Here is a 68,950-nt window from a genome sequence, read left to right on the forward strand (position 1 = left end):
GAGACATCTTTGCATTGAATCCATCTGATATGTTGGGGTGCCCATGGAGTTGATCGAGCACTCACTGAACGTGGATCCCAAAGCTATGCCCAAGCAACAACGACTACGTCGATTCGCCCAAGGTAGGAGAGAAGCCATAAAAAAAAGAGTTGGTCAAAATACTCGCGGTTGGCTTAATAAAAGAAATCTATCATCTTGAGTGGTTGGCCAACCCTGTCTTGGTGCGAAAGAAGAAGAAGAACGAGTGTAGGATGTGTGTCGACTACACGGACCTCAACAAGCACTGTCCAAAGGATTCCTTCGGGCTCCCTAGGATTGATCAAGTCATCAACTTGGCGGCCGGATGCGCTCTACTATGCTTTCATGACTGCTACTCGGGGTATCACCAGATAGAACTGAAGGAAGAAGATCAGATCAAGACCATGTTCAATCACCCCGTACAGAGCCTTCTGTTACACTACAATGTCCTTTGGGTTGAAGAACGCAGGCACCATGTAACAACGAGCCATCCAGGAGTGCTTCAAAAAGCAACTTCATGGCAACGTAGAGGCGTACATGGATGATGTGGTCTTAAAGATCAGAAATCCCAACGACTTGATTGTGGATCTGGAAGAAACCTTCACAAGCTTGCGAAGCTTCCGGTGGATATTGAACCCAACAAAATGCGTGTTCGGCGTACCTTCCGAAAAACTCTTCACACCCATGGTGGCAGTTGTTGAGGTCGGGACGGATGTCCCAGTGCTGATGAAGGTCACGCAACTCATCACGGAGATCACGTTGCCGTCTTGGTCGGCCACGGTCCTCGTCGTCGCCTCTCCCGCCACCGCGGTGGTTATCGTTCTCATCGTGCTGACGTCCGTTGTTGGTGTTGCCGTTGACAGGAGGGTTGGCGTTGTTGTTGGTGGGTGGGTTGGCGTTCTAATCCACCACTTCTTCACGGATTGGCTCCATCCAACCTGCCGCGTGGTCGCCTTGTTGGTGGTCGAATCTGGTATGCCTGGATCGGCTCCGAGAGTGTCGGGTTGTTGTGGATCGAGAGTGTGCGGGTCGGTTGTTTATTTGCTCCTCGATCTGGGCGTTGGCAACTTGGATTCGTGACTGGATCCGTCGGATTTGGTCCGAATCTGGAAGATTTTCCAGGTCGGCGAAGGCAGCCCCCAGGTTGGCCTAGGGTGTAGCAAAGACGTTGTGGCCGGCCTGCTCGAGGTAGGCTAGAAAATTGCGGGTGCGTACAGGGCGTCTGCGTCTATCCCGAGCACCATGTTGGTCGGTATGGTCGTGGTCATTGCGCGACTGTTGGCGCTGGTCGCCTGCTGCATCTGCGTTAGCACCAGATTGTAGCTGGACGTTGGCTTGCTCCTGTTGGTGGCATGCTGCGCAGTTCTGATTCCTGGTGTTACAACCTTCTTCTTGAGATTCTGTTTCACCATCACGGGGTGGCTCATCGGTGGAGACCACAAAAGCTTCGCGATCGGGTGTGAAGGAGTTGCTCTCATCGTCGCTTCGATAGGGATTTGGCATCAGGACGATAGAAGGCACCTGGAATTCGCCACAGTCCAAAAACTAGGCGTCTTCAGACGGGTCACTAGATTGGATCTGGATAGAGTACTCGGCGGCTGAGTACCGCAGACCAAAGGGGACGTGGGACGAACCCTGCACCGACCTTGTTGAACGTAGCGCCTCCTCAGACAGATCTATACACTCAGCAATGGTGCGGCTAATGCGATCTAGCCACGCGATCAGATCGGAGGGCATGGGTGAGCGGGCGATGCCAAGTAGATCTAGAACGTTCTCAGGGACAGAGAGTTCACTAACTTGCTGGGTAAGCGACGTGATGATCCTTCGATAGAGAACTTGTCTCGTCAGGGTAGATCCGACAGAAGCTGAGCTGGCGGCGGATGCCGAGTCGACGGAAGACGCCGAGTCGATGAGAGAAGCGGTCAAATTGGAATCCGCTGGCATGGTCCCGAAGTGAATCTGGGTCGGGTTGGTGAGGAGGTCCTTCATGCTCTCGGGAAAAACAACACTGGGACGGGATGCCATCGAGGTCTCTAAGTGGATCTCGCAACCACCCCTACCTGGCGCGCCAACTGTCGAATTTAATAGCCCGATAGTCCACTAGGGGGTTACCCAAGTGGTTGATTTGTAGGTGAGGGTGATTGCGAGACCAAGAACTCAAAGGTGATCACGAGAACACAAGGATCATGAGGGTTTTAGACAGGTTCGGACCTTCGGAGAGTAATACCCTACATCCTGGGTGCGTGAATTGTATTGCTTGGGGTTGATCTGATGTTCGAATACCCTCGGGTGCCTTTGGCCTCCTTATATAGGCTGATGACCAAGAGTTTCAAGTCGGTGTGATCTATTCTACTCAGTAGTTACATGGAAAGTAACCTGAGTCGGACTACAATACGCGTTATGCAATGTCCAAGCCGATCTGGTCCATCTTGTTGCCTTGACATCTACTTCAAGTAACTTCATGTTCTTGGCCCATACACCCTAGTCGGGCGAGCCTACTTGTCAGGTTCGGCCAGTATCCTGGTCGGTAGGGACCCATGGGGTACCCATATCCTTCAATCGAGAAATCGAGGCTAATCCCAAGGAGATTACTACCATCACCAACTTGCAGACTCCATCGTGCATCAAGGGCGTCCAGAAGCTGACTGGATGCATGGCGGCTCTCAATAGATTCATCTCAAGACTTAAAGAATGGGGACTAACTTTCTTCAAACTACTCAAGCGGTAAGAAAAATTCCAGTGGACTGAGGAGGCAGAACAAGCTCTTCAACAGTTGAAGGACTTTTTATCAAAGCCACCAGTGCTCACGGCGCCTACTCCCAGTGAAGACTTGTTGCTCTATATCGCCGCGACTACTAATGTCGTCAGCACGGTGATTGTAGTTGAAAGATTAGAACCAGGCCATATATACCAAGTACAGAGGCCCGTCTAGTTCGTCAGCGAGGTGTTGTTGGATTCAAAAATAAAGGTACCTGCCAGTCCAAAAGCTGCTATACACAATACTACTCACCTCGCGGAAGCTATGACATTATTTCCACGAACACAATATCTCCATCGTCCCAAACTTCCCCTTGGGAGAAATCCTCCACAATAGAGATACAATAGGAAGAATCGCTAAGTGGGTAGTAGAACTCGAAGCCTTGTCCCTGAAATTCAAGTCAAGGACTGCCATCAAGTCGCAAGCACTGGTCGATTTCATGGCAGAGTGGTGGGAAAATCAAGTGCCTACACTGGTAGAACGCCCAGAGCATTGGGTCATGTACTTTAACAGATCACCCAAGCTCGAGGGCGCCGGCGCAGGAGTACTCCTAATCTCTCCCAAAGGCGAACAACTCAAATATGTGTTGCAAATCTTCTAGGAGATATCCAACAATGAAGCGGAATACGAAGCGCTTCTGCACGGGTTCCGCGTGGCAGTTTTGTTAGGAATCAAGCGGGTGTTGGTCTACGATGACTCACTGGTAGTTATCAATCAAGTCCACGATGAGTGGGATCACCACAAGGACACCATGGATGCGTACTGCCTTAAAGTACGCAAGTTGGAAAACAAGTTCTCAGGTCTTAAATTCCATCATGTGGCTCGTGACAACAACGTAACTGCAGACATCTTATCCAAGCTCAGATCTACTCGTGCTCAAGTTCCATTTGGAGTCTTCATCCATGAGCTACACAAGCCATCCATAGCGGATCTGGCACCATCTAAAACCATCGATTGAGGCAACGATGCGCCAGATCGGAAGGTTATGATGATCGATGTAGACTGGAGAATCCCTTCATCGACTACATTAAGGAGCACCAGTTGCCTCCCGACAAGACAGAAGCAGAGCAAGTCTCATGGCGTGGCAAGAACTACTTTCTAGTCGGAGACAAGCTCTACAGACGAGGCGCATCATCTGGAGTACTCATGAAGTGCGTATCACAGCAAGATGGCAAAAGCATACTAGAGGAGATCCACAAAGGCATCTGCGGCAACCACGCATCATCAAGAACGATTGTGGGCAAATCATTTAGAGAAGGATTCTATTGGCCTATAGCTCTTGTTGACGCCGAAGAACTAGTCCGTCGTTGCCAAGGTTATTTATTCTTTGCCAAGCAGCAACATGTCCCTGCCTACAAGTTGATCACCATGCTGGGGTCTAGACATGATTGGCCTGCTGCCTATGGTGCCCAGGAGCTTCAACCGAATACTCATGATGATCGACAAGTTCATTAAGTGGATTGAGGTGAAGCCAGTAACCTATCCCAAGGCAGACAAAGTACTCGACTTCCTTGACGAAATCGTTCATCGCTACACCTTCCCCAATCGCATCATCACAGACCTGGGCTCGAACTTCAACAACCACGAGTTCTAGGAATACTACGAGAACAATAGGATCGACGTCCGGTACGTCTTTGTTGCTCATCCGCGGGCCAACGGCTAGGTTTAGCGCGCCAATGGGATGTTACTGGAAGCTCTCAAGAAGAGACTACATGACATTTTCAACACCAAAGGAGGCAAAGTGGCTCAAGGAGCTACCCAATATCCTCTGGGGGCTTCGCACACAACCGTGCAAGCCCACAACGTACTCACCCAAATTCCTGGTCTACGGATCAGAAGCCGTCCTCCCCGTCTATGTCATGTGGAAATCTCCAGTAGTCGAGCAGTATGAGGAATGTGCGATCGAAGAAACAAGGCGTCTAGACTTAGACAGCCTTGAAGAAGCTTGCTGTGCAGCACTCGTCCAGTCAGTAAGTTACCTTGAATGAATTCCCTGCTATCACGATCGCAACATCAAAGAGTGTTCGTTCAACACAGGCGGCATGGTCTTCAAGCGTATTCAAGACACCAAGGAGGAGCTACCCAAGCTAAACTCGCCTTGGGAGGGTCCTTTCATCATCTCCAAGGTCACTGGACTTGGGTCGTATAGGCTCCAAACTCTCACTGGCGAAGAAATCGACAACTCGTGGAACATCGAACACTTGTGTCAATTCTACCCATACTTTACATACTCATGTAAATTGGCCATCAGTCTCAGTTGTATAGTTACAATTCAATGAAGCAGAGTTATTTTTACCGCAAATGACTAATCTCTGCCTATTGGTGGCTTGCAAAAAGCAAAGTTTGCCGAGCTATTCAGCTCTCTGGGTACTATCACCCAACTCACGGCTTGTATTCAAAAGACTACACATATATTTCAGGTTATTCAACTTGTTGGGTAGCAATAACTTGCAAAAAGCAAGCCTGCACACAAAATCCCTGAGCTAATCAGCTCCTTGGACAAATATGTCCATCGACGGCCTTCGCAAAAAGAAGTCGTCAAGTAACTTGGAGGTTATCTATACTACCCGAGATATTATCTAGACAAGTTTGTCTAGTCGCGGCTTGTACTAAAAAGTTTGCAGTTCTAGGCTTTCGGAACACAACACCCGAACAACCTAGAGAGGTTGCAAAGGTAGGATCCAGTTCACGAACTCCCGAAGAGTCTACTCATCTGAAGAGCTTGACTACCTAGAAACCCGAGTACTGGCACTCCGCAAAAGGAGTTACATTCTAAAATGTACTTTACATAGCGTATCTGAAGAGGCTCACGGGAGTAGCCTTGTGCATCGACACTCATGACTACCACATGAGCAAACATCAGGGTAGCCCATGTGATGAACTAAACCGAAGATTTCAAAACAAGTCAACAAGCAAACAGAAATTGCAACAAGACCTCAAATAATTTACATTTCATATTCATGACTTGTTTATGTCACAATAATTGGTTTTTATAGTTTATGTCATAATAATTGTTTTTTACAGCTACTCAAGATCTATCTGACCGGCTACTTGCTTGGCGACAGGAGCCATCTCTTGCAGATACTATTGAAACTGCTCATCAGAGCAGTCTTCCATGATGCCTTCCGTTATAGGAGTCAATTCGGCTTGCGGGTAGAAAGACTTCACCATCACCAGCAACTGCTTGGAGATGGACTCCGCCGTCATCTGGATGTAGCCGATGATCTTCCTGGGTACTTCCTTGAGTATCTTCGACAAGGGGCGGGGCTCCACGCCTTCTTCTGGGGGCTCTACCATATCAGCAATAGGCTGAGTGGCTTCTATTAGCTCCTTGAGAGCAAGATTGGTTGCCGCCAACTCAGCCTCTTGCGCTCTGAGTTGCATCATCAGATCAACAAGTTGGACTTCTCCGTCAGCTTCTTCTCCTTCTCGAGCTTATGCTCCAGGATCTTGTACTGGGCGGATAACTTGTCATGTTGATCCGTGACTCGGCACTACGAGTTTTGCCAGTCCATGACATGACCCTGGAGATCTTTATTCTCATCGGTGAGTTCTGCACAAACAAAGGCAAGGGGCAAGTCAGAAACTTCAGGTGCAAATTGGTACTCGAGAACTAGCGGGATGTGACAACTTACCTTCACATTGATTCCTCGATCCTTTGTTGAGTTTCCAGAGACGGTCTTTTTCTTTATTGGCTTTATGCATGAGATTGTGGTACTCGGCAGCCTGGCCATCATACTTCATGAGTAGCTGGGAGGAGTACTGCCGCTCCTCGGCTAGCTTCCGTTCTAGCGCCTAAGCCCGCATGATGGTGTCCCCATATCCTTGGATCATCTTCGACTTCTCACGAGAGCATTGGATCAGTTTCTACAAAACAAAGCAAGTACTCATATGAGTAGTGAGTACCAATTTCAAGTCAAATCTAAGGCAAAAGTGACACTTACCTTCACGAATTTGCCCACACGGCGATGCATCTCCATGACCATGGCTTCCATCTCAATGGTAGCCAGAGGGTCAGCTATCAGCTGGATCTTCTCCAAGTCCACCCTGGGAGCAATCCAATCTACTTCATGCTCCTCGTGCTCCCCGACAGCCGGCACACATAGAGGGACCAGCGCTCTGCTTGGTGATGGATCAGCCTTCGAAAGTAAGAGGGAGGCCGCACTGCGACTAGTCGATGGCCGCGCCTCGGACAGTGAGAGAACAGCTAGCACTTGGAGCGCCCCAGCAGCCTCAACATCAGCTTTCGACTCAGAGACTACAAGTGCAGCCTCGACTTCATCTGTAGCTGCCACCTCCGCCTTGGCTTCTAGATCCAGCATGAGGGCCACCAACTCCTTCACCACCGCGAAAGTACTCTCCGCTATGGGCTCGGGTACCGGCAGCTTAGAGGCTAGCACTACAGCAACGTTAAGTGACGCCAAGACATCATGCATAAGGGCCGCGATAAGGGATACTGCACCTGGAGCGATTTCGAGCGTGGGCTACTCCTCTGGTGGTGGAACTGTGGGCTCGCGAGCTCTAGGGCTGAGCGGCAACTGGCATCAGCTCCAGACTTCGGGCTTGGGCCCCCAATGTCCATGCTAGTGGATTTCCTAAAACAAGACAAGTGTTAGAAACACACCACATGGCGACACCAAGTTACAATGAGTACTCGTTCCTTACTTGGTGGACCTCTTTATCTTGATGGAGGGTTCGACCCTAGATGCAGTGACTTAACGGTGGGTGACAATTTCTTTAGCGCGGCACGTCGGGTTGCACCTGGATCCTAGCTAGCCTTAATTGTCATCTCCACTCCTCGAGTAGTCTGTGCCAGGATGGGGTTGGCCCTGCTAGTAGGAGACTCCTTCTCATCCTCCAGCTCAATGACTTTTTTTATCGCCGGCAGCTTCTGCTGCACGACTTCAGTAGTCATTTTTGCTACCTCTGTCTTCGCCTCGACTACCTGCAACTCGCTAGTGTTAGAAATAAGTTAGGCATGGTAGAAAGGAAAACAACTTATAAGTACTCGATCTTCAGGAGCTTGACCTTCTTCAAAAATGATTATCGGAGGGAGGACTTCAACGGTGGACAACTTCGTCACCACCCACTTGACGGCAATAGTACACGCTTTCTTTGGGGGTGGTGCCAATCTAGCTTCCAGGTCATCCTTGGCTTCATGCTTGGACGTCTCGGAAGAAGACCCCACCTTGTTTGAAAGACGGGGCTTCATGACAAACTTGTTAGTATCTTCTAACTCAGAGTTGCTGAAGGAGGACCAATCCTTCGATTCCTCTTTCTCCTCCTCTTCCTCAATCGCCTTCTGTACAGCCACAAGGGATTGTACACGTGGAGTGACGTCAGCTCCAGGTGGAGGAGGGTTGGAGCAGTACAAGTGGAGTTCATCCTGCAAACAGAAGACTAGTCGGCAAATTGACAGATGCCAAAATTAGTACCGGGGGCTGCAGGCCACGGGTACTTACGGGATTTAGCGGATTGGTGGTGCGGTGTTCTCGCACGACCATCGGGATGCCCTGGACGTGCTTGAAGAAGTGCTTCAGTTGCGCCATCACTTCATTCGCGAACAAGTCTTCCATCGTCATCTGCGATGGGTCATTGGGACCCGAGTAGTCGTACCCCCATGTGCAGCACAGCTGCAGGGGTTGGACTCGCCTCCTCATGAAGCTGAAGGCCACACCAATGCCGGTCAGACCTTCCCTCTTGAGTGCAGCAATCTTCGCTATCAGCTCCGCCAACTGGAAGTTGTATGCAGTACTCGGCTCGTCCAGCCAATGGTTGTTCCATACTGGACGGTGCGCGGTCACCTTGGGAAGATGGGGCTCATGGTTTCCAATATAGAACCACCGTTGCTTCCAATCAGAGTAGGAGTCTATGAGTTCATAATCCAAATACTGACCCTTAATCTGCTCCCGCAGTTGGATCCCTACCCCCTCCCCCCGACTACTTCGGTATGATTCAATCTGGGTTGGTGCTTAAATCTAAAAAAATTCCCGCAGTTGGATCCCTGCACCTGGAGGACATTAACATCCACTAGTGTCTGGATATCTGCCTTCTTCATCACATATTTCTTCCAAGTGTAGGCCTGATTCGGCAGTGCCGTCTGATCGGTCTTGCCATACTTCGATGCCGGCAGCTGGACCTCCTTCTCCTTCTTGGTTGCCTTCCACCTTTTGCTCTACGTCACCTTGCTGGAGGATGCTTTCTTCGGTGCCATTGCCACTAAGGCCTTCTTGCGCATGAGCTGGAGGGCTAGGCAGTGAGGGATGGTGGCACTCGAGCTCAGGAATGGCAAGCGGCGGCACTAGGGCTATAGTGCGGAAGGTGAAAGGGCAGAATGGCTCGGGTGAAACAGAAGGGATGAGTTCCTTCGTTATTTATAACCGCGACACAGTTAACTGACGAGGCAAAATTAACGGGGAATATTCCATTTTTAAAAGCCCTCAATTATCGCTAGAACGGTTTCCAATTTTTTTGGAAGAGATAGGGTTACTGTTGGCGAACGGTCACGTTGACCAATGGTTGACCCTTATACCTAAACTAGTCGTGTAACGGTTCGGGGGCTGTGTGCCATGTGCCTGTTGGCTAAAAAGTTTTTTTCTTTGGGTTTAAAGGGGAAATGGATGTGAAATTACGAGATTGACCCTCAGCCTGATTCTTCGATTCAACCTAAGGCTTGGGGGCTACTCCATATGGAGTGCGATTTTCATCGTACTTCCATATAAAGATTCAAGACCAAATTAAATGAGGCTTGAGCACATTCTAGCCGCATGGCAGTATTCGAGTTTCCTTCAAAGACTCAATCTGATGGAGTACTCAAAAGAGCACCACAAACTAGTCGGAGGCGTCTACAGAAGTACTCGGGACTACTGCATTTGACTAAAAAGTACTCAGGGGCTTGTCGACCATACATCTATGAGCCTACCAGGAGGTTTGAACAGTCCTACATACGAGGCTATACACCGAGACGTATCAGACACGGAGACTACAATGCAGGACGGGCATGGTCTACGTGGAGGACAAAAACTAGTCAAGGATTAGGAAACTACTCGTAGCAATTAGAGTAGGATTCTCTAGTCGAATCCGACTAGTATTCTTGTAAACAATCGACTTGTAACCCTGCCCCCGGTAATATAAGGCGAGGTATGGATCCTCTCCAAACAAGTTCAATCAATACAATCCAACTAACACACAAGACATAGGGTATTACCCGACATAAGCGACCCGAACCTGTCTAAATCGTGTGTTCGAGTTCACCATCAAGTTCCTGATCTCGACGAGCCCTACGCATAAAATACTACCTTAGGTACCCCTCTGTAGTTTGCTAGGTATAAACACCGACAAATGGATGGTGAAGATTATCGCTTTGATCGACTATTTTATTATGTATACATACCGACATAGAGAGTCTAATTGGTTGGCTTTCAAAATTTGCCCAAGCAAAATTAGGGAAAACTTATAAATTTGGTACTTATTTGGTTGGCATCCAATCAAACGCTATTCTAAAAGTCTTACCCAATTTTTGGTAGAATTTTTTTTTAGCGTGTCCATGTTTTAGCCCGCTCTAATTTTAGTACCAATAAGGTTTAGGACAACCATGTTCACGGTGGCGAAGCGACTTAATTGTAAGTTTTTAGATAGTGTTTTATATAATGGTTCTTAATTTCAGGTATGAAATATCCTAAACATCTTTTGTAATTTTTTAAGAGATCGTGCATTGCACGTTTCATCGAATATGTTTTTTTAATTGAGAACCGTTTTATCGAATAGGTAGAGAATGTTGATGTAGCTAGGCTAGATCAAAGCAAATGAGGCCTGGTTCAGCCCGTGGCTTTAATAGGAGGGTCGTGGCCATGATTTTGCCGGCCCGAAAAGTTAGGCGGACTCGGCCTGGCTCGATTATGTATTTCAATTACTTAAAAATGGTAGCGGGTTGGTCCGTGTCCGACCCAATAACGGCTCAAAAATTCCTACCTGATGGGCGTAAAATATTTTGGGCTTTTCATCAGCTCGGTCCGACGCGCATGATTTACAGCTCTAGAACTTTTTTATTTTTATATATTTTTTTTCGATTTTGCAGAAATATATAATTGGATAAAAAAATTGTAAAACTAGGTTATTGTCGCTGACGTATTGATTTCGAACGCACCGTTCCGGGCCACACGACGATACCCGGCCCTATTCTCGGCCCACCAAGCCTAAGAGACACCCACGCAGCGGGGGGCCTGGATCCGTCGGAGCAGAGCAAATCTGAACCGTCCATCCGCCACCGACTCCTTCCCGTGCTCCCGAGTCCCCCGTCCCATCTCTCCCCGCGCGACGCAAGCTACGCGCTGTCGTCTCCTCGTCGTCCTCCCCCAACCAGAGCCGAGCCCCGCCCCGCCCGCTCCAAGCGCGTCTTCCCCACCTCGGCTTGTCCCCTCCCCTCCACCATCTCCATGGGCTCGTCGGAGGCCGACGAGGACCAGCTCCTTAAGAGCTTCCTGGCGGAGGTCAGCGAGGCCGAGCGCGACAACGAAGTGCTCAGGTCTTCTACCTCCCTCCCTCCCCCCCTTCCTCATCGCCCCATGGCGGTTTCATTTCGTTGCGAATCACCGTTGCGCGTTATATAGCATCAGATCCCACTCGTTTCCCACTATTGGTCTCTAGTGTGCGGCCCAGTACATGTAGCAATCGGTTGGGCACTAAGCATCGCTGAGATTTGGGGAATCCCTTTAGCCCGAGTGAACCCTAGGTTGCAGTTGTACGGTCGTTCACCTGCTGAGTTATCTACGTACTCTGAGAGGCCCGTGAGTTCTGTTGCTTTTCTTGTTAATTGCACCCGGAATTTTATGTTTCTTGTTGTGGAAATCGGTAGTCTCTGAAAAATTGCCCCCTTCCACTTCCTTATATGATAATTGCACCATGGTGAGTATAATTATTTCCTGCTGTAGGCTTAGCTTAGACAACATGTGCTGTGTTGGAGCGGTCCTTGGTATTTGTGGGCAGATTATTAGAGTTGTTCTAAGTTTAGTTGTAAGGAGCTAGACCTTGCACTTACATTTTTTTTGAGAGGGTACATACATAGGACGCACACAACCACGCACACACATGCGTGCGCTTCCATACACAGGGTAGAGAAGAGATTGGAGAGACTACTGCCCTCATTGCGCGGGAAACGTGTAGTACCACTGAACACTCACGCATGTGTGTACCCATAGCAACCCAGGAATAAATCCTGGAAAACCCACCAGAATTCGTCCCCACTGGGGACCGAACCTGCGACCTCTTTGGCCGGGTGCTACTGAGGTCCTGATGACCAATCGGTTACATGACTTAGCTAATTTTCCAATTTGAACTTGAACTTTACTAATTGTCCGATTTAATTGGGTTTCACGTCTTGAAGACCCCTATCTTTTGATAATTAACACTAACTATCGAAGGAACAATATGATCAGGGAAGTTAGATATAAACCTCGAACTTAGACAGTGATGTAAGGCGAAATTGTACAGTAGCACTTCTTTACAACAAAGGTACTAGAAGTTCAGAATAGCATGTATATGGAACATAAGCAATATTTCCAAGTGAAAGAAATGAATGAATTGAAATGTCACTCTATTTGATTGTTAGTGTTCGATTATATTGCCCTTTCTTGACACATCCTAAATTTAACAGGATACTTGGTTGCTTCAAGTTAAACCCCTTTGAGCATCTTAAGTTGTCTTTTGATTCATCCCCAGATGAGGTGAAGAAGCAATATAGGAAGGTATCAAGGCATGGGTTTGATATTTAGAAAGTCTTTCATTTGTTCTAATTTTTGTGTTCATCTAATGTTTTTTTTTGTTTCTTTTGCTGTCTGCAGTTGTCATTGTTGGTCCATCCTGATAAATGCAAGCATCCGCAGGCACAAGAAGCTTTTGCAGGTACTGAAATGAGTCAGTAGTGAACTTGTAGGTCACATAAGAAGTTCTACTGTAATTCCTTGTCTTATGAATTTGGGAAACGTGCATTGCATTGCTGTATGTCATATAACATGTTTCTGAAATGGGGACTTACAATTTATAAACCATCAAGAACATAGGAATAATTCTTTTCTTGCCATCACAAAATGTCTCCAATCCAAGGAATGCTTTCACAAAATTTCTAGCGTGAAATATGCCACCATATTGCAAATCTTACCCACATCTACCATTGTTGACAAGAGCTAGGCCTAATGGAGGCACGAAAAGACCTAACTACCCCTTGCCTTCTACCTCAGACTTTTGTCCAGATGACTGAACGAGAAATCGTTGGTGAGATGGGAGTTCCTGGAGCTTCTTCACGAGTTTGAGCCGAACCATACTCCACTCTTCTATGGTTCCTTGTCAAAGTTCTCCTCCATGAGTGCGTAGATCATACCAGAAGAGAATTGCAGATGAATTAAAATGGATCATTACCCAGTATCCGCTTATCCACAATAGGGTTCAGATAACAATTTGGAGAATTATACAATGAAGAAATCAGCTTAAATGGGATTTATACAGTTTTTAAGTTCGTCAAGATAATAGTGCTAACAAGGTGCTAATGTAGGGTTGATCATGTTGAGTTTTCCTGTAGGATGTATGGTTTCTAGATAATCCAGGAAATGTAACTGTCGCAGTATCTCTTCTTGGGAGATCTTGACTTCTGCCGTTAGCTCTGCCGTAATGCCACTAAAAATTAACACATTGTTGTGGTCAAACCAATCGTCATCTTCCTTCTCTTTTCCTTGCTTATTGATGTATTTACTTGATGGTACAGCTCTGGCAAAAGCACAGCAGCTCCTGCTTGATCCACAGGAAAGAGGATACATCCTTGACCAAGTTACTGCTGCAAAAGGTGTGATGTGATCTTTTTTATGCATCATATTTTCCCATTGGCAATAATGATTTAGCCAGCTGAAATAAGTAGAGAGCATACACGAACTGAACAAATTTTGTTATTCTTTTTTGTTGAAAAATACAGAAGAGTTGAGGGCGAAGAGGAAAAAGGAGCTGAAGAAAGACAGTGCATCCAAGATAAAATCCCTCGTAGATGAGGTAAGAGTGTAAGACAAACTTATGGAAGGTGATGTGAACTTCAAGCATCAAAATTTTTTATGGCATCTTGGTAGCATGTTTCGATGGAAGTACATTGTCAGAACTGCTCAGAATACACCTTAATTGGTCTAGTTAGGTTAATTCACTGGTTTCAACAATAGGAAAAACCATCCGTCATAATAGCATTCAGCAGGTGACTGGTCTGGTAATGCTACTGGTATTTCCATTTCCTGCTGAAGGCTGTGAACTTTAACTTGGTTATTCGTCTTATCCCACGAGTCAAAATAGCCTGAAGAAATACTTGCTGCTTTGTGCGGCATCCAAAGAGCCTGTTACTGTAATTTTTGGAACAACTGCATACATTTGTGATGTTTTTTGGTCACTGAGGGCAGATCCACAATTACGTGGACATGTTGTAGAGGTCATCACAAACTTTTGATTGTACCCTGCAAACTTCAGAATAAACTTCTTTCCATATAGGGAAACGTTTTATGTACCTGAAACGCTTCATTTGTTGAAATCTCTCAGCAATGCACAGTGCTGCAAATCAGATGTTTTCTTTTGCATACATCATCTACATGGTTCAGTGTTGACAGAATATTATTATAATTTTTGGCTTCTGCAAGAACCTTGGTCTTGTTGAATTTCATCCATCATGAACAATTCAAAACCCCCTAATGATTTGCTTGCATGCGTGCAGGGAAAATATGAAGAGCAGTTTGAACGATCAGATGAATTTCAGCAGCAACTAATAATTAAAGTACGTGAAATTTTGACGGAGAAAGAATGGCGTAGGAGAAAAATGCAAATGAGGGTAATTAGATTTTTTCTGTTTCTTTTTTCTAGTATTATCATTTGGAAAACTGAGTTCTCAGATGAGCTATATTCATGCGCGCTGCACAGATATCGGAGGAAGAAGGGAGACTTAAGAAGGATGAGGAGGAAACAAAAGAGATGTGGAAGAGGAAGAGAGAGCATGAAGAGAAGTGGGAGGAGACCAGAGATCAGCGGGTATGTTTGCAGTCTATTCTGTGTGGAAATTTCACTCTGTTAGCTACCATTCACATTTCTGTATGAAATTAGGTGGTGTACTGAAAAATGTATGAAAAAGCTGGAAATGGGGAGAATCACGGTACATAATTGTAGTGGTGCTGCAGATATTTTGCATAGTAGTTGGTACTACCTCAAACGCTGCTTTTAGTCCCTGGATTGTTCGAGCTCTACTTTTCCGGTGAAATACACCTGCCGTTCCAATTCTTCATAGCATGAGGTGTACCTTCTTGTCATTAGTACCACATTTGTGAAATCTTCATCAGTCCCCAAGGAATACTGAGTGCATAGTGGAAGGATTTGGGCACTTTTCAGTACTCATGGTCTAGCCTAAGTACATCATAGAGTGACCATAAATTCAGAGCTGCATTTGTGGCTTGAGTTAGTGATTTTTCCACATTGTTGCTAAAGTTTTTGCTCAAGCCATAACTAACATTCTCTGTCATCAGTATACAGTACAGCTACCTGTGCTCATATGTCCGAACTGCCTAATACCATGGTTTTTGGATTGTAGGTCTCTAGCTGGAGGGATTTCATGAAGACAGGAAAGAAGGTTAGAAAGTGTACATGGGAAGTAGTATCTTATCCATGAATCTGTAACTGACTGGCTCCTTTCTGCAGGGACGAAAAGGCGAAATCAAACCCCCAAAACTTAAGACAGAAGATCCAAACAAATCTTATGTGCAAAGGCCAGTGAAGCCCAAGTAAGAGGACTGCTATTGGTGTCTGCAATCAAAGAACATCTGCTAGTGATCCTTTGTGCCACCTGATTCGAGCTGCAGCCCTGTAATGTTGTTCTGCAGGCTGTAAGTTTGAAATATGCCTTTGGGACTCTAGTGTAGTCGGTGAAGAACAGATAATTACTAGTGAAATGGCTCATATTACTACCTAGAGTGATATTGGATTGATGTACCCATGAGGTTGAAAGTTTTATTGGAAAGAAGTAGAAAAATTTATGTTGGAAAAGAACCCTGCTGAAGTGAATGTCGAATGGCTCACCTAGTCATCTCACTGTTTCTTGTTTCACCTTTCAATGTAAGTAATGCTGATATATGTACATGGCTTGTCGTCATTTTCACTGGATGCTGACGGAGATCATAGGCTGCCATGACTTGTGAGTTGTAAATGTGGGTGCGAGTGCGATACTGGTATGTTCAAAAACGGACATGCATTAGACAGGAATCGAGATATCTGCGCGTTATTCAGCGGAGGAAATGTCCATGACTAGTAGTATTCAACCAAGTGCGATTCAAAGCTGTTCACTCTCCGCAGCGAAGTCAACTTGTCTTACCTTTTGGCGACTGACATGAAAACATCTGAAACAATTGGGCCCTTGTTTAAGTTCACCCCTAACTCCCAACTTTGGTACTATGCAAAAGAAGATTCTCCGCCACATCAAACTTGCGGTACATGCATGGAGTACTAAATGTAGACGAAATTAAAAACTAATTGCACAGTTTTGTTGTACTTTGCGAGACGAATCTTTTGAGCCTAATTAGTCAATGTTTGGACAATAATTCATAAATACAAACGAAACGCTACAGTATGCTACAGTGCTGTAACAGTAATTTGACACCTAGCTCTTTAGTCGCCAAAGCCGTGACACCTGGCCTGGAGATGCTATCGTAAAGACGCCATCGACGAGAGGATAGCAGCTGCCAGTCGCATGTCTGCATTGCAAATGTGAAAGCGTGATGCCTCGAAAGCCCACGGGTTCAGGGTAGTCAAAATCTACAAGAGCTCGTCACACGCAGAACGAACGCTCCGGCTGTTTTCCTCAATCATTGACATCCATTGTGTTATTGTGTAGTATTTGTTATTGTGGGCTTGTTCTCCTACCCATGCGCTACAGTTCAATTCCGAGTTCCTTTCCTCTACGAAAAAACGCTGCTGACACCACCTGAATCCGTGTTTGTGGAAATGTGCCACCCAATTTGAAACGCGGAGACCTGAGCGGCACTGCGGCCGTGCCATACTAGAATATGTGGCGTCCATGCGTAGATCAGGCACAAGTTGGCCAGCCAGCTATTTCCTCCAGGGCAGGAACGCTATCACCTGCCGCGTTGCTGCCCCCGCCGCCGGCGGCCGGCCGGCCGGCTTTTTATCTCCAGCACCGGGGCGCGAGCGGAGGCAGGCGACGCACCTGACCTTCCCACGCCACGCCCCTCCCATACGTCCAACCTGATGACAGTCTGGAATTATTAGCGGACCCGAGACCTTTCGACGCGAGCGAGACCGCGAGACGGAGACCGGCACAGCAGCACTCGTCGCCTTTTCCCGGTGTGCCCCGGCCGGGCCAGCAGCACCCGTCGCGCTGTGGGCCGCGCGCAGACGCAAAGCCTCGAAGGCCAAGGCCATCCATCATCATCACCCGATCCCTCGCTGCGCGCGCTCGTCACGCCGGGGCCCCTCGCGCGGACGTGCACCCTAACAACAGTTGACACCGACGTGCGCGCCCGGGGGCACGGCCGCGACCGATGGTTGGCTGGCTGGCCGCTGGCGTCGTCACCGGCCGCCTCGCCCATGGGACACAAGGGGGTCTCGCACGCCGGCCGGGTGCGCCCGCCCCGCCGCCCCAGTCTCCCGGGTGGTGATGGTGCTGTGTTGGTGTCACGCGGGAAAGGGCCCGTGGCCCAGCTCCACAACAAGTCCACGAACCAGCTTACCAGCCAGCCGCCGGCCGGCCGCACTCCACGAGGCTGATCAGCTGATGCGAGCGGCCGGACCGGGACGAGTCGGTTGGTCTGCTTGCTCTACGGGAGATTAGAAAAAAATTGCACATACAAAAAGGGGCCGAATTATTTGTGGCCTTTTCTTCTTTTACATAGTGTCGAATGATTTCCAGCTTTGCTCACACACATGTCAGGCGCGGGTAAGCCGCCGCCATGAGCAAGTGGGCGTTCGAGTTCGACCTTGTTGCGTTCCCGTTTTCAACATCTGCTTTGTAGCAAAGATGGCGGGCCCGGGGGGTACGTAGCCGGCACTAGGGGCGAGGTCATGGACTCACGGTACTGGTAAGCTCCAAAGCTTGAGTAGTTAATGGAAAATGATGTTTTCGTGCGCTTGTTTTGTTTATTATGCATCAGCTGCTGCTGGCCTACCTGTTTGCTTAGCTGAATGCTAAGGCCATTTTGGGAACAATATCATCCCTAACCTAGCTTTAAAGTACCATACTTTCACAATTAGAAAACGAATCGATGCTCCGTTAAAGCTTTGTTATCTGTTGTGTGTGTATAATTTGACTGTTGGCAAACTTTGTAGGTATAGCTCAAGCTGTGGTACATGATAAAGAAGGCATGTACTATGACCATGGATTTGACCCTCGCTTTTTCATTAGACAATGGGTTTGACATTTTATAATGAAATTTTCAAGCATTTGCTCATGTGTTGAAATTTCAGCACGAATCACACTACACTACTGCATGTCCACTTGAGAGGTAGGCACAGGCGGCCACATTTATAAAGCCACAAAAGGCTTTATCTTGCATACTAAGGCACCCAATAACTGATATTAAGAACACAGCATTTGGCCTCTCCCAATTCATCACAATAATCACACAACATAAATATTAACTTCCATCTTTCTTTTCTTTCAGAAAAGATATCCATTTTCCATGAGAGCTATTCCGGTCAGACGACCCGTCACTTTCCCTGCCTTTGCTTAACTAAAACAAAGAAGAAGAAGAAGAAGAAAAGATCATCATGCATGGACAACGCGGAGAAGAAGAGATTTATTTGCACCCTGCGAACATCCTTTTAGCACAGCGCAAAAGCAAACCGCCCAAAAGGCCGCCATTATTGTGAGACCCGACCCCTGCGAGATCAACGGGGGCCACGGGTGCATCACCCCAGCAGCAGCCAAGAGAAAGGCTTTTGATTATTCGCCGCCCGGCACGCAACTGGCAGCAGCCCCGGCACCCGGCGAACCACCGGAAAGATTGGTGGCCAGGCACGCACTGCACTGGCCTGCACATATCCACGATCCGTCCCTGGATCTTATTCCCCCAATGCCGGGGCGATCGCGGAAATAAAGCTCCGCCATTAGAGTTAGAGACGCCGCGTGAGCGAGGACGCACAGACAGAGATAAAGACGGCGTGATCAAAGGGGCTTTGCCTCGTCTGGTAGCCGGTGATATGATATTGATGCCCTCTACTTGCTCTCATGCGGTGTGGTTTCAGTGTCCGTCCCGGACAGATTGCATTTCCAGTTGGGATGTGTCCTTGTGCAGTGAGGCGAAAGTGACGCGCAGCCGCACAGGTGTTGGGCGACCGGAGCCTTGTTCCTCTTGGGTTCCATAAAACAGGATTCCAATTGGAGTCTGATCGGATCGGCCTGGGTTTAGTTTCCATACGGACGGACGTCCCAAAATTAGCAGTGCACGGGGAATGTCAAGCCTCCTCATGCAAGGTGGCTGTGCAAATATGCATCGCCAGTGAAGAGGTACAGGAGAGTACTGCCGAAACGGCTCTTTATCTTGAGTATGGGACAGTGTTTATTCGGCTAGAATTTGGCAAAAGCAGGTGGCCAGCATCCGGGGGCATAAGGTTCCTCCTTTACCCGTCATTACCAGGCATAAGCCTTTCCTCCTTTTTGTTCCGCTTTGCTTTACACGCTCCACACCTTCTTCTTTCGGATCGCCTTTTAGGCCCCGCGCCTTTCCATGGGCTAGTGTTAGTTTTGGCTCATATACATAACCAGGCACTGTTGTTATTGCAGGGTAATGGGGCTTGCACTACCGAATATTGCTCCTAGCCTGATTCCCACAAACCTGTCCTATAACCTTCTAGTGCATTTTACTACAATTTTATTTCCAAGAAGGACATTTTACACCCAATTTCTGTTTATTTTAAACATTTTTTTTGTTTGTAGAATACGATACTAGAAGGATATTTGCAATGTCAGAAAATTGGCGGGTTTCGTGCTGGAATATTGATCATGATGTTGCTTCTGGTTAACTCCACACTATTTAGACTAAGACAGATTTAGTACAGGCAAAATCGCGCCCTCAGATCCTGTCCTCTTCACTTTTATGCGATCAAGGCTCTTTTCTGGATAGGGCTAGGTGCTCATGTGCATCTGTTACTGCTGGCCGCCCATGTCAGTACGAAGCATGCACGCCTTTGTTTCCAAAAAAGTTTTGGGAAAACCATTCCTGCTGCTGCACTGTTTCGGGGAGTTCGTTATCACCATTCATCGTCACTCTGATGTTGCTCTCCCATTCCAAAATAAAGCTCGCCGTCGAAAGCCGTCACTTAGTCCTTACGCAATCTCTCCCGTTTGTCATGCCATCTCTTTCAGCTATATTCTCCTCCATTTAGCCCTGCAAAGCGAAGGTTTTGTGCATATCATGACTAGCCTTTTCCATCTTCAGAATGTCATGTGCTGATGGCCTCGTAGGGCCGTCCATAGTCGATGTACGTAGTAAAATGAGCCATATTATACTAAGTGCTGCAATCTGTTTGGGCTTGCATACTTGAGCAAAGAACCTTTGTGCTTTGACCTCAGAACTAGCGAAACGATACCATGGCTTCTGAATTTCTCAGCCTAGCCGCATATATTACAGAGCTAATTGCTGCCTGTGCCTATCCTATAAATAAACTGCATGCATGGAATCTATCGAGCTCGATCAATAGGTTCGTCCTGCTCCGGATCGAAATTCGAAAGCGCTACGCGAATGCAAGTTGTCCCGGCCGGCATATATGTATGTGTCGGAGCTTGCTTTAGAAATGCCTGAAATGGACAGGAACAGGCGATTTGAGCAGTGTCATTGTGGGAGCTCGCGGAGTAGAGTACTCGCATTACCGGGGTGGTGCGAGTGACAGGCTCGTGAAGCATCCGAATTCAGATCTTTTTGCTGTCATCTCCGGGGAAAAGATTGGCCCGGCTGCAGCCATGGAGTTCCAGATAACTCTTGCCATCGCCGTCAGAATCTCGCATGCAAGCATACACAACACACATCCATGGATCGCGTACCAGCTACGAGTAACTGAGAGCGCAAGGCGCGCGCCGCGCGCGCATGGGGATTAGCGTCATCCCGCACTCTAACTCGCCGGCGGAAATCGACATGAAAAGATCTCCATCTCTCACCACGACGAGCTCTTTATTCCTCCTCTCGGGGTTTTGTTTTCTGGCTTTGGTCCCCGGATTTCGTGGCCCTTTAGCGGCGCAATTTCGACCTGGTTTTGGACGGCTCCTAGGGTGGCACCTGCGGGGGACATTCCATCCCGTTCCATTCCACTCCCTCGCCGCATTCGGGTTCGCATTCCGATTCCGATTCCGATTCTGGTACCCGCGTTGGTTCTGAGAAATTGTTCCTGAAAGCCACTAAAACGGTGTGCTGAGAACTTAGTGCATTGGTGAATTTGGCATCTGAATTTTAGTCTTTATTTAGTGGGTCGAAGATGAATAATCTTCAGTGGCTGATGTTATAACCATTTCGAGACTAGGAACTAGTAGTAGGGAAGAGAGACATAATGATGATCGCTTAGCCTTTTTTGGTTACTTTCTGCCGTGATATTCAGTTTTTGTTTGGTCGGCCCAGCAAGGCTTTTGGGGGATGCCAACATTTGGAATCATTTTTTGTCTGCCTCAATTTCAGTAGCGTCTAGTCATGAAGTGCAAATCAAGCTTCTAGTCTAGATAAATTTACTAATAAGTCCAATATGCTATTCATGCTTAGAAGGTTTACATATTTCCATGTTGGTTCCACATGACCATATAAAAGATAAGATTTTCAGCATACGACATTATTTTCTAGAGAGCAAACATATTAAAATACACTCCACTGGTAGAGAAACGAGCAGTAGTCCCGGTTGGAAAACCTCATAGATCTCAGTTTTCCCAACCGGGACTAATCATTCGGGTAAGGTCCCGACTTTTCACCAGGGACTAAAGGCACATCAATACCAACAGGGACTAAAATGTTTTACGCCAAAAAAATATTAGAAATTTCCACACGCGCACGTCGCAAGTCACAAGTTACGCGATTTTTCACACGAAATATGCGCGTGCGCGGTGCATGAGATTCAAGCCTCGCGCATAGTTTCCTTCCCATCTCACTTACACAACATATCTGACTGAGTAGGGGATGCAATCCTTTTGTAGTAACTCGTGGGGACACTTTAGTCCCGGTTGGTGTTACAAGCGAGTTTGTAACACCAACGGGGACTAAAAGGATCATCTTTAGTTCCGGTTGTGTCTCTATGGAGTACGAAATTTAGACCCGGGAATAAAGTCTTTTAGTCCCAGGTAAAAACAATCAAGATTTTTATTGAGAATGGAAGGTCGTTTTTCTCGAAACATTGATAACATATCAGATTGTTCGAAAGCAAGCAGTTCGATCCAGTTCTATTGATGATAAGATCATAGTCCTGCTCGATCAGTACAATACATGATCTTGTAGGAGTATGATCATACGATCCAATCCTTCGACCCAAAAACAACACGATGCATGGAAGAAATGGTATTTTGTCTGTAAGACACTACCTAATAAAATTATTCCATATCTATAGGATAGTGTTAAAAAGTTTCTTGTCTTCATCTATCTAGCGTCATACGAACAGAAATGAGTAATCTTGAGACAAGAAAGAATTTACAACCAAATTCCAGAAAAAGTAGTGTCTCCCAGACTAATTTTCCTATCCGTTTATTTTTCAAAATGGTGGTAGGAGATAAGTGTAGCTACTTAAATTGTCCATGTATTTATTTATCTCGAATAGCATTGCACACAATTATTAACCTGAGTTTGACGATTGGAAGTGTTGCGGAGATAACCTCCGATTGATAAAACAGAAATTGATCTTAAAAAAAATAAAACAGAAATCGAATGCAAAACATTTCGACTGAACTGATGCCATAGCTGATAAGCTTATCTTCAGATCTTCGCGCTGCAGAGCATCCCGCTGTGTATCTATTCTCAATTCGATTATCCGATTGCCCAGATGTATGTGTATGTGCATATTCATTGCATTATTCTGTAATTATATTTTCATGAATCTCCAGAGGTGATCAGGATGAGAACTAGATTACAAGTGTTCGTTTATACTAGCATCAACATCAGCAGACTACTAACAATCAGACCTTGTCGATTATCTTCGTTCGTTTCGTCCTTTTCTTGTGAGTTAAATTCCTAATATTCAATTAGTATATGGAGGTTAATTTGTAATATCCAGCAGCTGGCATTCAGCATTTCCGGGAAGCCGTCATCGCAACAAACTTCCCAATAAAATCAGGCACCGACTCCATCCAAAACACGCCCATCATCAGGTCATCAGAGACGTCGATCTCAATGATAAGCAACGGTCACTAGTAGTAGCAGCAGCACGTAAATGGTAGTAGTAGATACATCAGGCAGGGCACGTAAGGTGACATGCCAAACCAATGGGGCTAAGCGCTCTCTCTCCATAGCTCTCACCTCACACACACACACACACGGCTAAGCCAATCACGTGACGATCTTCACTTACTACTAACAACAAGCAGCATTACGTTACGTACGTACGTTACACCTGCAGCAGCAGCGGTGGCGGCGGCTGCTGCGAACAAACAGAGCACTCGTTGAAGCATGAATGGGAGGGACGGCGGCGGCCGGTCGCCGTCGGTCGGGGTTGGGTTCAAGAGGAGGTGGCGATGCGCGGCTCCCAGAAGAAGAGCTGCCCACGGAGCTGGTTGCACCGGCGCATGTGGTTGAGCAGCTCCTCCTTGCTGCTGCGCCGCTTCGCCGTCATCAGGAGCTTGTTCTCGCCGCACGTGGCGCCGGGGACGACGTCCTCACCATTGCACGGCGGCGGGGCGGTGGCACTCAGGACCGAGGCCGCGGCCAGCGCCGCGACCGCCGTGGTGGTGGACCCGGTGGAGCGCCTGCTGTGCTTGGGCGAGTGCTCCTGCGGCGCGGTGGGGGCGGCGCCGGCGTTGATCTCGCAGGTGGCCGCTGGCTCGGCGCCCACGAACTTGTTGATGACGAGCGAGGAGCGGCGCACGCGCGGGCCACTCCCGCTTCGCGCCTGCGGCTGCGTGCTCACCTTGAACTCCACGACGGTGCCCCTGTCCACGACCTCTACCTCCTCGTCGTCGTCGTCTTCTTCCACGTCCTCGTCCTCCTCCTCCTCGTGGGCGTCGTGCTCGTCGGCCTGCTGCACAGGCTCCACCTGGCCACGGCTCTCATCCGCGGCGGGGGCGGCCGTGTCGGCGAACGACAGGAGCAGGCGCCCGCCGCGGCGCTGGGCGCGGAACAGAGTGGACGACGGCACGGGGACGACCCTGACGAGCAGGCGGCCGCCCTGGCGCTCCTGCCTCATCTCCATGGTGGACTCCACCTTGCGCCGCGCCAGCGACGGCAGCGGCGGCGGGAACGCCCTGGGCGGTGGCGCGCGCGGGGCCACCGCCTCCTCGCGCTCGTCGTCGGAGCCCGGGCACGAGCGGTCGGTGCTGGAGCCGTCCGCGTCGGAGAAGCCGTCGGAGCCCGTCTCGGAGCCGAGGCTCTCGGTGCAGATCTCCAGGCTCTTCTGTGTCAGCAGGCTCGACGAGCGGCGCACGAGCGGGTGCACGTACGGCGCCTGCGCCTGCTTGGGCGCGGCCGCGGCCGCGGTCGGCTTCTGCGCCTGGATCATGTTCCATATGTCGGCCCTCTCCGGGCCGTCGTCGTCGCCGCCGCGGTCTGTTTCCTTCAGCGTCACGGCGGCCTTCTCGGCGCCACCAGCCGCAGCCGGCGCCTTCCCGCCATCGCCGGCCTGCTCGACGGCCTGCTGGCACGGGAGGAGCTGCTGCTGCTGCTCGCTGGTCTCGAACACTGTCAGTGCCATGCTTCCCTGCTGGTCCCCCGCAAATGACACACTCAGCTAGCTAGCTACGCTACCTGCTGTGTCAGGTCAGGTGGTGCTGCAGGTTGCCACAAAAAAGGATGCACCACGAGTGACGGCGCTAGCTTCTACGTTGTACTTGCTTGCAGCTAGCTACTCTGGTACTAGCGCGCTCGTGTGCGTGTTTATATTTCGTGGCTTGTTGTTAAGTTCTTGTCCCTCTCTTTTTTTTACCTCGCGGGAGATGTGGAACAGAACAGAGCCAGAACAGCAGCTCGAGCACAGGACAGGATCGGAGGAGACGCCAAGCCGGGGAGCAGAGCACACGCACGCGGTTTGACGGGCGGGCCGGAGGAATGGACGGAACGAGAGGCTGCGACGGGGGGAGTTGGAGAGATAAGCTTCGGAGACTCTAACGCGCGCGTCTCGGTTTCGCTCTGATTTTTCGCTCGTTTTGATGGTTTTTCTCGGCTCGGTCTCTCTATCTATCGCACTCTCCCACTGACTTCTCCTTTGGCCGGCTGCTAAGCGGGAGGAGGAGGCTTGGCTTCAGCTGAGGATGGAAGGGGTGGGCGAGGTCACACGATAAGAAGAGGGACGGCCCGGCGGGGGTATTTGTAGGGCGCGGAGGGGGTGCTCGGGCTCTCTCAGCCTCCGCTCAGCGCACACCCCACTAGCACGGGGGGAGAACAGATACTTTTGGCGCCGGTGAGCTAGGGCCCCTCCGTGACATATGCGCATTCCGATCGAACATTTCCTGAAAACTTTGAGAACAAAATTTTGTGGGGGAAGTATATTTTATACCGCTCTATCCGGTTGTGGCGCACACACCATCTGCGGTACAAAATGATGAATATGTTCTATCCGTTTTGCGCTTATCAAGAAGCGGAATGACATTTTCGAATTCGATGTCAACCGTTTATATCATCCACTCGCAAAAAAAAAGGGGGGGGGGGGGGGGGGGGGGGGGGGAGGATTGCTGGAACGAGGGGACAGGTAATTCCTTGTCTGCTTTCGGGTTTTGGCCTGTGCCGTTCAGCAGTTTGCTTAAAGGTGCAGTACTGGTATTCAAATTAAAACCGTAGTAGGTTTAAGGAGAAGCAGAGGAATGGAAGAGAAAAGGGCATCAAATTGGTTAGCTGCATTTCTGACGAACAGATCAGACGTATGGCGTAGATGCTCCCAAGTTCCAAGAGCGTATCACGGATATGTGCCGCCACCTTGCCAATGATTTCCCTGTCATTCTTTCCTCTTCCTTGGGTGAAACTCTTACCATTCGGCCGGTACCACCATTCTCGAACTCTCTCAAGCCTGTCCATGGCACGTTCGCTATAAGATTTGTATAGCTTCCATTTTTTTTCCCAATGACCGACGTTTTTTTGTCTTCTTTGTATTTTTCTCAAATGGCCAACCGATTTTATAGTTAGATAATGTTTGTTGGTGATTATTATTGTGGATGCTCTAACTCAGATGATGCTTGAGGATTATTTATCTTGCGGCTGACGGTATGTTCTATAGTTAGAAAACGTTGACCGGGGAGTTTTTTTGTTGTTAATTTGTCTTTCCTCTTGGAAAATATCCAAGTTAAGCTAGAAAATCCTGGCCAGTTGATAAGAAAATTTGGAAAAAAAAAAAAGGCAATAACCATTTCAAAAGATCACCCGGGAGGAAATCTTCGATATCGTGTGGTGGTTCTCAAGGAGGCGACAAAAGTAGGAGCACTAGCTAATTGGAACGTGCTTCCATCAAATCCAAACCTACAGTGTAGCTCAAAATAAACGCCATTCCGCTACACACACGGAGGCAGCAATACAGTAGGGTTATGACTTGTGAGGTTATCCAGCGAGCAGCGTGTGGTCCTGCGAGGGCGGTCGATCATGTGCCCCTTTTCCCCCCGCGCTCCGAGCGCTGTGCGTAGTGCAAGACGGACAAAACGCCCGATCAGCGCGCAGCGCGGAAGTGCCCAAAAACGTCCAGGCTGCGCCTGCGCATCAGCTTCCAAAGACCCCGGAATCCCACGCGCGCGCCCTGCCACGCTGCGAAATCCTCCTGTGCCGCCGCTTGCGGCTAGCCGAGCGCTGCGCCGCTGCCTCTGCCACCCCAGCTCCGGCCGCCCGGGCGCTTGGCTTGCTCCGCGCGCGAGCGTGTCGTGCTGCCATGCGGCGGAGTCGCGGGGAGGCGCGTGTGCCGCGCGCCCGCGCCGAGCCGCCGAGGACGCATCGGCGGATCCCGCGGGAGGCGCGTGTGCCGCGCCCGCGCCGAGCCCGCCGAGGACACAACGGCGGGGACGCGGGTGACAGGTGGAACGGACGGACAAGGAGGAGGGTTGGGTTCGGTGGCGTAGTGGTTGCGCCGCTAGCCGCTACGCTAGCTTCTTCGGTTTCTAGAACAACGGGCTACGGCTACGCGCGCGCGGGTCGCGCAACGTGCCTGCCCGTGCAGACGCGATTGTAGCGCAGTGGTGCTACTCCCGGTGGGGAGCGCACCCACCTAGGTTCGATCCCGAGTGGGAGGGTGGTTCATTGGGATTTATTCTTAAAAATTAATTCTGCAGATCTTGAATGTATGTGTGGGAGTCACAATAATAACTATGACGTACCCGTTACCTACGAAGTGCTGTGTGACTTCGTCGGTATCCGAAAAGACGTTGTGTGTGTATAGTTTGTAGGTTTAGTGTGCGCACAGGATGTGCGTGGGACGTGTGTGGGTGTAGTGTGTGTTTGTGCGTACATTGAGATATTACGTTGTACCGTAGGTGTCCAGGCTTAAAAAAAGTTGCCTGCCCGTGGCGCCTGAGCGTGCATGTGTATTGCTCGGTGCGTTGCCAACGGCCGCTCGCGAACCGTGCCAGGGCGCGCCGGGTCGGCCTTCCTGCCAAAGGGGCTTGATCGAAGCCTTGAACAAGTGCGGTGCGCGTGCCGCTTGGATTAGTCGCCGGCTCCGATCGGCGCACGACGAGGACCGGAAAAACGAACGTGAGCTTGGACGGGGTTCCTGTATCCCGGCCGCGCACAAAGTTTTGTTGTGGCGCTAGTGCAGCCTTCGGCTACCCGTTTCGACTTGCCGCATCTGTCAAAAGTGTTGTCCTCAGCGGTTACGTGCATTCAGCATAATATCCTCTCTTGAGAATACAAACTGGGCAACTTCCTTGTGCACTTCGGAAGCTCATCCCAAACTGCGTGCCGCGTGCCGAGAGCATCGGATCAGAGGCATGATGGAGGCCCAGGCCCTGAGCCGAGAACGGCAACAGGACCCCTCGCCTTACTCGCGCATTTGCCTCTCCGTGGTTTTATCGGACCAACGGAAAAAGCTTTGCTTCTTTCCTGTGTGTTCTTACACATGCATTGTGCACGGACGCGTGTCAGATCAGGAGGTGCACGCTACGACCGAATACAAGATCGAGCTGGCGCGCATTCACGCCGGTATCTTAGATGGAGGACGTCATTAGCTTGCTCATGCGGTGATGTCACTCCTTTCTGTCCCGGTAATCGAATTGCCGAAAACACTCGACGAAAGCACTTGATTTCTTCTTCACCCGTAACACAGCCCACGAGGCGAGGGAGTCGGGATTACGTGTGTGTGGAAACAGAGCGACGAGGTGCGAAACTGACCAACCAGAGGTCGCCAACGAGCCTACGGACAGCAGCTTTTGACAAGTCGGTGCTCCCGTCGGGTAACCGCCGGACACGGCTTTTCTGTGCAACTAGGCAGCAAGTACGCGCTTGCGTTTGGGTAGGTGTGAAAGTAGCGTACGAGGAGCCCGAAAACACGAGCGAAAGGTTAGCGTCGCCAAGGCTGCTACAGTGCTGATGTAGCTCTCGGTCCTCCTTTTGTGACTTTGTCAAGTGTAGGCAGCTTTCAACATCTACGTAGAAACGTCAAATAACCTCACTCATGTAAAAAAAATCATGTCAATACTTTCTAGTATGTACTAGTAGTAGTGTAGTGCCATCTTACAAGCTTCTGAAGCTGACAAATTCAGTTCATTCAGATCTTAAGGTTCCTGATGGCGGGATATGTCAGACTCTCAGATACAGAACTTTCTCTGCTTTCTTTTTCCAGGGGAAATGGTTCAGCGAGAAATACAGTTTCGAAACCTTCATTCTTGAGGCTGTACTTCAGTACTTGTACGTTGTAGCTTTGTAAGCACCTCGTCACAAAGCTACATCTACGATCGATTGCAGAGATAGATGTCGATCCACGCCTGTACATAGCCGTCTCCCATAATCGTCCCATCATCGGGTCCCAGGAAAACGCTATTTTCTCGTTAGGTTCTTGATGCATGCTTGGGGCAGCTCGTGCCACGTGTCGAACCCCGGCGCCGCCAGGAGGTGAGCGAACAAGTGGAGGCGGAGCAAGCAAACACGCACGGTTGAGGTTATTCCCGTGCATTGTCCCCTTCAGCTGGGCTGGAAGAATAAAGTGCATACAGATTTAGAATCGATTCAGAAAAAAAACATATACAGTTGTAGAATCCATCTCTTTCAGTTCTAAGATTCCGGCAAAGCTCGGAGCGGATAACTCACGGAGGAATTGTTGCCAATGGACCTTCTTCTCGAGCCAATCATGAGTCTGAAAGACCATGCCTTGGGGCATTGTTGGTGGGGATTTGTTTGCCTCCTTTGTTAGTTTTTTTTATTGCTTTCAAATGCTTTGTTGTTGTTGGTAGTTTAGTTGGCATCTTCATGTGATTGTCATGGTGGCTGTTGTTTGTTGTAGTGACGTCTGTGAGTCTACCTTCTTTTATATCAAAATAATGGGCAGCTCTCATGTATATTCGTTAAAAAAAAGGAGATGATAACAAAGTTTGGATAAGATTTTTTTTCTACTAGAGTAATACAAGAGAATGAATATAGGAAATTAGTATTTAGGTGAGCCAACATATATCCAGGGTTTGTTTGGATCATTGGATGGATCCAAGAAAAAAGCGGGCAAATTGCAATGATATCCAGTTCCTTCAAATTCCTACGCTTTTGGAGAAAACAACATACAAACAAACAACAGCGAGATCGATCATTATTGATGTTTTCCTGTCATCTATCTGAGACGCAATTTTTTTTAAAAAAAAGAAAAGGCTTGTCGTACTTGATCCAACCACCATTCATGTGTTTCAACTTGCATCCAAATGGCGGTATTTCCTTTTTCTTGAAAAAGAGAGAGACAACAAAACCATCATTCCGATCCAATCTTGCACAGTCCAAGTCGCAGCATGCACGCATGTTTGCCGTTGCCTTTGTTTGAGAGGAAAGCTCAATCCAGCAGTAACTTTTTTAACTGTGCATTAGCGAAAAAGGTAAAAAGTGAGAGAGGGAGAGATCGCGCGGATGGATTCCCCTATCTCTAGCGCAGGCGCTGGCCGGCGGTGCACAGAATGCAGGACCGGAAAATCCACGGGCAAGTGCCATCAGAATCCCTCTTGGATTGCAAGCCATCGAATCTTGCGTGCCATTACCAGGACAGGCGCGATCCTGGGGCCATCGGATCCGCTTCTGCCCAGATCTCGCCATCTATCTGCTACAGCAAAAGCAGCGACGCGCCGACGCTCCATGGATTTCCTAGCTGCTCCCGTACGTCGCCGGTGCCGTTGCCTTCGTGTGCTTCTCCTCGTTCGACGTCGATGGAGAGATCCGTCTGTGGCGATCCGGCCTCGTCTCCCCGGCCATCGGAAAACAAGTCGATAATGTGTAGTGTTTAGACGTAATGAGCTGATAGAACCGATGCAACACACGAGACACGAGCACAGAAAAAAACGTACAAAATGTTAGGTTAGGTACGTACGAACCTTAGCTTCTTTTAGAGCCATTCCATCCATGGAATAACTTTAGTCGGCAGGCATACAGATAGATTGCGCCGGTTGATGGATTGATGCATGGCCTGATAGGAACCTGTGGATTATAGCATGCACCCACCCCAGCTTGGACACTAGCTGCTACTGCTACTGCTAGTGCCTACTCCGGCCTCTCTGGACCAAAGGACATGTTCGCCGTCGGATCGTGCTAGGCCGGCTAGCTCCGATCCGTCCGCGTCCATGTATACGCAGTGGCGTGGCCCGTGCCCGTCGTCTCGTCTAAAGATAGATGCACACGCCGGGCAAGTTGGGCTTTGCAAAAACTCGACCCTGGCTGGGGCGAATGTAAAGTTCACAAATCACAATCGCATATAGTCGCATGCAATGCATGGTTCATGCAAGTTGTAAACTTGTAAGGTGCCTCGGGGATCAGAAGTGGACATTGCACACACACACAGGTCACAACACCACCTTTCTCTTCAACGGAGACCAAGAAATTCCTTTGCCGGTAAAAGTAACAGATAAACGTAGCGTAAAGAGGGACAGGCGTACGTGCAAGAGCCAAGAGAGAATGGAGAATCGGAGGGTACGTGCGTGTGCGAGGCAGGTATTCTCTGCTGCAGCCCTGTGCCGCCGCCGGCCGCCGCTGCGCTGAGCAGCCGACGTGCCCGGCGGAGAGCTAAGGCAGGAATACACTGCGATTTCCACGTACGGCGCCTCCATACGTACCCACCCAGATATATACTGTACTAGTAGTCTAGTACAATATGTAAATATGTTGGTTGGTACAAAGCAGTAGCGTCACTCACTGCTGCTACGCTGTCACCTCCTAGTTCCTCCTTTCTATCCTCGAACCTCGAGAGCCTATCTCCCCTTGCCACGCCGTGCTACGTTCTACGTACTTACCCACAGGACAAAGGCGCCCCTCTCTCCCTCCTAAAAAGAGGCATGCGCCCGGCCGGCCGGCTACAGGTAGCTCCCGCTCATGATATCACTTCAGGATTCTCTCGTCTCCCCCCGGCCTCTCGATCACGCACCGTGCTATAGGCTGCTAGTGCTATACCGCGCGAGCATATGGCATGGCATGCAGTGCACCCCGCGCCTAGACGGAGTACGTACGTGCTACTACGTGCACGAGCTCGTGCCTGCTGCCTGCCTGCGGGTAGCCGGCCAATGGGGCGCGAGGGAAGTGCACGCGCCGATCGAGCCGGGCGGGCCAGCTGATCTGACGCGAAAGGCCAGCGCGTACGTTTCGACGACCGGCCGGCCGGCCGGTCGAAAGCCAGCGTAGCGTAGCCACCAGGCGCCTTTGGCTGGTGAGGCTGGCTAGCGCGCGCGCGCTCGCACATGGCCGCGGCCGGCTCGAGGCGCGGGGATGCCAAAAATGGCGGTGCCGTAGGCTTTCGCGGGGTAGTGGGGCGCCTGGGCGGGCAGGGGCTCGCGGATCCGGCCGAGATCGTGCCGGCCCGCGTCGTCCTGCTGTCGCCCGTGCGTGTCAACCCGGGGTTGGCCGCGCGCCGCCGCCGTCCGATCGGGCTCGAGATCGGTGCCGTGCGGTTGCCTTGCCTGTGGTGATTAGTGGCTTCGCTAGAGGCCTGCGCGAGTACGTACGTGGCCGGTCTTGGCAGTGACCAGTCTCTACTTTCTAGAAAAACAAAAGGTTGATTAGTGAAAGTAGACAGAGGGAGAGAGGGTTAGTGTGAGCCAGTTGCAAATCTTGGCTAAAAGGCAGGGGTGAGCGGGCAGACAGGAAAGGACCAATCGATCCAATGATTGATGGGATTATCGATCGTGAGCTTTAGCACTAGATCGGGCTTTTGCTGAACGATCGATGGATCGACCGACCGACCTTAATCCAAAAGGGAACAGGGCAGCTAGCTGATGGTTCGCGGACAGGGACGGCGACCGATGCTCCCGTCCCAGCCTAATCCTTCGTCGAGAAGAAACAAAACTTTCCCAAACCGGCATAGCGCAGCTGCACTACGGGTCGATGAGCGCATGGCCACGCTGCTCGCGCTGCACTGGCTGATCACTTTAGCTTTCCACAAGTTTTGATTCTTTTGATTTCTTTGATGGCTCCCGTAGTTTTCTATTCGCGGCAAATGGAGCGCCTTTTTTCCAACTTGGGCACGACAAGGTTATGCAATCCGGACGAATAATCACACAAGTGGAATGAACAATATCTACAATACAAAATTTCCAAGTAGACAGATAAAGTTGCAAAAGCCATATATATTCTATATATAAAAGGACACTGTTCTATATACAACAGTAATCAACGAATTGCACAGCACGGTAAAGAATTTTGAAACCAAGCATAAATAACCAAAACCGGAACCTGAATACAGGCAGACTCAGCAAATGCGTTGTTGGCCAAGGATTGGCACCATGAACCGCACACACAGCACCAATGCACTAACTCCCCCAAAAAAAAAGGAAAACAAAAATTCTGCTCACTCGCACCAATGTCCGATGCAGACATCCCATCTGGTTCGATCCACCTAACCAGATTCGACGAAAGATGGCTTTCAGAAAATGGCAACCATTCAAAACCAAAACAATACAGCAGAACAAAGAACTGAAGAAATGTTGCTTCTCTGTGATCATCTTCTACTGGCAAATGCTGCCAATGCGTTCGCATGAGCTGGTGGCAGAGCGCTCAGTATAGGCTGCATTTGCTGGCCATAGACAGATATCAAATGAGAAACAGCCTTGCCGATATTTGTTTTCACTTCATCGCTCTCGTCTGGGGATACCACCACTTGGGCAAAGACATGTATCACATCGGGCACAAGAGGAAGGATCTGCAACAGTAACGCACAGTTAGGTTCAGCCCATGATAAAAACCGGTAATAGATTCATTGTTCAATAATCACCTGGGGATGTGATGATAATAATAAACTGCAGATGCAACTATAGACAGGCATCGATTCTTCATGATCTTCTTTTAGTGGCAAAGCTTTGATAAACACTGGAAGAACCTATAAGAATGCGAATCAAGTGTTCGTTACGCTCTTAAATCTGAAACATGAAGCTGTCCAAACATACGAACTACAATGCCATCCAAACCTGATTGAGAGGTATTGACTGAGGCTGCACCATTATCATCCTAGCAATAGCACCAGCAGCATTATCTCTTACGGCATCATCTGATTCTGAGTTACTAAACAGATTATGCAGAGAACGAAGTATATCCCCATAGTATCTGCATAAAGATCCACCAGAACTAGTGAGAAATGAATTTACAGGGTGGAACATAACTTTTCAGGTTTGCTGAATTCTAATTAGTAATCTGAGATATTAAGTAATTCATTTGGAAACTGTAAAATAGAACTGCGCAAAATATGCACGATTTTTAGCTGTCCTCATCCAACAGTTTAGTATTGTCAAAGCACTTTACATCTATCAACGGTGTTCATTATCAGCAAACTCTTGGCAGCTATTCTCTAGAGGGGGAAAAAAAAGAAAATTTGTTTGCTCTCTTGGTCATTTAGACCGTCCATCTTGACACGTCATGGTTACTGCCTCCACTCATGAAAGAGAACCTAGAACAACCTATGGGTCATGCAGCCAATTCATAATTCAGATGCTATGGCAATTGAAAAGGATTAGAGGCAACGATAATTCTAATCAACTGCTCTCACTTGCTGACGGATTAATCTAACATATGGAATATGGATATAGTGAACATGATACAGACTTCCCTTCTGTTTCTATAAGAAAAATGCTGGATCTGAGCAATTAAAATAGTAAAATATTTTTCATTAGATTTCATCGGCTAGCTTTTCCAAACATAAGAAAAACAATGCACACTATGTCTTCTTTTTATCACTAATGCACATTATATCTTAAGCAAGAGTAATTCTAATAATAGCAAAGCGCAAGGCAGAAGTGTCCAAAGATGGTCAGGTGTTTAAGGCAGGATATGAAATATGATAATTCTAGCAAAATTTAATACATACTTTAGTGCTGCAGCACCCCCATTCTTGCATATCTCACCAACACAAAAAGCAGCATTTCTCCTATTAGTAGCATCAGATGATGCAAGCTCTTTCAACACCAAAGGCATTATCTTCTGAAGAAGAATCCAAATGAAGAAGCATGAATAGGGCTATTGAAATAATGAAGTTTCACAAATTTCAAGAATGCTAGAAACGTACATCAACATAAGCAGAAATTGGAGCACCCATTTCCTGAGCAACCTCAGCTAAGGTTGCAACAACCATAGTCTTATCTTGGGGAGGATGGGGAGATTTCTGCATTTATGCCAGGAAATACTTTCAAATTTCGAAAGACAAATACAAGACTACCATACATTTCAAAAATATAGTACTGGAAGGGCATTATTTAATCAATGATGTTGAACAATGGGAATATGGAACATGTGTGCATAGAGAAGGGGGTAGTAACATACAGCAAATTTCATCAATGGATCAAACAATTTTGCAAAGATAGGATCAAAATAAGATCCCATCACTTTTGCAAAAGCAGGCAATAGATCTGAAACTGCATCCATGAGGACTTCGTCATGATCAATGTCACCATCATCCTCACCATCTGACTCTACTTGCTGACAGTTTGATTCTTGACGCAAAAGAACCAGTGTTGCCTCAGCAAACCTTAGCATGTCTGAAACAAAGGATGGAAATGATTTTTTTAACAACACAACCTAGTATTTTGAGGCCAACTAGTACTGGACATGTGCAGCTTACAAGGTTCAATTGCAGCGAAACCACAGTCCTTCACGATGTCCGCTACACTCATGCAAGCTTGTGCAACTACCTCTTTGTCATCATCCTCTGTCATGGTCTTGATGTAGATGTTCAGAACAGTATCTGAGAAAGCAACCGCAGCATGGTTATTTGATATCACATACAAACAAATGAACTTAAAATATGGTAATATATATCCAGCATTTACCAAGGACATCCTTCTGTTTCTCTAGTACATCCTGCATGGTGCAAAAAACAATCATCTTTTAATTGGAAGGGGCAGAGGAACTAGCAGTCTAGCATACAAATATTTAGCACAACAGAATACTTACAGCATGTGTAGGTGGTATTGCCCTAACTGCAGTTAGAATATCTGCAAGAAGGGATAACACTGTAACTGCTAATAAAATCATAAAATCACATATTTTCTGGATCAGTCCAATAAAATAACATTAACCAATAATGTGTAAAAAGAAGTATGCATGCCCATACTAATGATAAGTTATGAAGTACTTACGCTTCAAATTGATCAACATACTTGCATTCTATGCAAAATCATTGTCATGCAGCATTAATATGTTTCCTTGTAATTGGCATGTAAAAATATTTGGTCCCTGCCTATGGTAACACTCATACTGTACATGCCTAGGATTGCACTGCCATTGGGTGAGAATGTGAGTGTACCTAATGTTTTGTTATTTTTTGGTATTTCAAACTGAAATGATCCTGCTGGCAGACATTAAAGGAAACCTCACTACAGACTATAAAATACATCATTTAAAACGCTATACTACACTGGATTATCTGCTCCTTTTCACCCTGTATTTTTTCCTATTAAAATCTAACTTTCACATAGTGCAGAATGTGTTTAATACATTAAATTTCGCGCGCTATATTTTTATGACTATTTGATCTCTTACAGTTACAAATTAAGTGACCACCATTTTTTTTTGTTGAATCACTTAGCCTGACAATGAAATTTCCATAATGCTAACAGTACAGAAACAATGGAAACAAAAGCTAGTGAAAATGCATCTATCAGAAGTAGGGAATAAATTACGTTTCAAAGAAATAACTGCCTGGAGCCTCAGATCTTCGTGGAAATACCCACTGTGCCTGATTAAAATCTTCAGCGACTCCTCCAGATACCTAGTGTCAGTTAAGGAAGTTTTGAAAGGTGAAATTGTGACTAGAGCACCATCTTAGCCCTTTTCAAGGATACGGAGCATAGGCACTCTTCGTGTGTAGTGCAAAAAAACCAATAGCCTGTGTTGCAGCAGCTTTCTCATCTAATACCCCAGTCCTCACGCTGATATTTCTAACTCTTGGCTCATCATTATCCTCATCAGAAGAAACACCGCCAAATCCATTTTCAACACTATCAGCATCATCAATGTCCACAGCAGAACCATCATCCAAGTTGCACGAAGAAAATACGAGAGGTACAACGTGAGGAAGATACTGCAATGTGCAACAGCTCATTTCGATAAATATAAACATCAATCAGAAATTGAATAGAAATTAAAATTTTGCTCAAAAAGTTTCCCTTATTACCTGTGTAAAATTATCACCCAAAATCTCAGCAACATTGCTAAAAAAACCATGAGTATATTCTCTAAGTTCACTGTAATCCAATCCAAAACCCTGCAAGTAGCCAAGTACGAAGAGCATAAGGAATTGCACTAACACTGAAGCGTCTGAAGGTACTGGAACCACAACTCACAGAAATAGCAGCCTCAATAAAAGGAGGCAGTATCGCTTCAACTCTTGCTCTGCCAACTGCCATTGCTACTATCCCAACAACCTCAGTAGCCCTAGCTCTTGCACACAAATCTTCATCATTAGTGAGCACCATAAAACTTTTCATCATTTCAAGGACCTTTTCTGCATACGGGGTAAAGGCCTGCTCTGCAGCAGCGGCCACCGAGCCAATTGCAGACTGCAGAAAATATCATTATTGTCAAAATGATTGATGATTTTAGGGGAAATTGTTATCATATTTCCAAAATAGAGCTAATTTAATACTATTTATTACTACACACACCATGCATGTCTCTTGCAGGTTCCGGGGACTGCTCTGCAAAGACATAACCAATCTGCATATCAAGGGATCTAGATATGGCAGGATATCTTCACCCATGTCCTCACAAAATGCTGCAAGGGCATAATATGATTTCTCCTGCAACAACAAATACATTAATTTATTATGTTTAGAAATTTATCATCGAAGAAAGTATTATGGAAAAGGTTGCTGCCCATTTAAAAAAGGAAACATCATCAACAATTGTCGTTTACCTTAACTTCATCTGATGGGTCTTCAAGAGCATTTAGGATGCATGGAAGTACGTTTGCATAATGAGATAAAATTTCTGGCTGCAAGTGTTCAGCAAACTGACCAAGAGCAAAAGATGCAGCACCTCTAACCATTTGCTCTTGATCCTTTAAAGCTTCCAAGACAATTTTCAGACAATCTTCCAATTTATCTTTCAGATGCTCGCAACAACCCTCTGAGATAACACCCAGTGATGTCACAGCAGCCTCGCGATACTTCGGGTTAGTGTGATGAAAGCTCACAGAAGCAAACTCAAGAACTGGTGCAAGAACGTGTCTCGGTAAGTTGATAGCCATTGTATCTATAACTTCGGCAGCGGAACGATCTGCTGCTAGATCAGAATCTTCATCTTCATTAGCTGTTTCTGTAAGCAAAGGGCACATAACTTGCAGGATAGGTACAACCAACTTGTGCTTCTTCAAGAAAGATGCTTTAAACTTTGCGAGCCAAGAAACTATCTGGATAGCCTGCAACAATCATTTGTAACAAGTTATTAATCTGTAAATCAGATGGATACAAATTAGAGGATGCTAAGGGCTGATCAAAACCTGCTGCCTTATATTTATTTCCAGATCCTGGTTTGCAGACACTTCCAGCGAGAATTGTACAATTGACCTCACAGAGTCCCCAAGGAGTGGTGCAGGAGATTCAATTAGTTCATCAAAAATTTCAAACGCGATGGAAGCAACATCTTCCTCACCATTAGCAAGACATTGCCTCGATACATTCAAAATACTGGGAACAAAGTCCCGAAACATTTTTACCTAAAACATGTAGACACACATGACCACCACATTAGCTAGCAGCAATGCAAGATCAAACATGAAACCAAATTGCACAATGCAAGCAGAATGTGAAGGATGCAAACAACACTTATACACCTAAAACAAGCACACAGTTCTAGGAAAATACTATCTGTACACAGTAACTATGGTCATATTGTACGTAGCATGAATTATTTCATATTTTCTCACTGACTTGGAAAGAATATCATGTGGATCTGCAAATCATCCAATATAATTTGTCCCAAGCTTCAATAAATGACATGACTAGTTAATATGCAACAGAACAAAAGGTACAGTACAGGAACTACTCAAAATATGTAGTTTTATTCTCTTTGGCAGTATGGTAATATATAGCTTGGTGGAACTGCACTAATCTCAGGGAACAAGTTTTGTTTTGCAAATATGTTTGTTGGCATAAAGTTTTGCGTTAAGGATTAGCATTTAGCAATGAGTTAAAGCCTATGATATGATAAACACATGAGAGAAACCTTATTATTAAGGTACGCAGACAAAATAGCAAACACTTAGAAAAATACAAAAGTACCAGTTGCTGTAAACAAAAAGCAGATTTAAATAAGAAACAAATTATTACAAATAAGAGGACCAATTAGAATAATAAAAAACTGAGCATTTTCAACACTAAATAGACAAACTCCTAAGAAAATCACAGCTGACAAGCAAAACTTACAATGTCACCTCCATCATTGACATATTCTATGAAAGATCCGACAGCCCTGTTGCACATAGAGAAAAAACAAAGTAGTTTATTCACAGCAAAATTTGGTCAGATATTTTGTTTGTACTGAGCTTTTGGTCACCAAATTTAGCCATACTTTAGTGCTGCAATTCTGACTCGAGAGCTAGTCTCGTCTTGCAGACATTTCAGCAAAACAGGTTGCAAATCATTCAGATGAGACTGAAAAGTAGCCCCAATGGTTTCGGTAAGGGAGCTGAAAAGAATCAAAGCCACCTGCAAAGAAAATAATGGTAGCAAACCATTGAGACAGTCAGCATTAATTTTTTGTTTGCATAGATAACAGTAGCAGTTAGCTTCCTGTACAGTCAACTTTTGATAATGTAAAAATGTTACTAACAAACAAAATTACCATAGAATACATGGCTTAAAAATGGTTAGCCCATACCAGTACATATTAGTAAGCTCAAAAGAATAACTAATACTAGCAAATGCATTATCTGAATGAGAGAGCATTAATTAATGCTATGACCTCAGTAGCCCATCAACACAAACATAGACAAAGCAAATGGGAAGTGAACAGCAAGTAGAAACTTCTATGAATACAAACATTATGGTATGATGTCAAATTAGGTTTCGCATGTGTATCAACAGTGTGACTTCCAATATTTGTTTGTGTTGCTAACAGCAGGCAAAAACAAAATGGATGTTTAAAGGAAACAGAGGATTTTAAGCAGACACAAAAAATCAGTAGTCAGTACTACAGACCATTTAGCCCTTAAGTTCAAGTGATTACTTATCTCGGATTTAGCCTTTCTAATAGACTAATGTGCACAGCAAGCAATTGTGAAAGCCAATATGCTGCTGATATGATGTCAAGATACCAAAAGATATACTTTTAGTTTAGCCATTGATGTGGTAAAATTCAGAAACCTACAACTAATAGAAGAAAATGACAATGCAAATAGGATTTTGTTATGTGTGGCATTTAAAATTCATCTAATATATGGAAAGCACAATGCATTGTACATTCATTTTCCATACGAATACATATACATCCCTTCACTAAGGTAGACTTACTTCTCTATGATCTTCCTGTGGACTTTGGCTGCATTGGAAAAGGAAAGGTAACAGGTCTGGCCACTCTCCTGCAGGGATAGCATACTTAGCTATAATGCTCACGACATTTGCACTAGCTCGCCTTACAGGATGGCTGCATAAAAAAGAAATAGAGAACTCTGATCTTAGCACATCTGAACAAAAAAAAAGAAACTATAAGGCAGATCAAAAACAGAAGATATTTTATCTGCAAACATTTGCACCCTATGATGAGACTTGCATTGTAACCATGGTCTCCATGAAAACAATGATATGTTATGGACCTCATCAGGTTCTGATTAGTTTCAACTGTTCTAGAGATGTGCACCTACCAGATCCAGTCACAGGTTGCCAATTAATGGTCAAAAACTCAAAACTGATCAATACTCATTCCATGCAAATTTAGAAGTGTGAATTTAACAATTTACATGTATGTACTCGTGAATCTAAGTGTCAAAATGGGTAATGCAAAGTATAGTTTCAGAGAATAAATTCTACAGCATTTGACACTTTATGGGGTTTTCCTCTGAATTGCATTTCATTGGCTCAATGGGGTATTTTTTATGTCTACAGTGGAAGAGTACACAACGATTCAATGCCATTGAATGAGGTATGAAGAGTTTTAAGAATGCAGAAATATTCACAACAAAAGATCTCAAACCCTTCATCCTTTGCTTCCACTTGTCAGTTATTTCATGTCTAAACTCTTACAAACGGATTTCTGCGAGATTGCAAGTTGCGGGTTGTAATACAAGATGTGTCACTAACAAGAATTAAGCAGCTTTCACTCTAGACTTTCAGTAACCAGAAATGGATGGTAATCGAATAGCTGTATCAGTTACCATAACTTGACCAAAATGGATTATCTAATGTAATCCATTGAACAAAGCACGGCCTGCATCAACCAGCTCTAGAGCAACCATAAATTAGTTTACTTCAGCGGAAAGTATACTGTCATGAGGAAAAATCGAGAATATCTTGGGCGGATTGTAATATATACTTAATACTCGTCCAGAATTGGTGAAGCGCAAGCAGGATGTCCACTCAATTGGCATATAAAACTATTCGAGCAACTGCGGTCCCAATATAAACATCAAAACTTTATCTTACAATGGCCGCCCAAACAGGAAGGTTTGCTAAAAGCCTAAGCGTAATCTCGATTCAATTCCATAATCAGCACGAATTCATCAGTTGAACACACAATCAACAGTCCCTTAGGCAGCACAAACGTGAAACTCAAGTGAATTTAAAGCAGCAAATTCTAAGACAGACATACGGAAAAGGAAGCAGAAGGGGTTGGGGAAAGGGTGGTTAGTAAAGGACCTGTGGTCGAGCGTGATTGAGTCGATGAGCGCTTGCTTGAGGTTCGCCTTGGAGTCCGGGTGAAGCTTCGGCCAGTGGGAGGTGATCTTCTTGCGGAGTAGCACGGCGGCGAGCTGGCGGACGTTGGGTGTCTTGGCCGTGCGGAGGTGGTGGACGAGCGCCGGGACCACCTGCGGGTCGCGCGCCAGCCGCCGGATCTGCTCCTCCGCCTGCCGACGCGCGTCGTTGTCCGGCATCAGGAACTGGATCAGCAGTAGCTCCAGCGACTGCGCCATTTCTCCCGCCTGTTGCCGCCGCCTTGAGCCTCCCTTTTACCGCGATCGGCGGCGCCGGCGGAGGAGGCGGCGGCGGGCTAGGGGGGAGAGCAAAAACCCTATCGATTTGGAGGTGCGGTCGGCTCGTGCTCTGGTGGAGGCGCGGCGGGAGGGGTTTTAGTAGTACAGTTGGGAAATTGCTGTCTTTTCGTTTTTTTACTTGCTTTATCTTTTTCTTGTTATTAAAGATTTTTTTATTATTCCGGCAACGGCAAAGCCCTGGCATTGCTCGAGTAGCGTCGGCCAAAATGGGCTCCGTTTCGCTTAGCTGAATTTTTTTATTTTTCTATTTTTTTCGATTTTGCAGAAATATATAGTCGGATGAAAAAAATTGCAAATCTAGGCTATTGCCGCCGGTCCGCAAATCTAGGCTATTGCCGCCGGCCGGACCGGCGATAAGACCTTACCGTCGCAAGCGGTAAGGCCCTCCCGCCCAACGTCAGCAGGCGTCGTAACTGCCGCGCGTGATTCGAGGCAGTGTCGCCGGCCCAGCCGGCGATAACGCCTTTCCGCCTCCTAGGCCGGCGACAGTAGCCCCCTGTAAAAGTCGCCCGCGCCCCTCCCCTCCCCCTGACCGAGCACCAGGCAGTGTGAGCCAGAAAAGAGAAAGAGGAAAGGAGGGAAGAAAAAAAAAGAAAGAGAGGAGAGGAGGAGGAGGGAAGAAAAAAAAAGCGGGAGGAGGAAGAGGGAAGAGAGGAGGAGGAGGAGGGGGAAGAGGGAAGGAATTTCTTCCGTCTTTCTCAGGTAAATCTTTTTAATCTCGTAGTTTAGTTAAGTTTAGTTTAGATCTAGATTTAAAAATATTAGTAGATCTGAGATTTAGAAATATTAGTCGATCTAGATTTAGAAATAACAGTGGATCTAGATCTAGACTTAGAAACTTTTAGCTGTATTTAGATATAGGAAAATGTAACCTAGTTAGTATAACTGATGTAAAATAGAGTCAGCATTATTAGATTTATTTGTTATGGTAAATGCGTATGATAAATGTAGTTAGTAAATTCTGATATTTTGGTTAGGTATTATATTGTAGTTTTCAGGTAACAATATTAGATTTGTTTGTTCTGGTAAATCACTATGATAAACCTAGTTAGTGAATTATGATTTTTTGGTTAGGTATTCGAATGTAGTTTTTCGGTAACAATATTAGATTTGTTTGTTCTGGTAAATCACTGTGATAAATGTAGTTACTAAATTATGATTTTTTGTTAGGTATTATAATATAGTTTTTCAGTAATATTATTAGATTTATTTGTTGTGGTGCGTACCTATGATAAAGTTAGTTAGTAAGCTTGGTTTAATGTTACATAATTATTTGTTTATTCAATTGAGGTCGTTATTGCAGTTAACTTATGTATAGTGATGAGATTAATTTGGATTGCCCGTTTCATGTATGTTGCCAGGCATGTCGGATAATGTAAATATTCAAGTGTACTATGGGCCGGGGGAGGTTAGATATGGTCCAGATGGGGTAGATTTGAGTGGATTTCCCTGTTTCACCAAGTGTGTTCCAAGAGTAAGAGAGAGAACTTGGGAGGGCATATGCAAGTGGCTTTGTAGGGACTTAGGTGTTGACAGAGATCAAGCGGATGTGTCTGTGAGGGTTGTAGTGAAAAGAACGCCTAACATAAACTTTTGGGAGTTGGTTCCGCTTGAAGAAACTTCGAGTTATTGGGCTTATATAAATGGTTGCACGAGAAGAGGTTTACCAATCATATGGTATGTCCAATTTTTCATGAAGGGTGGACCTAGCACTCATATTGAAGAACAAGTCGGAGGTGATAAAGTTGAAACGGAAGAAGATGTGCAGAGTAATGCGGGTGGAAACGAAGAACTTGATTACAAAGAACAAGAAGGCGGAGATGCAGAACATGATGTAGCATCTCGGGAACCAAATGGAGAGGCTGATGAGGGGGAAGAAATTCCTGAGTTAATAGAGCAGATGGAGATGGAAGGAGGGGATGCCAATTGTGCCGTGGATGAGTACTTGTCCAATGAAGAAGATGATTATCCTGTACCGCGAAATTGGTCAAATTACGACCATTCCGCCCTACAGGTTAATGTTGGGGAAAATATTCCTTGGGAGTACAGGGAGAATGAGGTATGCGTGGGGGCTGTGTACCAAAGTGGGGATGAAGTGAAGGTGACTATTAAGTGGTTCACTTTGTGTTTGCAGTGTCAGTTCAGGGTGGAAAAGAGTAGTCCGAAGGTGTATGATGTCCGATGTGTCCGAAATGATTCTCCATTTAGGGTGTATGCATACAAGGGTAAATGGAAGGATTATAGTGGTTGAGCACCAATGCTTGCTGGCTGAATTGGAAGGAACACACCGCAACGTCACTGCTGAATTTGTTGCTCAATACATGTACTCTCAGATAGTGGAGAATCCCAGCTTCGAGCCCAAGTGCATTATCTGTGCCATAGAGGAGAAGTTTAAATACAAGATCAGCTACAACAAAGCTTATCGTGCTAAGCAGAAGGCGCTTGGATGAAGTGGGGTACGTTCGAAACATCCTACGACAACCTCCCTGCCTTGTTGCACACCATTTGCCAGAGAAATCCTGGAAGTTTCTACGACTTGAAAGCATATCAAGTTTTTCAGTTTCCAGGCAAACAGGTCCTATAGCGGTCATTACTTGCGTTGGGTCCTAGCATTCAGGCTTTCCGGCTTTGTCGACAAGTCATTTGCATTGATGGCACCTTTTTGACTGGAAGGTACAAAGGACAATATTGACAGCTATTGGGACCGATGATAACAATCAAGTGTTGCCGCTTGCAATCGCTTTTGTGGAGAAGTAGTCTGGAGATAGCTGGTACTGGTTCCTCGAGAGGGTGAAGAACATGATTGTGTTGGACGTTGAGGGGGTCTGTCTCATTCATGATCGGCACAAAGTCATTATACAAGCAATCGACGACCGGAAGTCAAGAGCGTTTTAGGGCGCTAATATGGCCAGACTTGAAGAATAGGTGGTGCATGAGGCATATGGGTGCGAACTTTCATAACGAATTCAAGAACAAGATCCTTATGAAATTGTTCAAGCACCTGTGCGACCAGAATCAGGAGAGGAAGTTCAGCCTACTGTGGAAGAAAACTTGAGGACCTCACAAAGAAGCAATGCGAGGAACTAGCGAAGAGGGCTGACCAACCTGTATCTCTGGAGGACGTCGGGCTCGACGATCCAAATGTTAGGCGAAGACGGGGAAGATCCATCAACCTTCTCACAGTGAATTGAGAATGAACCAAAGGAAAAGTGGGCATTACTCTTTGATGACGGAGGTAAACGGTGGGGTATAATTACGACAAACCTGGCTGAGATTTACAACTGGGTCTTGCGCGGTGTTCGTGGCCTGCCCCTTATTGGTATTGTGGAATTTTACTTTTACTGCACCATGAAATGTATTTCAGGAAAAGTACCAATTGGCTGATAACTCAATCTGCAATAACCACATAATATTTGGGTACAATATGACAGAGTACATGGAGGAAGCAATTAAGAAAGCTCATTTGCATCGTGCGAAAGAAGTAGGAGCCGTGGAATGCCGATTCGAAGTTGTTTGCAGGGACAAAGTTCGAATGAGCGGGAGGCGCGAGAGACACACACATGAATGCATCCTCAGGAATGAAGGGTGTGTTTGCTCTTGCCACAAGCCAAGGTTGCTTCACAGGCCTTGCACCCATACCATTGCTGCATGCTTTGAGGCAGGGGGCCTCCAACCCCGTCGTTTCGTGCCGGACTATTTTCTCAAAGAAACCATATGGCGAACTGTAACATCCGCAGAAATCACCAACTAAAATCATCCGTTAAAGAATCGTCTTTAAAATCTTTTTACCGCTGAGCTTCCGGAAATCGAGAATTCCCCGGCGATTTCGCCGTCCCGGCACCCATGCCGACCCCTACCTTTTTATCCGTGCCCGTACTTTCCGCCGCGTGCCGTCGCCAGACGCCGCACGCGTGCTCCGACCGCGTGCCGCAATCGCCGCCGGTTCCCCCTCCCTTTTTCTTTCTCTTTTTCCCTTCCCTTTCTTTTTCTTTTCCTTCTTCCTTTCTTCCTCCTTCTTCTTTCTTCTTCCTCCTTCCTTCTTCTCTCTCCTTCTTTTTCTTCTTCCTGGTGCCCGAACCACCGGCCCCAGCGCCATTACTCCGGCGCCCCCCCTTCCTGGCGCCATACTCCTCCGTCGCCGGCCCCTTGCACGCACGGGCCCGCGCCGCCCGCCGTGGCCCCGCCGGCCACGCCGGTGCCATCGGGCCGCACGCCGTCCCGCGCTCGGCCCCTCCCGGCCCCGCCGGCACGCCGCTGGCGCCACGCCGCCCGGCCGCCTTGGGCCCGCAGCTGGGCCCCGTGCCGCCGCCCGGCGCCGGCTCCCCGGCCGGTCTGGCCCGCCGGCCACTCCGCCCGGCGCGCCACCACCGGACCCCCACCTCCCGCACGCCACCGGACCCGCCCCTTGCTGTGCCGACCACCGCGACGCCTCCACGCCGCACCCACGCCACCGGCCCGGCCTGCCCGGCCCCTACCTCCGCCGTACGCCGCCCGCCGCCCGCCATCGCCGGCCCCACCGCGACACCGACCGCCCCTCGCCGGCCTATAAAAAGGGGCGACGCCCCGGCCACCACCGCCACAACCCGCCGCACCCCCTCTCCCCGCCACCTGCACCGACTGCCGCCGCCCGTGCGCCGCACCCATCCGTGCGCCGCCGCCCGAAGCCTCCGCCGGCCACACCTCCCTCCTTTCCTGAATCCCCAGAGTAAGGAGCAAAATGGGGCCACCACGACCTCCTCTATCCTCCCCCGCCGCTTCCCCTCGCCGCCGGCGAAGCCCCGGCCGCCGCCCCGGGCCGGCCGCCCCTCCCCTCCGCTTCCTCTGTTCCGGGTAGATAGAAAGGAAGAAGAAGCCCTCCTTTCCGATCTCACCCCCAACTTTCCCCAAATTACACATAGACCCTTCCACCTCTCTGTCAGGCTATTTCACAGATCGACCCTCCACCTCCGAAAGTATTTACAAATAGGTCCCTGGTTTATTACAAATCAATCCTAAACCTCCTGTTTAAGCCCCTAATTCATGTTTAACCCGTCATTTCATGCGCCAAACTTCCTCCAATTAATCCTAAATTTTACCACGTCATCCTCCAGAATACTTCCGCCGATCTATATCCAAATTTCCCAAAAATAATCTTTCTACCTATTTTCCGTTCACGTTTTCTGTTCGGAGCTCACGGTTAAAAACCGATCTTTCTTTTATTTATTTGTGTGTCCGTTTGTGTGTGCCGTAGATCGCGGATTGCCCGAGGAGGAGCCCGAGGAGGAGTTTGACCGCGAGCCCGAGCCCGAGGACCAGCAGCACGAGCCGGAGCTCCCGGAAGGCTTTGAAGACGGCAAGTCCAATCTCACCCTTTGATGCATACTTAATACCTATTTTTTCAAACACAACCTATTGGCCTGTTTTATAAAATGCATATTGTTTTATTGCAAGACATGGTTGGATAGCCACCCCTTGATTGTTATGAACGTTCCTTGTTGTCCTATGTTTATCTCTAAATATGACTTGCTCTGTTTAGATGATAACCACTGCTAGAACGCTTAGGAATTTATTACACAACTCCAATCATTATTACAATGGTTTACTTGGAGAATAAATGTGTGTGTGTGTGTTCAATTGGGAAAATGGTTTTCCGGGTTCAAAGGAAAGGAATGTGTAGACGGGATGGATGGGCGTTTCTTGTGTGAAATGCCAGAATGTTGTGCTCGTACCTTAGTGGTTGAGCAAAGTTGGGAGATATCCATCTCGTCTTGATTAAGGACCGAGTTGATGTGTCATCTTGCCTAATTCAACCATCGTGCAACCACTCGACCGTTGTATGGGCAACGGCTTAGCATAAATCTCACTAGCTGAAATTGTTAGTCCTCAGGGGTGCTGGTGAGCAACGGGAGCCCATGGAAAAAGGAGTAAGATCTTGGTGACTTAGGTCCCGGTTACGGTCTCGTGGATGAGCCGTGAACCCCTTGGGTGCTTCCGTGGGGACTAGTCAGTCTTAGCTAAGGTGGGTAATGGCTTTGTTAGGATCCGCACCGGCACTAAGGTGATCGAGCTGCGGTACCCTACTTGTGGGAAAAATGTACAACCTCTGCAGAGTTAAAACCTATCCGGGTAGCCGTGTCCACGGCATTGGACGAATTACGGCTTGGTCACATAACTAGCACTCGGGCATGGATGGTCACATGTGTGTGTGCGTGCGTGTGTGTTGGATTTTCGGAAGTGTCCGGCAGTTGTGCCGTGAGCTATGACGGACGGGGAGTCCGATAGCAATAAAATTTGGATCCTTTGTGTAGGATCAACCCAGTCAATATTTCGGTTACTAAAGGAAAAGCTTTACCAAAAACTTGTTTAAAAACAAACCCGTGCATGTGTGAAAAATCTGGCTTTATTGCAAATGAACCTTAGTCTATCCTTGTTATACCCTGTGCATATACTTGTTTGTACCCCCCTCCGGAGATGGGGTTGGACTTGTTGAGTACGTTTGTACTCACCCTTGCTTCGTTGCTACAGAGGAAGACCCGGACTTCATCGCCGAAGACCTCGAGTAGAGGTTGTGTCCGCACCCAACGCTGCCTGTGGTGTTGGCCTTTCCAAGATGCTGCTGCTGCCGTGTAGTCCCGAGTGCTGCCTTTTGGCAGTAGCTTGGTTAGCCGCTGTTGTTTATTTACTTCTTATCACTGCGTGGCTTTCACGCCCACTCCCTCGAGAGTTGTACGGTAAATGAATTATCTGTCGAATAAATGTGCTATCAGCCTCCTGGGACTGATATTTGTATCACATTTAGTCTCTACTTATGTGGGGACGCTTCACGAACTTGGAGGAACGAGATTTATGGATATTGTTTACTGGGAGACTTTGTCAATAATCCTGGGAATGCCGCCCGCTACATTCCTGATCCTAAGCCAAAAATGTGCCAAGGAGTGGGGCGATGCGGGAACAGGCGTATCCGTAATGATATGGATCAATCTGAAGCAGAACCTGATGTTCGTCTATGCTCCAAGTGCCACGAAGCCAGTCACACCTACAAGAACTGCCCGGCAACGACGTATGGAAGTGCGAGCACCCAAGCTCCATCTAATAACTAGTAATGTAATGTACTGTCTATCTTGAGTTGTGTTATTGTAACTTGAGTTGTGATCCTTAGGTAATGTAATGTAATGTTTATTTGTCGTTGTGGACAAGGACATAACGTATTGTAATATTTATCGTGGACCCTTCTATTTGTAATGACTCGTATGTGCCGTAAAGTTATGCTATTTATTTGCAATGTAACGTAATGCAATGTTATATTTCCTTTACAAGTTCAGTTCTTTATTTCTTTCAATACTTGTGTTGCAGGTATGGCGGCGCACCCAGGTCCATAGGGGTACCAGATCCCTGAGTTGCTCGACCCTGCCTTGGACAGCCAGCACAGGTCGTTCCAGTCAGCCGTAGTTGGTACCACCCTAAGCACGTTTCGAGCTCGTATCCCGCTTTCGACCATGCCGATCGACCAACGTTGGATCCCGAGGTACATCATACTTAGTAATATTTGTGTGTTAAGTTCAACGATTAATTTGTGTAAACTAATTAATTTTTTCCGTGGTACAGGTTGAGTGTGGTGGGCCTTCTCCCTATGGTTAGGCTTGTGGAGGGCGACATGGTCGACAATTCAGCGCGACGTGGCGGCGAGAGACCCACACGGTTGCAGTTCGACATGTCACTGCTAACAGCTCTGCTGAACCGGTGGCGGCCGGAGACGCACACCTTAGTTTCCTAGCTTTTTCACACTTTGGCATCCTACGGTTGTATAATAAAAATATTAAAATTTCATGAAACTATACTACTAGATACTTCTAGATCTAAATACTAAACTATGAACTAAAAATCGAATCTAATGTACAAACTAAACTAGATTTTTAGCATCTAAAAGCACAAGATATTTCTAGATCTACTATACTACGATATTGAAAAACTTACCTGATGACTAGGAGGCTTCTTCCCCTTCTTTCCTCTCTTTCTTTCTTCCTTCCCTTCCTTCTCTCCCTCTCTGGTTCTCCTCTCAAAAACAACAGGTCTGGCTCAAGAGTTGGGAGAAGGCCTGGCTGCGGGGGGTTTTATAGAGGGAACCCTGCTGGGCCAGGCGGCTGTAAGGGGCCTTATCATCGGCCCAGGCGGCGGTAAGGACCCTTACCGCCCGCGCGCTGATCGTACCGCAGCGATGCAGGAGGCCAGGTCCTTACCGCCGGCCCAAACGGCGGTAGGGCCTTATCGCCGGCCTAGGCGGCGGTAAGGACACATGTCCGTGGTGTCGGCGCCTTACTGCTAGGCTTTATCGCCGGCCCAACCGGTGGTAATAGCCTAGATTTGTAATTTTTTCATCCGACTATATATTTTTGCAAAAACTTCCTTCTCTCCCTCTCTGGTTCTCCTCTCAAAAACAACAGGTCTGGCTCAAGAGGTGGGAGGCTTGAGATCTGGCTGCGGGGGGTTTTATAGGGGGAACCCCCGCCAGCCCAGGCGGCGGTAAGGACCCTTACCACCTGCGCGTTGGTCGTACCGTAGCGGTGCAGGAGGCCAGGTCCTTACCGCCGGCCCAGGCGACGGTAGGGCCTTATCGCCGGTCCAGGCGGCGGTAAGGACACGCGTCCGCGGTGTCGGCGCCTTACTGCTAGGCTTTATCGCCGGCCCAGCCAGTGGCAATAGTCTAGATTTGCAATTTTTTCATCCGACTATATATTTATGCAAAATCGAAAAAAATAAAAATAAAAAAAACGCTTAGCTAGAGGTTGAAATGGGCCCAGTTATGGCCGTGTGGAATAGAGAGTCCAGAAGCCCAGCGTGGTGTTGTCTCTTCTAAAAATCGGTCTGGGCCAAAAAATCTCATCCAAAGTTCTATGGGTTTTTTTTATCAAATGATTTTTACCAAAAAAATCGATCAGAACCACTTCTGAAGAATTGGCGCAGAGTTTGAAAAAACATCCAACTCACTTTTTGGCAAATTATCGTCCACTCTCATAGTCTCATAGCAGGGCAGGGTTTTCTTCATAAATCAGTTCATGACTTCCTACTTGGGCATTTGTATCTTTTCTCCAACAGAGAACTTCATTGCAGGCAAACATTTTCCAAAAGTTAAGGTATAGTAGCAATAGCTTACAAAGGAACCCACGAACCACGGGCGCCCTCTTTCATATTTCTGGACAGGTACCTTGACCTATAGCTATGCCTTCCGGTGATGGAAAAGGCAGTTCAGTCTTTAAACTGTACCGTTTCCTTCTTTATGGATCATCATATATAGATCGTCGGTACAGATTTTTAGTGCCGATGCTTAGCTCATCACTGTTAACTACCACCATTCAGTGCGCCTGCCAGCTTCTCCAATATTAAAAGTCGTAGCCTTTTTCTCCGTGCAGAGTCTTCAGCACGGGCTTCGCCATATGAGTTGTCCTCGGCTCGTTGCTGTTGCTGATGTTGTTGTCTCGCCACAGTACAGTACGACGCAGGCCGCGACGGGCCGTAGCTGCGTTCCATCCGCGCGCCGCGTGCCGAGGAGTGCGCGCGGGCTAGCCGCAAGAGGGAGATCCGCGAATCGGTCGCGTGGGAAAGGCCCATCCAACCGCAAAATTAGCTGGAGACCGCAGAAACAGGCCCGCTCGCCCGCGTCGGCTGTACCCGCCGCGCGCGAGACGCCGCCCCGGCCGCGTGCCGCGCGTGCGCCGGCCCCCGCCGAGCGGGAGACCCTTTTAAGTTCCAGACTTCCAGCCCCGCAAGCAACCGCTAGTAGTCTAGCAGTCTGCTCCAGTGTGCTCGTCGACTCCTCGTCCTCGCCGTCGCCGGCCTGAGCCTGACATCGCGTCGCGTGCCAAAGCCGACGCGCGCAAAAGCAACGAAAGCGAAAGCAAAGCGGCCACCACCTCCCCCCGTCTCCTCTCCTCCCTCCACCCGTCACGCCGAAGCTCCGAGCGCGAGCGGCCATTCCATTCCTCTCGGCTCTCGCACCGTCCCGTCGCATCCCCTCCCCCTCTCCTAAAAATGAGAAACCTAGTACTACCATAGAAGTCAAGTCACTCGCCCGCTCGCCCGCCCGCGCGCCCAACCAACCCGCGCCGTGCTCGCGAGAGGCGCCCACGGAGCCCATGCCGCCCCGCGCGTCGGCCGCCTCGCTGCAGGGCGACTGCTGCATCCACGGGCCAGGCCCAGGCCCCGGCCCCGGCCCCGGCTGGCGCGTCGGCGGCGGCGAGCTCCACGGCGAGGCGTCCTGCAGCTACCTGCCGCTGCGAAAGCGGCTGTCCGTGGACGGCAAGTGCCCGGCGCCGCGGATATGCATCTGGGAGTGCGACGGCGAGGCCGGGGACATCACCTGCGACATCGTCGCCGCGCCGCTCCGGCGCAGCTGCAGCGCCAGGGCAATGCCGCCGCCTCCCGCGCCGCTCCTCTTCCGCCGGATGATGACGCCGCCGCCTTCGCGGCCCAGGCCGCCGCCGCAGAGGGAGGCGGAGGAGGCGGCCAGGAGGCCCGGGGAGACCATCTCCAAGGGCCACCGGAGCTACGGCCTCATGCTTAACCTGCAGCTTGGCATAAGGTACCAATGCTCTCTCGCCCGCTGCTACGTTTCCTCGTGTCCTTGGGATACCCTGCGTCTCAGTGTCGCTCTGGTATTCGTGCCATAGCTATTCAGTGGGGAAGTCGTCGGCGCTGCCGTTCAGGAAGCTCTCGCCGTCAGACTTCGACCCGCGGGAGAAGGTGTGGACGCGGTTCCCGCCGGAGGGGTCCAAGCTGACGCCGCCGCATCACTCGGTGGATTTCCGGTGGAAGGACTACTGCCCTGCAGTATTCAGGTGCCATACTGCTCTGCTGGCCAATTTGGTCACTTGAAGAAGACTTGCAACTTTTTTTTATCACTTGATGCATTGCTTGACTGCTGAGTGATGCCAATGCCAGGCACCTGAGGAAGCTGTTCGGGGTGGATCCGGCGGACTACATGCTCGCCATCTGCGGGGGCGACACGCTCCGGGAGCTGGCATCCCCGGGCAAGAGTGGGAGCTGCTTCTTCGTTACGCAGGACGATCGATTCATGATTAAAACCGTGAAGAAGGCCGAAGTGAAGGTCAGTATTTAGTGATGAATAAATACGATCCATTCATGAACTACTCGCATGCTTACTTGTTACTTCCATTTCTCTTCTACCACGTTGGTCATCCTTAATTCTGTTCCTGAAATGATTTCTGAAAGAAATCAACTGTACACACGGAAAATAGCTTTTCTGATACTTCTTTTAGCAACACATGTTCCTTCTTTTTCTGGAAGTTAGATTTAGCGTCCATCTTTGAAACCCAAATTTAGCTTGTTACGAGAAAGAATACAGCACTAATTTTAGTTGGTGACGTGAAGCATAGATTTACTCAAAATATTGGTTCGCAGGTTCTAATTAGGATGCTGCGGAGTTACTACGAACATGTTTGTCGATACAAGTCCACTTTACTGACAAGATTCTATGGCACACATTGCATTAAGCAAGCTGGCTGCCCCAAGGTGACCAATATTCACGTCAAGATACATAACTCATTTAATTCTTCTACCTTTTGTTCTATTTCTATGCAAACGATCTTGATAATGACACGATGTCAACCTAAACAACTAGGTCCGGTTCATTATAATGGGCAATTTTTGCTGCTCAGAGTATAAGATCCACCGGCGTTTTGATTTGAAAGGTTCCTCACATGGTCGGACTATCGACAAAGCAGAACAGAAAATCGATGAAACTACTACTCTAAAGGACCTTGACCTCGATTATGCATTCCACCTGCAAAGATTTTGGTACGAGGAGCTGATGAAGTGAGTTTCCATTAGATTATCTTAAGTTTCCATTAGATTATCTTAAGCTCGTTGGCTACAATTGCATTACAATTATGGAATCAATCCTAAATCTGGCTCTTACTATTGCACAGGCAAATTCAGATGGACTGCACATTCTTAGAGACACAAGGAATTATGGACTACAGCTTGTTGCTAGGAGTTCACTTTCGTAATGTAGGTGTATCCCAGTTCACTAGTTTTCCAAGTAAGTAGTGTGGATCTCAGTTAGCTTCAAATATTCTGAATTGTGCCTTGCGCATATTTTGGCTCCTAAGCTGCTAGTCACCAGTTCTGATCTAACCTTGACAATATACATGATCAGAATCCACTGGCAAAAGAAAATCATTTGAAGGTGGAGGTGATGTTTGTGAGCTTTGCTTTATGGAATCTGGATGCAAGGACAGAGATTTCATTGTTGACTCTCGGTAACATACTCTTTTGTTTTCTTTCATTATTTTTGGAACCTAGTGTGGACTGTTTGGAATAATGCAAAATACTCTTTAGGAACTTATTGGTTCTAATAAAGTACGAAACCCATTGATTGATCAATCTTAGCATTGTTAGTATAAAAAATGATCGACCACCAGAATAATGGGTTATATGTTTGCTCTTTTTCAGGTGTTTTTTTGCCCTTCAGAAGTTGTTTATTGTATCTGTTATATTTCATTATTAAAGCTACGAATTTCTCCTGTTAACTTTTGGGTGTCGGTGTAGCTAGCCACTGGTTGCTTCTATGACTGCATCAGTTAAACTATTTGATAAGTTAGGCACCATAAGTGGAAAATTCATGTTTCTCTAAATTGACAAGTAGTTCAGACTCCTACTATAGCAAAGTGCTGATTTTTATGTTGTGTTTTTCAGTAATGCAATTTTAAGCTCTCATCATGATCCTACTTTGTTGCTCCCTTTGTAGCCTACAAACAAGGAGCATCATGGGGTCATGTGTGTTTGTTTAAGTCAAACACTTATAAAGGAACCTTAAGATACCTTTAACTTTTGGGGTTAAAATATCTGAAACTGTAGCTGTTGCATTCCATAATCTTGTCGAATCCTTTCCATTGTGCTAATGTAACATCTGTCTGCTCTTATCAGGAAACCATTGGTCCAGTTAGGCAAGAACATGCCCGCACAGGCGGAGCGCAGGTCAAGGAGAGTCCTAGACAAGTTTCTCCTAAATGAAAGACACTTGTTCATAACCACGCCAAGCGGAGGATCATGGGATGTCTACCTCTTCTTTGGAATAATCGACATTCTTCAAGACTACGACATAACCAAGAAGCTTGAGCATGCTTACAAGTCCTTCCAGGTCAACCCTGGCTGCATTTCTGCCGTGGATCCAAAGCTCTACTCGAGAAGATTCCAGGACTTCATTCGCAGAGTGTTCATCAGAGAACAGTAAGAAGAACTTGCACAGAGTTAACCGGCAACTGTTCAGCTCCACTGACATTTTTACATCATGGGATCCATTGGTGAAGCCATGGGCATGATCGTTTCACCGATCCCGAGCGTGCCCTGGAACAGTGGAAAGGATGGGCGGTTTACCGGGCGCACAGTTTTCTGAATAATTGACGCCGAGGAAGGAGCACTGCCGACACGCATGCTAATGCTGAAAAGGACTTGTAAAATGTAAGTGCCGGCTCCATGATTGCGGAGCACATCCCGAACCTTGCCGCCCGTTGTTTATTCTTTTTTGCACCCGCATCTGCCAAGAATCTCAAGTATTTTAGCTTCTTGGGATGCTTGATGAATACCAGAATGATCTTTGCCGAGTGGGGATCGGACATTGTACATGTACATGCAGCCCTGTAGTATACACTAGATGGACTTAGAAACTGATGCATCTTTGTCAAAGTTTAAGAAAAAGGAATTCGGATGCATCCTTGCGTTCTGTAAGCATTCGCATCCTGCTTTTTCCGCTTGCGGATGAAACATCTCTTGTTGCCAGTCCCAGAGACTGTTGTGTTTGATGAATTCCTGAAGCTGCCATGTCCTTTGTTCAGAAAAGAAGCTGGTGCCTCGAATTGTTGCCTTCTTTGCAAGCATTTGCAGCTGGGTTTCTTTTTCGCTCGCGCCTGCTCTGACTGACCACGGTTGGTGACTGGAGGAGAGGCAGCGGCGCCACTTGCAGTTCTACCACTGGCTCGGCGAACTGGCGAAAGGTAAAGCGGAAAAGCGGAAGAGGAGGAAGGGAGGAGACAGGCATCAAAAGGAGAGAAAGCGGGTGCAGGGAGATGCTGGGACAGATCTGGTCTGCTCCTGCGGCCCGTGTCTCGCAGGGTGATGCGTTTTTCTTGCGTCCTCTCGCTGTTGCTACATGGCCGGCCGGCCGGCCTTTCTTTCCTCCTCGACTTTGCTTTGTCCCACGCCAAGCCCTGCTCCGTTTCTTCGTCTCCCTCGCTTTTGTCATGCTCTGATGTGCTTGGATCTACTGTCTATGACCGGGCCAGCCTTCCTCCGGCATGCATCGGCATGACTGGGGCTGCAGACCAGGTGTTCAGAAGTTACTTCCGCAGGTCACAGCAACTCAGGATGATGCATTGCCACTCTCACGCATGACGCGTCCTACTCGGCTACTCCTAGAGTCCTATTGGTAGCCACTTTGGCCAGATCGTGCTACCTGCATTATAAACTTGTGTCTAATAAGGGGCAGGCGCATTATTAGAGAATTTCATCATGTTAGTTTTCGTGGGACTCTGGTCTGCGAGTTTTAACTTTGAAGTGCTTGGAATTGTTGTGTTGTCGTCGGTAGTCAAAAAGGGTTTAACTCGCATACAAAAGGCTGAATCTCTGTTTACAACTAAGGCTGTCTTTTCTTGTTCAGGCGTTTTGACCGTAGCTGGCACATTTGAAACATAAGGGGGTTTTGGAGTGCAAAAGTTCTCCTATAACCCATGCAAATATTAAATTATTTTCATGTGAAACTCATGCATTTCAAAAGGTGTTTTGAAGTTGATACAAGGAAAAAACACAAACATGTATTACTTGGATTTTGGGGCACCACCATATAAGAGCTTTGTTGCAAATAGCAGCCTCTAGTCTATTTCATTTTAAAAAACCACCTCATTACACCTCCTAAGCACATGTGTACTGAGGTGTTCTTATGAACTAGGCTGAACAACTCTCAAATCATGTTTAGGAGGTCTTTGGGATGTAGATTAGCAAAAGAAAAGAAAACACATGTTTACAAAAAAAATTATCCTGCCTCAATTATAGAGTATCAATTGTTGAACAAAGTACAACAAGGTTAAAATGCGAAGTGATCCATAGCATTCAATTGGCATTGAATAACTTTTTTTATTCAAGTCTTTGAGACTGATACTAAGTACTCCCTCTGTTCCAAATAACTATTCGTTTTGGTTTATCTAAATACATAGCTTTTGCTGCGTATCTAGACATACATACATCTAGATCCACATAAAAAATTTTATATTAAAAAAGTCAAAATAAATAGTAATTTGGGATGGAGGGAGTAACCTTTAAAATTTCCTTCCCTGATAGTTCAATGGTAAATGAAAAGGGATATTAAGATCAAAGGGTACCCACTACTACGCTAATAAAGTATCTTAAGCAAACATTATCTTGAGGTTAACTAACCCAAGTTTAAATCGTCCAAAACTCCAAATTAACTCAAAATCAATTTAGTTTTGAGTTACCTAGCATGATATCTAAACCTTGTTCAAGATCAGACCACATTCTACTCTTTCTCTAAAAGATGTTCAAGGTATAGTAGCAATTTAGCCTTGCATAATCAAACAAATAAAATTGATTTGAATGAATATGAGCATGTATAAGAGTTTAGTTTGCTCTAGTTATCTAGTTTCCACCAATAACTTAAGTAACAAACGTGTGTTTCTACCACATTAAGAAAGCCCATAAAAGTCAAAACTAAAATAGAGTAAAAAAGATTATGATGGATCGGCTATCATATTTTATAATCTTATTTTGTATAAATTAAAGCAAAATTGGACTTCGAAGATACATGAAATCGCAACAAAGATTATCACCAAAAGACTCCTTAAGAAAAAAATTTCAACCACTAAGAAAAAAAGAAAAAAATGCAAAAACGAAGATGAGAAAAAACCCTCAACTCCGGCGGCCCACTCCCGGCGTCCGACTCGACCCTTGGAGCCTTGGGAGGCAAGGCCGGACTCGGGAGGTCTTTGCTCTGACATCTCGACTCCCCTAAACCCACCCTGTGCCCGCCGTCGCCGCGGCCTTCGACCTCCTCCCCACCCCACCGCATCCGAATCCCGCACGCCTCCCCTGCCATGGCCACCTCCAGCGACGGCGGCGACCAGCGGCGCCTCCTCTCCATCCCCAAGGAGGGCGAGCGCATCATCGCGCCGACGCGCCGCCCCGATGGCACGCTCCGCAAGGCCATCCGCATCCGCGCTGGCTACGTGCCCCAGGAGGAGGTCGCCATCTACCAGTCCAAGGGTGCCCTAGTGAGTCCCTCCGTCCCGAGCCTCCTCCCTCGTGTCTGCTGCCAGTACCGCGTCTCTGCTCGATTTCGTTAGTCTTATCGGGGTGGTTGGTTGTCTTGTGCTCGGTGCAGATGAGGAAGTCAGGGCCCGACGTGCCGCCGGGGTACGACCCGGCGCTTGCGGTCGATGCCAAGCCCAAGACGAAGGCGGCCAAACGGAACGAGCGGCGCAAGGAGAAACGGCAGCAGGTAGCGCACACCCCCACCACACCCCCCCTCAAAAGGTGTTTTGCAGTTGTGTCGCCGTTGATGTTAGGGAAACCGTCAGATTTGGATGCACACTTCTTGTCTCTGCTTCTAGCATTCAAGAGAGAACTAATTAATGGGTTTGATGAGGGAGGCATTGACCCGTTCTTGCACATTAGTTAGTCGTATTCATCTTGCTGTATGCACAACAATGCTACCATCTTTAAGATAATCACTTGCTCGCAGCTTGTTGGAGCTGGATTGTGAGAAATGGATGAGCAGCAATAGAGTTGGATAAAGACCCAACTGCAATACATTAATTACTACTTTTGATCACTTGAGTGTGGCAGTAATCCACATACAGCTCTCAACAAATGCATACTAGCGTAATTACCCCAATCTCTTCAATACATTCAATATTATACTGCGTTCCAAGTTAATGATAAGTGTTATGTTCAGTTCCTGAACAAAATTTAGGTCGTTTAACCACGAGCTTGTTGAGTTGTTAGCTTGTTACGAACAAGTTCAACAAAATCTTATGGAACTGCTTTGTTTGTAGAATTTGGATTTTCATAACTCATTAGGCTGTTTAAAACTAGCAGAATGCAATAGCTATCTCACATTCCTTTATAAAAACTTGGGCAATCTGGTTATCTCAAACATGAAGCAGCACCAATGCTGAATTAATGATCCATATGCAAGTATTTTGCATTATTGCATCTTGTATTCACTTTATTGCAGTGCCCCAGCTTATGTTGCTTCAGGTAGACCTGATCTTGTTTCATTATTGACCGCACAGCGTTTGTTTTATTGCATCCCTCTAATCGTCTTTCTTGCTACCATCATGATTGTTCTTATCTTGGTGTACTGACTTGTCGGAAAAAAACATAGGGATCAGATGAAGAAAAGCGTGACTCATATGTATAGCTTAGCCAATGCCGTCGGTTACAAAACAATGCTGTTTGACTAGTTAAACTGATCTGAACAAAAATGGCATACTCGTACAGACAAGTTGGTTATCGGTGCATGAGTTGGAGAATAACCTTATGGCAACACGGGATTAACTGTTTCTAGGACCTAGCCCCCTAAGAGTTTGTACTTAGTATGGGACTTGGTGTTTAGTCATCATTTTATGATTATGTTCCTAAGTCCATAATGTCTTGTAGTTGTCCCGATTGAAGCGTGGATGCCATATATTGGTTTTGTTACTTCTGCAGAGTTGGAGAATGACCTTATGGCAACACGGGATTAGTTGTTTCTTGGACCTAGGCCCCTAAGATTTTGTACTTTGTATGGGACTTGGTGTTTAGTCATCATTTTATGATTTTGTTCCTAAGTTCATAATGTGTTGTAGTTGTCCTGATTGAAGAAGTGTGTTGCTCTGTGGATGCCATATGTTGGTTTTGTTACTTCCGCAGAGTCTGGCCCTACTGTTCCCTCCTAAAAGAAATGTGTTGTCAATATTATTTAGGGAGCTGACTATGATACAAAAGCATCATCAAAATATTTCTGCTAGCATACATCAGGTTGAAGGAAACACCATTCCTTCCTTTCTAGAATAGTCCCGAATCCCGAGACATGCATTATTAGCTCAACACCAAAGATTTTGACTTTGTTTCCTTACGAAGAAAGTTTGCTGTGTGACTTAATTTTGAACTGACTATAATTTCACCCTGTTTTCTTCATAGCATCTCAGCTGCACTATGTGTATTTTATGACGTGTCATCTTGCAAACTCTCTGTCCTCACAATAGACTAATGAATTTGTTATCTTCTGAACTATCTGATTGATTTTTTTTGGGCCAAGTGATGTCACAAACCCGCTAAGAAATAACAAAGCAAACAAATAGTGTGTGATTAAGCATAACAAGATGGCAATCCAGCTCCCCTGATGAAAACTAGTGTTTTTGTTTAAGCTAATCCTTGAATGAGTTAACATGATAGCTTAAGTTATTCATGCTACGTCAGATATAACGAAGAAAATTGAAACAAAATAAAAGGTAACGTATTTAGCTTCTCATCATCTGGTCAATAATGTCAACATTGTATTTCAATTGTTTGTACTACTTAATGGTTGGATCTAGTTTAGATTGAACATATCTGGTTTGTTAAGATGGCTGTATGATTTAATGCTGTATGTGTTTATTAGCAGGCTAGTTCGACAAATGATAAAGGAAAGGGCCTGGATATAGAGGAGGCTGGTGCTGGGGAAACAGACAAGGTTCTTTCTTCCAAAACTGATAAGCAGAGGGATTCAGTGGAAAGTGTAACAAAGCAGATAAAAGGCATTGCCATTTCTGAATCACCTGCAGCGCCATCCACAAATGCCAATGATAGCTCACAACCAGAATCATCTGCTCCAGACATAGACAAGAAAATTCGAGCACTGAAGAAGAAGGTTTTCCTCTCCCTCTCTCTAAGTCTGTGTGCACCTTTTTTTAGTGAACAAAAAGGCAAATTAAAGTTGTTAGTCCAGTTCCAAAATTTATTTCTACCATTTCCCTAGTTGTTTTGGGGCCTGGCCCTGGTTTGTTTTGTCCAATATCAAGTTGGATTTTCTTATTTCTGGTAAACTTCGAGTATATGTTTTCCGTTTCCAGTTTAAATATAATAGTGAAATATTGTGTCTTCCTGCAATGTTGGTTTTACAACATGAAATGTGCTTATTAATGCACTGTGACCTTGGCTCCTATTTGTTGAGGTGTTTCCCCCTATCTTCTGATTTATTCATGCCGAGCACCAATAATCTAATCAGTATCTGCCATTGCCTATTGATTGCTCCTTAGTTTATCTTTAGTGCATCTGTCAATGTTTTAAACCTGTAGGATTGGTCTTTTAGATTCTAGATGTGGTATCTGGTATACATTTTATCAAATATATATGTTTGTCTTTCTTATAAAAAAAATATGGAATGCTATTTTTACTTGTTTGGGAGACCTTTACATATTGTAGACAATTACTTTTGTGTATTCTGTCATGACCCTTTTGAAAAAAGACATGTCTTTTTAGAGAAAATGATTGATGGATATTCATTAGTAGATTATTTATTTTACCGAGTTGATATTTAGTCTGCAATGTGTGTTAGCATGATGACAAGACAGGATGAGATCTGACGTGGATGAATTTGTCTTTTGCAGATACGTTTAGCTGAAGCACAGCTGCAAGGTGACCCTGAAAAATTGAAATCTGAGATGCAGGAAAAGTTGAAAAAGATTGAAGGGTGGCGGGCTGAGCTGAAGCTTTTGGAGGACAACAGAGCTCCGACGGGTTCCTAGAAAGAATCGGGTTCAGCTCTGATGTAGAGTAGAGCCATGGCTACCAGACAATCACCATGGTGTTGTGCTGATCCAAGGTCCAATCAATCACCATAGGCTTTTCAATTACCTGCGGGTTGCTGGAAAAGCCTCGCAGTAGATGTGCCGATGTGGGCTCGCGCAGAACGATGGAGAATTTCTCATCGCACAATTTGTTGTCTCATGTTCGCCAGAGTTCCAAGTTTGTACCACAAGATGATATCCATTTGTCAGAGACCACACAATGAGATAATTCAACCGATTATTGTGACTGTGTGTCTGCAGCTTCTGTGTACTATGCTAAGGCCTGGTTTGGTTAGTTTGCTTATTTTTAAGCACCCGTCACATCGAATGTTTAGATACTAATTAGGAGTATTAAACGTAGACTATTTACAAAATTCATTACAGAAGTGGAGGCTAAACGGCGAGACGAATCTATTAAGCCTAATTAGTCCATGATTTGACAATGTGTTGCTACAGTAAACATTTGCTAATGATGGATTAATTAGGCTTAATAGGTTCGTCTCGCTGTTTAGCCTCCACTTATGTAATGGGTTTTGTAAATAGCCTACGTTTAATACTCCTAATTAGTATCTAAATATTGATGGATTAATTAGGCTTAATAGGTTCGTCTCGCTGTTTAGCCTCCACTTATGTAATGGATTTTGTAAATAGCCTACGTTTAATACTCCTAATTAGTATCTAAATATTGATGTGACACTTGCTTAAAAATAAGCAAAGGGAACCAAACGTCCCTAACTCTGGGGATTTATTGGAGCTGGATTAGAATTTTGTTCCAGCCCTAAACCTAGAATGCATCTCTCTGCACTTCCACTAGTAGTATTCATAACTTTTCGGGCTTGTCGTTTCTTGGCAACTGACGGAGTGCCGGACAGATGCCCTGTCAAGGTCCGTCATACTTTTACAGAAGCCATCACGATTTATCTTGAAACGACCCATTTTCGGAGTTCCTTTGTTGTCCTTTTTACCTTTTGTTTTCTTTTGGAGAATTATTTTTTTCTTTGGCAGGACAAATTTCCAAGAAGTGGAACACAAATTTTCCGTGTACGTAGGCACACACACAGGCGTTGGCGGGCGGGCAAGTCAACAAACACCGCGTGAGAAAGGAATCCCGCTGCGCTAGGCCGAGAATGATATGGTACGGTACGCCAAATGGAGACAGGCTGAACCCGGCAGGCCAATCGAAGAATTTTCTTGGGAAGTTCCGTGCATTGGAAAAGAGAGGAAAGCATCGCCGTACGGTTCCTGCCTTAGCAAAAAAATGACAGCAAGACATGCGGTGTCAATCTAACAACTGTCGTTGACAGTTCCAAAGCATTGATTTTTTTCTTTCTATTTTTTTCTCTCTCATAGAAGCATATCATGGCACCAATACAAATCCCATGCAGACATATTTACATCGCCCGTTCCCACTCTACATACAACTCATGCGCTCAAATGCACATTCACTGTTCCTACCTCCTCCGGCCTCCGGGCAGAAGAATATTAGCCGGCGGCTCAACCACGACATCTTTCTTCCCTCTAACATATGTCAAAGAATCAACTAATGGAAAGAACACTAAAAGGTTGACAAGGATGCCATTGAGCGTTTACAATACTAGCTCTCCAGGCAAACCACCCTCCCTTTCAGCCAGCTCCGCATGATAAGCGGCGACTAATATCTGCAGGCAGAATAAGCACAGAAGTCAAAAGTCAGATTAACCCACACGCTTATGGAAGAAACAAGTGGCACGCTATCCAGCCACAGCTAGTAGCAGCTTACGGCAGGAAGATGACCACAAGCTACACTCAGAGGGTGTGTTTGGTTGCTTGTATCATTTGGTTCATGTATGGAATGATTCAAAATAATAATGATCCTTTTGTTTGATTGGGTGAATTGTAACAACCCATCCATGATGAAGTCATCCCACTTAATACATTATTCTACTAATAGGAGTGAACCATACGGTACAAGCAAATTGGTTGAACCCCACCATCGATGAGATGAAATATCTTAGCACAAACATGAAACGAGGTAACTTACCATTCTGCCACCGTGCTACAAATCATCCCCCGCTTATCAATTGATGCCACGTGTAGTTGAATTTGAGCGTGAAGATGTCCTCATGGACCGTACTGATCTTATTGACCTGTTAACGAATGGATGCTCCAACAGTTTGGATGCTGAAGGTCTGTCTTCTGGATTGGGTTTTACACACTGGCTTATAAAATCACGGGCATCCTTTGAAAGACCACTAGGAACTGTTGGTCCTTCCCCTTTACCAATTCTGTATAAAGCTTGTGTCTGCAGAATAAGTAGTAACTAGTAAGAATGGATGTAAGCATATATTGAGAATTGAAAAAATTGTATTGTATACACATAGGCAGTTAGGCACCCTAATAGTCAGTACTAAATTCTAATTTCTCTCACCCATTCCAGATCAGGATAGGGAATTTGGCGTGTCAACATCTCTAGGACGGTGCAACCAAGACTCCATATGTCAGCAGCAGGTCCATATGTCTGTTTTGGATTGATAACCTGAAAAATTAGATTTTAGTGCAACCATATATAATGATCTTACAGGGTAGGGCCAAATCTTATATGCTGTTATCCAATAACAGAAGTTCACCAGCGCATGCATGGAACAATGCCTAACAGGCTAACACTAAATCAATGAATCATCAAGCTGCACTGAAATATTAACTCAGCTACTCTACTAAGAACCAACTTGATTAGATTTGAACTAGATATTTGATAGATCTGTATTGACACCACTGAAACAGGGCACTACCCAAGTAACATTTCAGTACTTTAGATCTACTAATTCAAGTTCATTATTCTAGACAAATTATCAAAGGAAAACATAAGATGAACTGGCAAATGCAAGCATACTCTAATATGTATTCTGTAAATAATGAACAAGCAAAATATGGTGGCATACCTCAGGTGCCATCCAATAAACAGTTCCTTTGCATGATTTAACCGCACTGAATTTGGTAATCTGTAAGAGAATTGATAAAACAATATTGTATCAGAGAAAAGTAGTAATGGATAAAATCGAACAAAAAATATGGAAAATTTGCAGATTGCAAGCAGAGTAGCAGACCTCCTTAGCAAGTCCAAAGTCTGCAAGTTTCACAGATCCATTGACATGCACCAGAATATTTGCACATTTAATGTCTCTGCATGATGGGATTTTAAACTATACTTTAGAACAAATATATATAACAGTACAAGAGTACATTGATAGAATTCATACTTTTCAAATCAATGTGAAATATACAGATTTTAGGCATTGCTTTGCAGGGCTTTCATTTAAACTAATGGGCACAAAATGCCCCACCGTATACCTCGTTATCTCCTCATTCATTACACTAAAGCAGGATAGATGACACCATTATAAGAATGCAAAGTTATCTAATTTCATTACCTATGAACAATGTTCTTTTCATGGAGGTAAGTCAATCCATTGAGGATCTGCCTTGTATATGCAGAGACATGAGTATCTCGCAGGCGGTACTTCTGATACAAAGATGCAAGGGATCCTTGGGTCACTAGTTCAAGGAAGATGTAAAGTTTCGAATCTTCCTGCAAAACAGTCACATAATTGGATGGTCATCTACCTAATAGTTAAAGGGCTCAGAGGGGTTATAAAGGGAACAATTAATTTCTGTCCACAGAACATATAGTATATCAAATTACTTTATAAACAGAAGTTACTTACTTTGTCTGTTCCATAGTACTGTACTATATTCTCATGTTCAAACTGGCTCAGAAGTGCAATTTCCTGAAAAGATCAAAATACAATAGCAGAGGTCAAATTTGTGGCACTCTTTTTTTCTTTTCAGGAAATCAGGCATAGTTTGCCAGCGTAGCCCTCTTAAGGCTAACAGCAAACAGGCCAAAGGATAAAATCTCAGAAAATCATAGTGGAAATCCACATAAATAGCCTTTCTACCTATCATGGACCAGAATATCAGCGTGCCATACAAGTTCAGCTATCAGTACTCCAGTAGTCGACTCGCAATATGATGGGAAACTACCAGTAATATATTATAGCTCTCATATTATCAAGACAAAACAAAATGAAACAAACCTGCTCAAGCTGAAAGATACACTGCTTCGCGTTGCTCCCTTGATCAAATAAACTTACTTCTTTGACGGCAAAGAAGACACCCTCACTGAGAATATGGTGCAGAAACAGAACAGAACAGAGTGTAAGAGACTTCAGACTTGTGACAGGAAAACACTAGAGAAGGACAAATAGTGAAAATAACCATCCCTATTGAGCATTGGCGAAAAACAATTTGAGTATGTTGTTCTTAAAGTTGAATATCCAATCTACTATGACCCCAGAACACATAAACAAGTAAATTACGTCGACCTAAGTTCTAATTGAAATAAAATCAAGGTTCTGCAGAAAACAGAAAAAAGAATCAATCAAGTGATCAAGGAATTATGTGTTCACCCAGAAGTCATGCCTCATGGGTGCATCATTTTGGCACACTGAGATGTCATGCTCCCATGTATGATTGAGGATTTGGTTCCTCAAATTGGATGGGGACCACAATTTTGGTTGATTCTGAACTGCTACAACTTAAGATCATGTTGGTTTAGTTGTAGAGGACTATAGCATGCAACGGACTCAATTACTACATAGTACATACTACTAGGCTGTACTTAGTGTCTGATTTTTAACATCTAGAAATGGAGCCGGTAAGCTATAATAAGCTATCCTGCGCTAACTTAGGACAGGCATAGCATGTTAAGTTGTTGATTCCAAGCAACTAGCAAAACAGCACAGACGAATTGAATTTTATGTTTAGAGAGAGGAGCACTTACTCGCTGATGCCCTCATAGACCGTCCCAAACGAGCCACTCCCCAGGAGCACCCCTCGGTTCCATGACCGGATCTTCCTTCTGAACCGCCCGTTCGGTGAGATGTAGAACATGGACTCGGTGGTCGTGCTCGAAGTCTCGTCGTCGTTCGTGGTCGACAGGGAAGAAGTGCCAGTGAAGCCCTCGGACGACTCCCCAAGCCTGAGATCATCCAACGTCAACACTACCGCCGTATCCTCGTCGTCCTCCACCTCCACCGCATCCTGGTGCCTAAAACCTCGGCCAGATCTGCTCGCCGGGGCGTGCTCTTTCTCATCCGGCGCGAACGACCGCAGGATATCCCACGTGGATCCCGCCCCGCAGACAGCCGGCAGCGCCATCGAGGGCGGCGGCTTGAGCACCGGCGGCGGGCGCAAGCCCTTGATTCCTCCCTCCCCAGCTGCCTTCTTCACATCCGTACGGGTGGACTCGAGCGGATCCAGCCATGCCGGCCGCTCCAGTGCTTCGATTGGGACGTCCCTTGCCGCCGGTTCCTTCGCCGGTAGCTCGGGTTCGGCGTCCGCTGGCCGGGTAGGCTCCTCCTCTACACCCTCGCGGCGGAGCGGGGAGTCCCGCGCTGGGGTTTCGGGTTTGTGCCGCGCGGATGAAGGCGAGGACCGCACGGCCTTGTGCGCCTCCCAGTCGGCGATCGGGATGGCGAAGTCCTCGGGGCCGGAGAGGCCGAGGCTCTGGCAGAGGAACAGGACGTCCCCGCCGCCGTCGCCGCTGCCGCCGATGCGGAAGCTGTTGACGAGGTCGAGGGAGCAGGCCGCGGAGGCGGCGAGCGAGGCCGGCCCCGACGCCGGCGCGGAGGCGGGCTGCGGGGACGGCGGGAACGGGCAGAAGTTGTTGGCGTCGTAGGGGATGTTCTTGGACGCGTTGCGGCGGTCGAGCCTGCGGAGGCGGCGCCTGGAGGAGCCGGAGCCGCCCGACGGCGACGGCGCGGGGTCCTGCGCGGCGGGGGGCGGGCCCATCGGCGGCGGCCTCAGCTCATGGGGCGCCCTGGAGGACGCGGTGGGGAGAGGGAGCGCGCGCCGAAAGCGAGAGCTAGCTGCGCTGCGCTTGGGGGATGCGGTGCGGGGGGACACGGCAAAGAGAGCAAGCGGGTGGGGGATTTTTTCTGGTTCGTTCGTTAGCCGCGGCCTCGGGCTTTTGGTTGGGTTTTTCGGCGGGTGAGGTGGAGGAGGGGGGGCGAGCGAGCGGGGATAGCGTTGTCCGCATTGACTCGCATCTTTTCGCCGCTCCGGCCCGGTGGTCGGGTCAGCGACGCGACACGGCAACCGCGGCCAGATGAGCTCGGCCCCGCGCCGGTGATCGGGTTGCGCTGGAATGGTCTCGCTCTCGCCGCGGGTTGACGGGTGCTGACGTGAGGGCAAAGGCGAGCTCAGCACTCAGCAGCTGGTGGATTGGCACGTGGCCAGGTGCGCAGAAGATACTCTGCTGTACCACTCCTACTCAATGTGTCAGTGGGCCGATGAGCTCTCCCAACACCAACAGTGGTGTGGTGTCTGCACGTGCGTCGGTGCGTGCGCGTTCGATCGTGCCAGATGATATCCGGGAGACAGTGTGGCATGTAGGGAACTGATCTTGTACATTATAGATCGTCAGCCTGTCATCAATCAATCCCATGTCGGCTTTCGCCTTGCTGAGCTTGCAACGATTTACCCTAACTTACCGTGACCTTTTCGCGCGCGTTTGGTTGCTTTGCTTATTTTTAGCACATGTCACATCGAATGTTTAGATACTAATTAGGAGTATTAAACGTAGACTATTTACAAAACTCATTACATAAGGGGAGGCTAAACGGTGAGACGAATCTATTAAGCCTAATTAATCCATCATTAGCAAATGTTTACTGTAGCAACACATTGTCAAATCATGGACTAATTAGGCTTAATAGACTCATCTCGCCGTTTAGCCTCCACTTATGTAATGTGTTTTGTAAATAGTCTACGTTTAATACTCCTAATTAGTATCTAAACATTCGATGTGACGGGTGCTAAAAATAAGTCAGAGGAACCAAATTAGGCCTTATTGTACCCGGTGGAGCAGTACAGTACAATACTTAGTGTGAAATCATTTATTAGTAACCATAAAAAACAACGTACTTATAACAACCAGAAACTGGTCAAGCACGGAGTAATCCTGCACGATCGAGATCGAGCATGACGCACGGGGTGCAATAATAATCCATGGTGATTTTGCGTTATTACGGGTAGCTTTCATGGAGCTCAGCTCACTCGACGGTACTGCCAAGACGCGTGCCTTTCTGTGGCCTGTGCGTTCCCCAGGCGGCAGGAACGGAACGGGACGGAACGGCCAGAGCGAGGCGTTTTTACCGCCACCACACGACCGAGACGACCCAGGCTGGCCGTGCCATTACCGCCCGGCCAGGCGTCCCTGTGTCACTAAACAGCTAGTGCTCGCTGCTACGGCCACGCGAGCCCAGTTACCCGCAGCAAAGGTACCTGCCGTGCTCCCGCGGTAATCCTCGATGTTTACCGTTCTTTTTTTCGGCTTTGAGCCTTGTGGTCA

At 46.9% G+C, this 68,950-nt stretch overlaps 6 protein-coding genes across 7 annotated transcripts; 3 read left to right on the forward strand and 3 right to left on the reverse strand.

Annotated features, from left to right (window-relative positions):
* The first annotated feature begins 11,077 nt into the window (after positions 1 to 11,077).
* On the forward strand, positions 11,078 to 15,943 carry LOC117840179 (uncharacterized). Its single transcript, XM_034720637.2, has 9 exons — positions 11,078 to 11,300; positions 12,429 to 12,519; positions 12,616 to 12,676; positions 13,533 to 13,610; positions 13,737 to 13,810; positions 14,511 to 14,624; positions 14,714 to 14,821; positions 15,375 to 15,413; positions 15,482 to 15,943. Exons 1-9 carry the CDS (start codon positions 11,212 to 11,214, stop codon positions 15,566 to 15,568), a joined length of 741 nt encoding a protein of 246 aa, XP_034576528.1. The 5' UTR covers positions 11,078 to 11,211; the 3' UTR covers positions 15,569 to 15,943.
* A 7,202-nt stretch (positions 15,944 to 23,145) lies between these two features.
* On the reverse strand, positions 23,146 to 25,264 carry LOC117840530 (uncharacterized). Its single transcript, XM_034721042.2, has one exon. It carries the CDS (start codon positions 24,659 to 24,661, stop codon positions 23,474 to 23,476), a length of 1,188 nt encoding a protein of 395 aa, XP_034576933.1. The 5' UTR covers positions 24,662 to 25,264; the 3' UTR covers positions 23,146 to 23,473.
* Positions 25,265 to 32,663: 7,399 nt separating this feature from the next.
* On the reverse strand, positions 32,664 to 41,805 carry LOC117838355 (uncharacterized). The gene is made up of 20 exons (XM_034718355.2): positions 41,391 to 41,805; positions 40,050 to 40,182; positions 39,109 to 39,245; positions 38,964 to 39,009; positions 38,039 to 38,254; positions 37,454 to 37,957; positions 37,203 to 37,337; positions 36,882 to 37,097; positions 36,713 to 36,802; positions 36,381 to 36,619; positions 36,219 to 36,307; positions 35,491 to 35,531; positions 35,367 to 35,397; positions 35,159 to 35,281; positions 34,861 to 35,075; positions 34,607 to 34,702; positions 34,409 to 34,521; positions 33,516 to 33,651; positions 33,323 to 33,427; positions 32,664 to 33,250 (listed from the first exon to the last, which is right to left on the reverse strand). The coding sequence occupies exons 1-20, from the start codon at positions 41,663 to 41,665 to the stop codon at positions 33,050 to 33,052; spliced, it is 3,141 nt and encodes a 1,046-aa protein (XP_034574246.1). The 5' UTR covers positions 41,666 to 41,805; the 3' UTR covers positions 32,664 to 33,049.
* A 9,687-nt stretch (positions 41,806 to 51,492) lies between these two features.
* Positions 51,493 to 55,525, forward strand: LOC117835881 (phosphatidylinositol 4-phosphate 5-kinase 2). Its single transcript, XM_034715202.2, has 8 exons — positions 51,493 to 52,301; positions 52,390 to 52,557; positions 52,661 to 52,826; positions 53,141 to 53,251; positions 53,361 to 53,554; positions 53,668 to 53,780; positions 53,898 to 54,000; positions 54,668 to 55,525. The coding sequence occupies exons 1-8, from the start codon at positions 51,856 to 51,858 to the stop codon at positions 54,972 to 54,974; spliced, it is 1,608 nt and encodes a 535-aa protein (XP_034571093.1). The 5' UTR covers positions 51,493 to 51,855; the 3' UTR covers positions 54,975 to 55,525.
* Positions 55,526 to 57,726: 2,201 nt separating this feature from the next.
* Positions 57,727 to 61,820, forward strand: LOC117840725 (partner of Y14 and mago). 2 transcript variants are annotated; one of them, XM_034721248.2, is made up of 4 exons: positions 57,727 to 58,020; positions 58,131 to 58,247; positions 60,396 to 60,641; positions 61,381 to 61,820. In XM_034721248.2, the coding sequence occupies exons 1-4, from the start codon at positions 57,844 to 57,846 to the stop codon at positions 61,516 to 61,518; spliced, it is 678 nt and encodes a 225-aa protein (XP_034577139.1). In that variant the 5' UTR covers positions 57,727 to 57,843; the 3' UTR covers positions 61,519 to 61,820. The 2 variants fall into 2 exon arrangements, with proteins under 2 accessions (XP_034577139.1, XP_034577138.1); XM_034721247.2 differs by having other exon boundaries at positions 57,728 to 58,020; positions 60,393 to 60,641.
* Positions 61,821 to 62,857: 1,037 nt separating this feature from the next.
* On the reverse strand, positions 62,858 to 67,562 carry LOC117839221 (mitogen-activated protein kinase kinase kinase 1). The gene is made up of 9 exons (XM_034719499.2): positions 66,380 to 67,562; positions 65,634 to 65,718; positions 65,262 to 65,324; positions 64,968 to 65,125; positions 64,644 to 64,719; positions 64,479 to 64,538; positions 63,968 to 64,075; positions 63,581 to 63,841; positions 62,858 to 63,218 (listed from the first exon to the last, which is right to left on the reverse strand). Exons 1-8 carry the CDS (start codon positions 67,387 to 67,389, stop codon positions 63,617 to 63,619), a joined length of 1,785 nt encoding a protein of 594 aa, XP_034575390.1. The 5' UTR covers positions 67,390 to 67,562; the 3' UTR covers positions 62,858 to 63,218; positions 63,581 to 63,616.
* Positions 67,563 to 68,950: the final 1,388 nt, after the last annotated feature.

This window comes from Setaria viridis, chromosome 9 (genome assembly GCF_005286985.2).
Source record: "Setaria viridis chromosome 9, Setaria_viridis_v4.0, whole genome shotgun sequence".
Classification (NCBI taxonomy): Eukaryota; Viridiplantae; Streptophyta; class Magnoliopsida; order Poales; family Poaceae; genus Setaria; species Setaria viridis.

What these genes read in the sequence shown, in the direction of transcription:
- LOC117840179 (XM_034720637.2), top strand. Translation starts at nt 11,212, where the DNA reads ATGGGCTCGTCGGAGGCCGACGAGGACCAGCTCCTTAAGAGCTTCCTG. An exon ending in TGAAGAAGCAATATAGGAAG is followed by an intron (nt 12,520 to 12,615) that starts GTATCAAGGCAT and finishes TGCTGTCTGCAG; the next exon opens with TTGTCATTGTTGGTCCATCC. An exon ending in TCATGAAGACAGGAAAGAAG is followed by an intron (nt 15,414 to 15,481) that starts GTTAGAAAGTGT and finishes TCCTTTCTGCAG; the next exon opens with GGACGAAAAGGCGAAATCAA.
- LOC117840530 (XM_034721042.2), bottom strand. Translation starts at nt 24,661, where the DNA reads ATGGCACTGACAGTGTTCGAGACCAGCGAGCAGCAGCAGCAGCTCCTC.
- LOC117838355 (XM_034718355.2), bottom strand. Translation starts at nt 41,665, where the DNA reads ATGGCGCAGTCGCTGGAGCTACTGCTGATCCAGTTCCTGATGCCGGAC. An exon ending in GTCAGAATTGCAGCACTAAA is followed by an intron (nt 39,010 to 39,108) that starts GTATGGCTAAAT and finishes TATGTGCAACAG; the next exon opens with GGCTGTCGGATCTTTCATAG. An exon ending in ACCTGCAAGAGACATGCATG is followed by an intron (nt 37,098 to 37,202) that starts GTGTGTGTAGTA and finishes TATTTTCTGCAG; the next exon opens with TCTGCAATTGGCTCGGTGGC.
- LOC117835881 (XM_034715202.2), top strand. Translation starts at nt 51,856, where the DNA reads ATGCCGCCCCGCGCGTCGGCCGCCTCGCTGCAGGGCGACTGCTGCATC. An exon ending in AACCTGCAGCTTGGCATAAG is followed by an intron (nt 52,302 to 52,389) that starts GTACCAATGCTC and finishes TTCGTGCCATAG; the next exon opens with CTATTCAGTGGGGAAGTCGT. An exon ending in TGAAGAAGGCCGAAGTGAAG is followed by an intron (nt 52,827 to 53,140) that starts GTCAGTATTTAG and finishes ATTGGTTCGCAG; the next exon opens with GTTCTAATTAGGATGCTGCG.
- LOC117840725 (XM_034721247.2), top strand. Translation starts at nt 57,844, where the DNA reads ATGGCCACCTCCAGCGACGGCGGCGACCAGCGGCGCCTCCTCTCCATC. An exon ending in ACCAGTCCAAGGGTGCCCTA is followed by an intron (nt 58,021 to 58,130) that starts GTGAGTCCCTCC and finishes TGCTCGGTGCAG; the next exon opens with ATGAGGAAGTCAGGGCCCGA. An exon ending in GCAAGGAGAAACGGCAGCAG is followed by an intron (nt 58,248 to 60,392) that starts GTAGCGCACACC and finishes TGTGTTTATTAG; the next exon opens with CAGGCTAGTTCGACAAATGA.
- LOC117839221 (XM_034719499.2), bottom strand. Translation starts at nt 67,389, where the DNA reads ATGGGCCCGCCCCCCGCCGCGCAGGACCCCGCGCCGTCGCCGTCGGGC. An exon ending in GAAAAGAACATTGTTCATAG is followed by an intron (nt 64,720 to 64,967) that starts GTAATGAAATTA and finishes CCCATCATGCAG; the next exon opens with AGACATTAAATGTGCAAATA. An exon ending in CCTATCCTGATCTGGAATGG is followed by an intron (nt 63,842 to 63,967) that starts GTGAGAGAAATT and finishes CTTATTCTGCAG; the next exon opens with ACACAAGCTTTATACAGAAT.